Source organism: Silene latifolia, chromosome Y (genome assembly GCF_048544455.1).
Source record: "Silene latifolia isolate original U9 population chromosome Y, ASM4854445v1, whole genome shotgun sequence".
Taxonomy (NCBI): Eukaryota; Viridiplantae; Streptophyta; class Magnoliopsida; order Caryophyllales; family Caryophyllaceae; genus Silene; species Silene latifolia.
This window is the reverse complement of record NC_133538.1, coordinates 107469575-107541663: the sequence shown is the minus strand read 5'-3', so window position 1 is coordinate 107541663 and position 72089 is coordinate 107469575.

Sequence of the window (72089 nt, the reverse complement as noted above, 5' to 3'; positions counted from 1 at the left end):
GTTTATTGTAAAACCCAAAGTCAAAGTGATTGCAGCGGTGACATTGAAGTCTTATCTAAGGAAGGGGTGTCCTTTGATTCTATACCATGTGAGAGACCATAGTAAGGTGAGTTCGACAGCTGATCAGATACCAGTGGTGGGAGAGTTTCCAGATATTTTTCCGGAGGAGATATCAGGTGTGACACCAAAGAGGGATATAGATTTCAGTGTGGAGCTAAAACCAGGGACGAGACCAATCTCTAAGGCCCCATACCGCATGGGTCCTAAGGAGTTGGAGGAGCTGAAGAAACAGCTAGATGATTTGTTTGATAAGGGATACATTAAACCTAGTGTATCGCCGTGGGGAGCACCAGTTCTGCTTGTGAAGAAGAAAGATTGGAGTTTGAGGTTGTGTATTGACTACAGAGAGCTGAATAGGGTTACAGTAAAGAACAAGTATCCTTTGCCAAGGATAGATGATTTGTTTGACCAGTTGAGTAGGGCAGGAGTCTTTTCAAAGATTGATTTGAGATCAGGTTACCATCAAGTGAGGATTCGGGACGAGGACATACCAAAGACAGCTTTTATATCGAGGTATGGTCACTATGAGTACGTGGTAATGCCATTTGGGTTGTCTAATGCACCGGCAGTGTGTATCGATTATTTGGGAATTGAACTGTAAAGCAAAGCATCATTATTAAGAATATGTATTAAAAGATTTATTATATGTGAACGAAAGAAAGAAAACAAAGAACAAAACAAAAGGAACAAAATCATCAGAGAACCGAGGAAGAAGAAGAAAAGCAGGAACTGCGGCAGCCTCTGGAAGAGGCGCATCAGTTGTTGCGTTTCTTCTCGACGTCTGCCCATTGTTAATCCGTAAGAACAGTTTGATAATAGGGTTTTATAAGTCGATTTTAAACATACTTTTGACGTAAATATTACATTAATTAATACAAAAATAAAATACAATAACAAAGATGGGATTTACACCCTCAGACTTACATGTCTGACGAAACGAGATTAACTAACTTATCGTTTTAGTTATTGCTCGACTCGAATGTTCGATGAAAGTGCCCTCGTAAAAGGATTTAGATTAAATTGATTCATGTGTAGTGGTCAAATTGGTCGGTCATGCAATGTGACTGGTACTCAGAATGATCTGAGCTTACGTGGTCGATTGATGAAGCACGTAGACGTCAAATGCTTAGAGCACGGTCTTAGAATGTAAAGGGAGAAGAGAAGCGCGGACACTCCGTGAAAAATATATGCAACGAAGGTCCCTATTTATACTAGAAAATATGGAGAGTTATGGAATTACTCAAACTTTGGGAACAAATCACGGAAAAAATATGAAAACACATAGAAAAGAGCTGGGGAAGAGGCGCAGCAGGTGCTGCGACCTTTGGAAGAGGCGCAGCAGGTGCTGCGTCCTTTCCCCAGAGGTTTCCTCCTGCGGAAGAAAGAATTCCGCGTTTCTTTTGGGAATTGCGGTGGATCTCTGCTTCCTTATTCCTTAAAATATGATTTTCGGGATATATTTTGCCAAAAGATATAAAATTAATTTATGGAATATAAATAACCGGAATATTCTAGACTCGGCCTTTTAATCGGTTTATTAGAAAATGAAGCGATTTTTGACCCGGACTCCAAATGAACTCTACTTACTGTCAAAACGACCGTAATGGCGCGTAGATGCGACCAAGGGGCTAGACACAAGTATTTGAGCTATCACTTGCCGATAAACTTACAAACTTTCATAAATCATTCCGTATACCAAACATGCGGCCCAATCATCACCGGGTGCTTTGCGCGAGGTGCGGAAATGAGGTATCTACAGAGCCCCCACCTTGACTGAGGCTTGGTTAAGGCAAAAGTCAAAGTATAGCCATCAGGTCAATCGAAGATTTCAACCTCACGACTATGGCGACGCAAGGCAGCTCAAGGGGTCTGAGCCAAGGACCTGTCGTCGGGAACATTTTAGAATCTGTCCACTATCGGGGTGGGTCGTTTAAAGTCCATTAGAATACGTAAGGAGGCTCGCCAGCCATGAGAAGGAATCATACCTAAGACTTCTTTCTCAGAACAGATAATATTAAGGACAGCAGGACGTCGGTAGAAACTGCTGGGGGAAATCTGCTTGCGTCGGTCTCAAGCGAACTCTTGTCTGGGAATATGCTGATGATTCTATCTAGATTGAATCATTTCTGGGAATCTGCTCGTGTCTTCTTCGAAACAAAATCCATCTATCAAGAAGTACAATCGGTTGACATGTACTCTCGGTGGATAAAAGGTATAGACAAAGGGGAAATCCGCTCGTTATTGCAAGCGAAGTCCTGACTAGAAGATAAAATACTGCGACGGTTCACTGTCTACTTGAAGATAAGATACTGTGACAGTTCACAGTCTGCTTGACAAAATACGGGTCCGGACAAAAAATAAATGTCTAATAGACCAAATATATGATATACGGTGTTGGAGAAGAGGCGCACCAAAGATTGGCCCACAAACAACTAACTTGTAATGAACTTTTGAAAATTGAGCTGGAAGGGCGCTAGGGAAGAGCTGCAGCAAGAGCTGCGAATCTTGGAAGAGGCGCAATAGGTGCTGCGTCCTTTCCCGGGCTTGTCCCTGTCTGAGTAAAAACTCGCAAAAACCCGTGTTTCATTTCATATTAACAAAATACAAATTCTATTAAAACTCTCTAAAATTCCAACCAAAATCCGTCAAAACTTGATCAAATCGTGCCATTAATCACGACTAATCGAGGTATATGTCACGTTCTAGCTTTTAGATCTTGTATTTTGCTTGATTTTGATCGAAAAATTAGGGTTTTTTAACCCAATATATCGAAAATTTGGGGCTTTTCCCTCACATGGATTTGTCTTGTAAAATTGACATAAGAAATGGATAATTGGCGAAGTTAGGAACATAACCAAGTATTATTTTTGAATTTTCGTCAAGTATTGAGCATTTGAGTGAAATTGAGACGGTTTCTAAGCTGTTTCGAAAATTGCTTCGAAAATGCCTTTAGGATTGTCCATTTTTGATGAAATTTAGTTTTTTGGAACCCTTATGTAATGGGTAAACTTCCTACCCTGTCGGATTTTTGATTTCTGTCAGCTATCTCAGGACACTTTTCTTGGGGATAATTGCTATTATAGCGAAATGCTGCCGAAATTTCGACTTAAACCCGTGACTAGGCTTGAACTTAGACTTGACTTGACCTAATTTACACCTGAATGGCCGGGTTTCGAAATAAATGGCCAAAGATGGCGGGAAAAGGCAGTTTTCGGGGTTTAAAAGGCTTGAAACAACCTTCACCGAGGCTTGTCGTCATTTGACGCGGCCTAATTTACCTTAATTTTGCAGGTGACGTTCCTTCTACGTCAGGGACGTCTCCCATGGACATGGACATCGACTTCGACCCTTCTCTCGCTCTTGAGGGGGTGGTCGAGGAGGTAGTTGAGGAGGAGATCGAGAAGGTCCCGAGGCAGGCCAACATAGGACGTGGTGGTCGCCAGCTAGCGGGGGCAACCGAGTGGGCTGAGAAATGGGATGGCAGACATGTCATTTGGGCAGCAGAGAGCCACCTGTCTTACAGGACGGCAAGGAGTTTGGTAATGTCTCAAACTTGTCATTTCCTTACTACCTTTCCTTATTCACTTGCTGTTTCATTTCTCGTTGATCCTGTGCTAAAGATAGCTTTGCGTCGAATTGATACAGGAGGCCGGGAACAGGAGGTCCTTCTCTAGCTACACGATGATGATGGAGGCCTACGAGAGACTGACGGAGGAGGAGAAGGCCATCATCGAGCTGGGAGTCTTCGGAGTTTTGGTGGGAGTGTGGAGGGCGATCAAGGAGAGAAAGATTCGAACTAATCTTTGCCTTATTCGAGCTTTCCTCGATCGGTACTGGGACACGACCTCGACCTTTCACATACCTTTTGGAGAGGTCGAGGTCACTCTGGAGGACTAAGGCATGATCTCTAGTCTGCCGTGTGGAGAGGAGGCGGTGGTGTGGCCATTGACGACCATGAGAGTTGACTCGGCCGAGGCGAGGAGGCTAATCGGCTGGAACCTGGCAGCGGGTGCTGCTAATGTTCCCAGGTTGGTGCCGAGTACTTACGTCAGGGACTACTTTGCGGGTAGGACCCCGGCGACAGTGATGATGGATGGGAGGAAGGTGGCTCCTCCTGCTTATACTGCGGAGGAGAGGGCTCGTTTGTGGCTCTGGTGGTTCTTGTCTTCGCTTTACCTCGTAGACAAGGGGGAGAGGCTGTCGACGAAGCTTCTTCCATTCCTTTCTGACTTGAGTGACCTAGGTCGGTGGGACTGGGTTACTCCTGGCTTTGCGATCCTCACTCGCTACATGAGGGCCATGGTTCATCCCGAGCTGATGGAGAAGGGGACTTCTCCTGCTACTGTCGGTCCTAGACTGCTGTTGGAGGTATGAACCTTTATTAAGCATCATGAAAGATCATTATGTCTTCTTTTTCTATCGAATTGTGAAACATCATCATCGATTGTCTTGTTTTGCAGGCGTGGGTGTACTCCTACTTTCTGGGCTTCGCGCCAAAGAGGACGGAGCCTGAGCCGAGAGCGTACCCGGTCGTGAGGGACTGGGTTATGTGTCGCAGGAAGAGTCAGCGCTCTTCTTACGATGTTTGTTGACAGGGCATGAATGCTCTGAAGTTGAGCGATGTAAGTACGTTCAATTACTTTTTTTCATTGTTATTTTTATTTAGAAGCAATCATAGGAATGACCCCCCTCCCCCTTTTCCTATTTAAAGTCGATCATAGGAGTGACCTTTCATTTGCTTGCTTTAGTGGGTGCCCAGACCTGGGGTGGACTACCCCGATGCTCCGGTCTTCGTGGCTGAGGTCCTTCGACCCAGGAGCTCGAGTCGGTTGTTGTTGAGGACGTCCATGGGACCAGTGTGGTACCTGGCCGAGCGTTTGACTAGTCAGTGCTCTCGTGACACTTTCACGGTTCCCATCGATCCTCCACGGACGATGTTTAAGGAGCCTTCCTGATGAGGAGTACTCTCTTTTTGTTCTCCAGAAGCTGGCGTACTGGCCGATCGTGGTACGTACTTCACTTTTCTTTCTTTGACTTGTCGAATGACGAATGATCGTCAAATTAAAAACTATTTTGAAAATCGCAGGAGATCGAGGTAGCAGGCGTCGAGCCCCCAGTTTATCCGGAGACCCTTGAGTACACTGCCGCGGTGGGGATGACGACGATCTCTGAGATCCGTGACTTCGGCGAGGAGGTGACGGATGCTGGCCTGGAGGAGTGGCAACACTTAGTGAGGAGGGTAAGCCCCCAGCTTCGGCTGTCTTTCGCTATCTTTATTGCATAAGAATACATTTGTTTATTGCGTAAGAATGCATTCGTTCTTTTTTGAAAACATTTTGTTTATTGAAATGCAGGTGGCGCCGTCGCAGCACGTGGCGTTGTGGATGGTGGCCAACCGGTTGCGGGCTACGGCCATCGAGGCACTTGCAGGTGTCCGAGGATGACAGGTATGAACCTTTCATTCTCTTTACTTTGAATTTTCTTGCAATTTCTCGTGCTTTGCTTGAAATGGTTGAATGAAATGATTGAAATGAGGCATTTCTTTATCAGTTGCAGAGGGAGCGTGACCTGGAACGCGAGTTGGCGCAGTCCCAGGAGGAGACCGCTCGCCTGTTGAGGGAGTTGGAGGTCCGAGATGCAGAGATCGCTGCCCTTGAGGCGATCGTAGCTGAGCTGAGTGGGGACCAGGAGTAGCTGTTTTCTTCTTGTTGTTGTTGTCTTGTATATACCTTGTACATTTCGGACTTCATTTTGGATTTTTCGAACCCGTTTTGGGCAAGAGCCCCCAGTTTGATGTACATATTGCGTTTTGGTTATATATATGATGGCTTGAGTGCCTTTGTTGCTGGTTGTTTGTTGTTCCTGCAGGTTAGCTTAAAAAACAGGTTTGGTAGATGACGGTTTGTGCCGTCATGATGTTGAAATTTACACAGAATTTACAAATAAAACAAATAGTATATACGTGACTTAAAGTGGCGCAGAATGAGAAAAAGCAAAAAAGTGCCCGTAAATGAGCAAAAATGACCGAAAGTGCAAAAAATGCCCAGAAATGAGCGAAAATGACAGGAAAAAATGACCGGACAGTAGGGAGGGCTACCCCCTAAAAAAACTTAAAAAGGAATCTATAAGTGTGATATATAGTGAAAATGAGGAGTGAAATAATTCCCCCTAAAAAAAGAATAAAAAAAGAAATGAATACATGTGCTCGACTGGCGAAAATGTCGAGTTTGTCTCGAAAAGTGTACTCGGAAATTTAGGAAACATAAATATGGTAATTTGTCGGAATTACCAAAATAATATCGTATAGGAATAGGAAATTATAGCCAAAAACAAATTAGAAAAGATCTAAAGCTGAATTTTACGGAAAAGAGCCTGGGGAAGAGGCGCAGCAAGAGCTGCGACTCTTCGAAGAGGCGCAGCAGATGCTGCGTCATTGCCCCAGCTGGTCAGACCTCAACCGAAATTAGGAAATTGCGTTTAGTATAAATAAAGACTTCGGGGAAACTTTAATTCACACAATTCCTCCATCTTTATTCCGTATATTTCATAAAACTCTCTCATCTTCATAAAAATTTCAAAATCATGGACGCTTTCGAAAATCGTCTCAAGGAATGGACGAACGAGTTCACAAATGTTAAGAAACATGACATGGGTGCATTTAATTTGGGATCGATCATGAGTCTCAAGTTAGTGAAGATTGTGAAACCATTCTTGGATGCCTGCCTCGATTATTGGGACCCTAATTTTCATGTGTTGGCCTTTCCTGGAGGCGATATTTGTCCTTTCCCTGAAGAAATAGCTGCTATTGGAGGATGGGACCCAGAAAATGCACCCGCTATACCTTTTAGCTCTCAAGGATATAAAAGTAAATTCAGATACTTGCTTGGACTGACCAAGGCTGAAGTTGATCGTCTTGTAACCTCGAAAGGAGTCCGTATGTTTGATTTTATTGACCGATTTATAAATAGGGAAGATCCTTCTATTTCTTATGTTGCAAGACGCAGGGCGTTCGGGTTTTGTCTTTTGCATTGTTATGTCCTTCAAGGGCATGTTGACAAGGAGATGAGAAGGGATCCTCGTTTCTTGGGCTTAGTAGAACAAATGGAGCTGCGCAAGAGCCCAGCATGCCTTTGTTTAGGAGAGATCATTCTGGGGTTGGACAACAAAAAAGCCATCCGCGAGCTTCCTTATTTGGGAAGTCCCATCATTTTGCCGGTAAGAACCCGCTTTCCTCTTTTTATACGCATGCCAACCATTTTTTTTTTCTTTCTTTTTTTGTTTTTTTTCTTGGTTGACCATGTGGGATTAATTCCCGTCTCCTTTGCAGGTTTGGCTTATGGAACGTCTGCGGTTGATCGAGCCCCCAGTTAATGTGCCAGGATACCATGCTCGATCAATTGCGATAAGAACTAGCCTCTACATGGTGGACTTCACTCGTGTTTGCAACTATTGGGAAAATAAGCTGAAGAATGAAGGAGGTCCCTTGATCAGTTGGATTGTGCCATGGTGGCATCTTGGGTCAGTTACTGGAGTTTCATCTTTAAACCCGACTCGGTCAGTCCGCATCCCTAGCTTGGAATTCATGAATTGCATCTTTCCGGAGAGATTGATGAGGAAAGTGGGCCTTAAGCAGAAGATTCCAAAGCTTGACAATGTTCCTCAGACTGCATCGGCATACACTACAGAGGCTCGTTGAGAGTGGGCCCTCAAGTGGGCTCAGAGGAACATGTGGTTCATACCCTTTCTTATTGGCTCCTTATGGGTATCTGATTCGTAATTGCAATGGAGGAAGGCTGCTACTTCTAAAGAGCGTGAGAAAATAAGGAAGCACAAGCCTGTTGACTACAAGATTCGCGAGGTAGCAAAGGAGAACTAGAAGTACTTGACTGAGGAAGTGGAAGAGGCCGGATTCCGAGTCGTTCATCCGTCGAAGAAACCGAAAACCGCTCCTGCCTTAGAAATGGTGGTGGATCGAAAGGGCAAGTCTAGACTGCGAGAGAGACCTTTGGTGACTAGGTCGAAGATAGCACAAGAGCGCCCAGCTCGTGGTCGAGACAAGAAATATGACAAGGGTGACAAAGGGAAAGGGAAAATGGAAGAGTAGCCTTAGTCATTTTTTAGTATTTATTTATTATTATCTATTTTGTAATAAACGGCGGGGTTTTTAGAATCTTAGCCTAGCATTTATTTCGGCATTTATATTATTCCGCATACTATTATTATTATTATTATTATTATTATTATTATTATTATTATTATTATTATTATTATTATTATTATTATTATTATTATTATTATTATTATTATTATTTATGGAACAAATGAATAAAAGATTAGTTGGTTAAGAAACTATTGTGATTTTCCTCTATTATTCTTGTCGAATTTCAAATGCAAATGCAAATGTCATTCTATTTACATTAAAATAATGGGTTGTATCCTGTGAAGGATTGCCTACGTATTCATTAAAAAAATGAAATCAAACCCTTGCACATAGTTCGAGTAAATGTAAAAGAATAATTGTTCTAAGCAAGAGCTTGTGCGAACTAGAAAATAAGCATGAACTTTACTTACTCCTAAAATACAATTCAATTTATTTGATGACATGAGGATGTCGAAATGTCAAAATGCAAGAGCAAAGTGACATAAGCTGTATTTCAGCAGGCCAAGTGCCATTTTTATTTCGTGTTGCATGAGCGACACATGGGTGTTACGCGAGGTGCATTTCTTGTCTTACAGTAGGCGTAATATCATTTCAGTTGATCGAGATTAGTTGGGTTAAAAAATTTATTCCCATCTAGGTCTGTAATCCTAACCGCACCCCCCGAGAGTATGGACTTGACTAAAAAAGGTCCGGCCCAGTTGGGTTTAAACTTTCCACGTGGATCGACAGGTAGTAGAGCTCGGACCGATTTGAGCACCAAATCTCCTTCTTTGATGTTCCTGGGTTTAACCCGTTTTTTGAAGGCTTGTTTGATACATGCCATATATATTTGCACATTATGCAATGCGCGCAACCTTCGTTCGTCCAAGAGGATGAGTTCTTCATATCTATCTCTCTTCCAATCAGCTTCCGGAATTTGACTTTCAAGCAGAATGCGTAAAGACGAGATTTCCAGTTCAGCTGGTTGTACAGCTTTCATGCCGTAAGTCAAGTATAAAGGAGTAGCCCCAGTGGGCGTCCTAACTGATGTGCGATAACCCCATAATGCAAATGGTATCTTGCTGGGCCAATGGCGATAATTGTCGATCATTTTCTTGAGGATAGTGAACACATTCTTGTTAGCTGCCTCTACCGCGCCATTAGTTTGGGTTTGTAAGGCGAGGAATGGTGGTGCTTGATTTTGTATTTGGCCAACAATTGCTCAGTCTCAGCCTGGAAATGTGATCCATTGTCACTGATGATCTCATGTGGGAAACCATATCGACAGATGATATTGGTTTGTATGAACTTTGCCACGTTCTTGGCGGTGAGACTAGTGTAAGATGTTGCTTCGACCCATTTGGTAAAATAGTCGATAGCTACCAAAATGAAACAGTGACCTCCTGTTCCGGCTGGAGTGATTTTCCTGATGATGTCAATTCCCCAAGCATAAAACGGCCAAGGAGATGTCATGGTATAAAGCAGTGAAGGAGGGACGTGTTGTACATTTCCAAAGATTTGGCAGTTATGGCAATGTCTGACGTATTTGATACAATCCGACACCATCGTGGTTCAGTAATATCCCATACGCGTGATTTTCTTTGCCATCATTGGTCCACTCATGTGAGGACTACATTCTTCATCATGAACTTCTTCCATCACTTTTTGTGCCTGTGAATGATCAAGGCAACGCAAGACTACACCAAGAGGTGTTCTTTTGTACAATTCTCCCTGCATGAGGAGGTATTGAGAGGCTAGTAAGCGTATAGCATGTTGTCCCCTCTAATCCATATCTGGTGGATATGTACCATTGAGCTTGAAGTTTAGAATGGCTTGAAACCAAGGTTCCCCTGGATTCTCTTCCTCATCTGTAATTTGGTGTACATAGGCTGGTTCTGACCGTTGTTCAATGCATAAAGGCATTTCTGCCATGTTGTCTAGCATATGAATCAAAGATGCAAGTTTTGCAAGAGCGTCCGCAAATTGATTCTCTTCACGAGGTAGGTGTAGATAAGTGACCTGGTCGAAGAATTGGGCAACCTGGTCTATCCTAGCCTGATAGGGTGCTAGGCTTTCACTTTGAATTTTCCAAGATCCAATAATTTGGTTGATGATCAAGGATGAGTCTCCGTGAACTCGAAGATTCTTGATGCCTAAACTTACTGCTGCTTGTAGCCCAATGAGGCAAGCTTCATATTCTGTTGCGGTATTTGTCACCTCGAAGTCGAGTTTGACAGAGAGTGGTGTATGCTCGCCTTCGGGAGAAATGAGCAATACTCCTATTCCAAATCCTCTTAAATTTGATGCTCCATTGAAATAAAGGTCCCATGAGTCTAAACTAGTTTGTAGTATGTCCTCGTCTGGAAATGACCATATGTCTATTTCTTGGGTGTCGTTGATAGGATTGTCGGCAAAGAATTTGGCAACGGCATGTCCCTTTATAACCTTCAGAGGTACGTATTTGAGGTCGAACTCTGAGAGAATTAAGGTCCATCTTGTCAAGCGTCTGTTGAGAACGGGTTTCTCGAAGAGGTACTTGACGGGATCCATTTTGGAATACACCTTGACAGAGTAGCTAAGCATGTAATGGCGTAGCTTCTTCATTGCCCACACAAGAGCGAGGCATGTCTTTTCGAGAGGTGTGTACTTGCACTCATACTCCAGGAACTTATTACTAAGGTAGTATATAGCTCTTTATTCTTTCCCAATAGTTTGTGCGAGCATAGCCCCCATGGCTGTTTCGGTCACTCTGAGATATAAACAAAGAGGTTGATCTCGTTGAGGAGGCATGAGTACTGGTGGCTTGGCTAGTATCTCCTTAATTCTGTCAAAGGCCTTTTGACAATCATCGTCCCATATGGTATGATCTATTTTCTTGAGCTTTTTGAAAATGGGTTCGCAGATCATAGTGAGCTTCGATATGAATCGGCTTATATATTGCACCTTGCCTAGAAATCTTCTAACCTCCTTCTCTGTTTGGGGTTGTGGCATTTCGATTACAGCCTTGATCTTGGATGGATCAATTTCTATTCCTCTTTGACTGAGGATATATCACAGAAGTTTGCCTGATGTTACTCCGAATGCACACTTCTGAGGATTGAGCCTCATGTTGTACTTTCGCAGTCTTAGGAAGAACTTGCGAAGGTTATCAATGTGCCCCTTCCTATCTTTGGACTTGACGATCATATTGATATGTGCATTTTATATAGTCTTTTTAGCCTATTTTTGCACGTATTTCCATTTACTTTTATACTGTTTTATATTGCATTTTGCCCCGAAATGGCTACTTTGGTTTGTTTCATCCGTTTTGTAGGAATGAACTTGAAAGTAGTGGAATCGTACCCCTTTCGTCCTGTTTTGCATGCATTTTGAGGAGACGGAAACTTTAGAGCGAGAGCATGGCATTGGGATGCGTGAAGGAATGGTCAACAAAGCCGTCAGCAACGAGTTGAAGCTGTTTTGGAGGAAGAACACTCGATCGAATGCTTTTCTTGGTCGATCGAGTGGTTTCACATGCTGAGGAGGTCGATCGAGTAATTTATTTTACTCGATCCAAATGATGGAAATCAGGTTTACTCGATCAAGTAACATTTTTGGTCGATCGAGTGGCTTACTTGCTGAAATCCTCGATCGAGTTGTCTTTAACCACTCGATCGAGAGGTTTTGAGTCTTTACGGGCTTTAATTAGTCCGTGTTGCTTATTTAGTTAATGGACTTAGTTTTTCTATTTATGCTTTTAATAATTAGGTTTTAATTACGTTTTACACTGCTTAACATTGGTATTACGCCACTTTCTCCTCTCTTAATCTTTCCCTTAAACTCTTCACTGTAACTTTGCTTTTGGGATTATTTTTGCTCGGATCTTGTTGTTCTTTACGCCGGAATTCTTGCTATTTTAATCTTTTCCTCCTTTTAATATTAATCTTTTCTTTGTTTGCTTTAATACTCTTGTTTTATTCTCTTAATTTCTGCCCTAAGTTTTATTTATTCAATTTCATTATTATTTCATCATGTTTTCTATTAGTTATATCATTATTATTAATCTTGACAACATTAATAGTATGAGTAGCTAAATTCATTCATGTTGGGATTAGGGGATCTATGGTAGAAATGTGATGATGTAGCGAATAGGCTAGATGAGTTATTTGTGAAAATCTGTACCCATGGTAATTTAATAATAATACCGACTTAGTTGAGTGTACGCTTCTAAGTTACCCTTTAATCTGGTTAAATTTATTCCTGGATCGAAAGATTGGACTAAATAGACCTGCTATGAATAGTAGACTACCCTAATGAGGACGGAAGTTAAGTTAGTGGAAATCTAGGATAGAAAGTGGACCGGAAGGACCTTTCAACATTCGTCTCACAGTAAATTATCTAGAATATTTGCAGTTGAGTCATTAGACTACCATAGTGAACCAAAATCCCGACATGTTCCTTCTCTATTGATGACTCTTATTCATATTTTCTTGCTTTTACTGCTCTTTCTTTCCTACTCTTTCCCTTAAGCCTTTTTAGTTTAGAAACCCAAATTCAAACCCCTATTTGTGACCAAATAGACGGACCTTTAACAGATATCTTGCCTCCCTGTGGAGATCGACCTGACTTCCCTAGCTATATTAGTTAGTGCCAGTTGGTTATTTTTGGTAGGTACACGACTAGCCTGTCAAATTTTGGCACCGTTGCCGGGGAGGCAATAGCCCCATCTATTTTTGTTTTCGTTTATTTTTATCCATCTCAGGGAATTTTTATTCCTTGAGACAGCTCTCATTTATCTCCTTCAGTGTTGTGTATGCCCAGGTCAAAGAGATCGGAGTTAGTTTCAGCTAATTCTGAGCCAGAGAGACTGTTTAGGCATAGATTCCGTCTGCAAAGAGAACTTCGAAAGGAAGACTTGAGTACTTTCGAGCCCGAGCTACAACATTTTCTATTTGCAGAAGACCAGTCTTTAGAAGAAGACAATCTCATTTTTGCTAACCAACCAGTAAAGATGCCGAACATTGCAAGTCATTCGGAGCCTAAAGCATCTTCTATTCCCAAGGGTTTCAACCTCCAGACTGAGGACGGCAACACTTTTGATATCAGACCGTCTTACATAAATATGGTGGAGAGAAATCTGTATAGGGGTGTGGCGGGTGAAGACCCAAGGAAGCACATGGAGGTCTTTACTAATTACTGCTCTACTATTCCCGCTACAAAGGGAGTAACTCAAGGCAAGATAAAGGAGGTGCTATTTCCTTTTTCACTGATTGACTCAGCCCGTGAGTGGTTGACCGATTTGGACCTTGCAGCTGCTGGTATCACCAACTGGGAAATTCTCGCACTTGCCTTCTATATAAGATATTTTCCTCCACATCGCACTAATCAGCTGAGGGCAAAGATTACTAGTTTCAAGCAGGCACCCGATGAGTGGACTTGTGACCATGAGTGCCTACACCTTCAGGGAGCTGACCCTTGAGTTTTCCAGCTCCTTTACCTTCTCCTCCGGGGCGCACGACGCTGCCCCTACTTGTGCTTCTGTGTCTTTCCGGTTGTACAACCGAACTTTTTCTTTGACTTTGGAGGAGTTTGGTACTAGACTTGGCCTTTCCTTTACAGGCGCCACTGCCACCCCTAGGAAGGTCATCCGTCAGCTTTGGCGGAATTTGGCACAGACTACCTACGAGGAGCGACGGCTCACTCAGGTCCACCTTCTCCCTGCCCGTTACTTCCTGCGACTGATGGGAAAAACTATTTTTTGCCGTAAGGAGCCAAACAACGTGACTAACACCGAGCTTTATATTCTGGGCGGGTACTTGAACATTGATATCGAGGGTCCCTTTTCCCTCAACATTGCTTACCTGACCACCCAGTACTTCCAGTCTCAGGGGGAGAAGACCACGGGCACCATTGTCTTGGTGGCATAGCCACCTTCCTTGCTCGTTCTCTCCTCCCTACTTTACCTCTTGACTTACCGTACATACCGGGAGATAGGTTCCTAGACCGAGCATCTATGTTGTCCATAACTTGGCTAACTTCTGACTAGCGGACTTGGAAGATTAGTGGTTCCTTATCCGTCGACCTTCCTTGCACCACCCTTCCTCGTTTTGTCCCCTTGCCTACTGTCGCACGGGGCATTTTAACACCACCGTTACCCATGTACCACCTACCGCTCCGAGCACCTACTACCTTGCCCGCTTCTAGGAAGTGGCGTCGACCTGAGACCGAAGAGGGATCCACACCTCCTACGGGTGGCCAGACTTCCACGGCCACTCCTACCCCGATCCTTACTCCTACTCCTACTCATGTGCCCGACCAGGCACAGCCGGTTCTTCCGGGTAATTTTGTTTCTCCTCCACCCTTTGAGGTGTCTCTGGTTATGGACCAAGGGCGCCGTGACGGTTTGTTGCTTGAGATTGTAGAGAGACAGGCTCGTATAGAGAGGGACATAGCTCTTACTTTGTTCCCTATGTACGAGTATCACATGAGGTGACACCGTCCCATTCCAGAGGGTTGGCCACACTCGTCCTTCCTCCGGTACCCAGCTGAGGGGTACCCTGAATCAGCTAGTGAGGAGGAGGATGTAGCAGCGGCGACAGCGAGAGCTCAGGCTGAGCAGAGGAGGAGGAGAGAGCAGGAGGAGGACCCGGACTTCACGGTGACGGTGGAGGACGTGACAGAGGAGGCTGACGAGTAGCTACTGGTCTACACACTTCCCCAGTTTTTTGGCTGGTTTGGGGAAGTTCGTGTTTTATATGTATATTCTTGCTCTTTCATTTTCTTTTGTCTCTTTTTTATTTTATTGCTTTTATTCATTTATTGGTTGTCTATTCCCGTTCCCCTGTATATATCTGCTGGTGTATGCTGGAGGACAACGAGGGCGTTGTCCGTTTTTGTTTGGGGAGGGTAATGCATCCTTTGAGTCTGCATTTGTTTTGCATTCACGTTTCTATTTTCAGCTTGCATTGCATTTATTTAAATCATAAAATCATAAAATCCAAAAAAATTAGAAAATTTCAGAAAAATTAATAAAGTATTCATGTTTATTTTTGCATATAGGTTGAGTCGGAACGGTTGATTTCCGTGATGATACTGCACTTTAACTTGTCATTTTACTTGAGCCTTGCACTTTCATTGACGGTTATTAGCTGAGTCTTACACATAATCTACGAGTTTTTGTTCAAATATAGCTGACTGTTTAGACTTGACCTAATAAATTGGCAACCTACTTACAATTTCTGAGATTTAGAGCCTTATAACTGGTCAAATTCATGACCGGTTTACATAGTAATTGAGAGTAGTGCTCCTTGTATAGCATGTTCATCATTTTTGCACTTTTATGACATTCGATTTTAAAATGCATACATTCGGGTTTGTGGTCGGTGTCACATTCAGGGAGGTGCTTGCAAATTTTCCCTTTTCTTACATTTTTCACCCATTTAGCTCCACTTAAGCCAAATTTAGCCTTTTCGACCCATTAGCTACATCCAAAACTGAGCTTGCCTAGTCAAGCTAGTTTAGTATGTCTTTTGTGGTATGTTTTTCCGTCTTCGAGTTTGGCCCGTATATATTGATTGGAGTTGGTGAAAATGAAGGAAGGGAGAAAAAAAAAAGAAATTGAAAAGAAAAAGAAAGAAAAACGTGAAGAAAGAAAAAGAAAAAAAGAAAAAAAAGAAAGAATAGTGATTCACGTGTGATCAGAGAAAAAGAAAGAAAAAGTTTAGCAAATTTATTTGATTTGTATTGTTTGTTCAATTAAGACGGTCTTAAAAAAAGGAAGTTTGTGACCGTCTCACTCCTTGTTCTTATTCATATATTTTTGAGGAGATAGTGTGTTTGAATGGTGAGTTGTGTGCCAAATGAAGGGCACCTGTACTTTTTCAGTCAGTTGAGATTCGGATGGTCTTATATGGTCCTCTTTAGGAACTAGCTTGGCGCTTTTACCTCCACATTTCCATAATCTGTTTTGCCTTTTCTCACCTGAACCTCACTTTCCTATAATATTTGTAAGCCCTCGGCTATGACGGACATTGTCGGTTGGAATGTGTGCATTAGTGCTCGAATCGTCTTTCATTTTTGTTGCATGCATGCTATGTAGGTCGCAGTTTAGGTGAGTGACTGTTTCTCTTTCTCACTTTTACATAATAATTCACCCTTTGCTTTATGAGAGAAGAGTGACCACGTGAGAGTCCGATTTTGTTGGTCTTGCAAGGTCGATAGGTCAGCTTTATTTCTGGACATCTTATAACTTGTTTGTATAATGATTGTTGTAGCTGTAACTGTTGATTTCTGTTGCATTAAATTTGTTCAAGTAGACAAGTTATAGCTAGCTCTGAGTTTTTATTTCCGTTCCATTAGTTTGCATTTAGTTTACTCGAGGACGAGTAAAGGTTCGGTTTGGGGAGATTTGATACGTGCATTTTATATAGTCTTTTTAGCCTATTTTTGCACGCATATCCATGTACTTTTGTACTGTTTTATATTGCATTTTGCCCCGAAATGGCTACTTTGGTTTGTTTCGTCCGTTTTGTAGGAATGAACCTGAAAGTAGTGGAATCGTACCCCTTTCGTCCTGTTTTGCATGCATTTTGAGAAGACGGAAAGTTTAGAGCGAGAGCACTGCATTAGGATGCGTGAAGGAATGGTCAACAAAGCCGTCGGCAAGGAGTTGAAGCTGTTTTGGAGGAAGAACACTCGATCGAATGCATTTCTTGGTCGATTGAGTGGTTTCACATGCTGAGGAGGTCGATCGAGTAATTTATTTTACTCGATTCAAATGCTGGAAATCAGGTTTACTCGATCAAGTAACATTTTTGGTCGATCGAGTGGTTTACTTGCTGAAGTCCTCGATCGAGTTGTCTCAAACCACTCGAACAAGAGGTTTTGAGTCTTTACGGGCTTTAATTAGTCCGTGTTGCTTATTTAGTTAATGGACTTAGTTTTTCTATTTAAGCTTTCAATAATTAGGTTTTAATTACGTTTTACACTGCTTAACATTGGTATTACGCCACTTTCTCTTCTCTTAATCTTTCCCTTAAACTCATCACTGTAACTTTGCTTTTGGGATTATTTTTGCTTGGATCTTGTTGTTCTTTACGCCGGAATTCTTGCTATTGTAATCTTTTCCTCCTTTTAATCTTAATCTTTCCTTTGTTTGCTTTAATTCTCTTTTTTTATTCTCTTAATTTCTGCCCTAAGTTTTATTTATGCAATCTCATTATTATTTCATCATGTTTACTATTAGTTATTTCATTATTATTAATCTTGACAACATTAATAGCATGAGTAGCTAAATTCATTCATGTTGGGATTAGGGGATCTATGGTAGAAATGTGACGATGTAGCGAATAGGCTAGATGACTTATTTGTGAGAATCTGTACCATGGCAATTTAATTATAATACCGACTTAGTTGAGTGCACACTTCTAAGTTACCCTTTAGTCTGGTTAAATTTATTCCTGGAGCGAAAGATTGGACTAAATAGACCTGCTATGAATAGTAGACTACTCTAATGAGGACGGAAGTTAAGTTCGTGGAAATCTAGGATAGAAAGTGGACTGGAAGGACCTTTCAACATCCGTCTCACAGTAAATTATCTAGACTATTTGCAGTTGAGTCATTATACTACCATAGTGAACCAAAATCCCAACATGTTCCCTCTTTATTGATCACTCTTATTCATATTTTCTTGCTTTTACTGCTCTTTCTTTACTACTCTTTCCCTTAAGCCTTTTTAGTTTTGAAAACCAAATTCAATCCCCCATTTGTGACCAAATAGATGGACCTTTAACAGATATCTTGCCTCCCTGTGGAGATCGACCCGAATTCCCTAGCTATATTAGTTAGTGCAAGTTGGTTATCTTTGGTAGGTACTCGACTAGCCTGTCACATATCATCGACGTATACTTCTACTTCTTTATGCATCATGTCGTGTAGCAATGTGGTCGCAGTGCGTTGATATATAGCTCCAGCATTGATTAGCCCGAATGGCATAACAGTATAGCAATAGGTGCCCCATTGAGTGACGAAGGCTGTCTTATGCATGTCTTCTATGGCCATTTTGATCTGATTATACCCTGAATATCCGTCCATGAAGGATAACAACGCATGATCTGCTGTATTATCTACCAGTATGTCAATGTGCGGTAGAGGGAAGTCGTCCTTAGGACTTACTTTGTTCAAGTCTCTGAAATCAACATAAACTCGAATTCTCCCATCCTTTTTGGGTACGGGGACTATGTTAGCCACCCAGTCTGAATACTCGGAAACTTTAATGAACCCGACTTTGAATTGTTTATCGACTTCTTCTTTGATTTTAAGAGCCTATTCGGTCTTCATTTGGCGAAGCTTCTGTTTTACAGGTTTGAAACCTGGTTTGATTGGAATACGATGTTCTGCAACATCCCTGTCGATTCCTGGCTTGTCTTTGTATGACCAAGCGAAAACATCGTTGAACTCGTGTAGAAGGTCTATGAAATTGGCCGTTTCAGTTGGGTTTAGGGTCGTCCCTATCCTAAGTTCTTGGGGTTCTAATTCGGTTCCTACATTGAAGGGTTCGGTGTTTTCTATAACTGGTGCCCCTTCCCCCTCTTGTAATATTTCTTTAACTATATATGGACGTAATTCGACTGAGTCTGGGTCAGGATCATCCTCATTATCATCGTAAATAGAATTGCATTCAGAAGAACACAAAGTGTAAGCAGAATCTGATTTATTCATATTAAATTTTGAAAAGAGTTGAAACAAAGAAGCCATCTGTTCAGTAGTCATTGGCTGTAAAGGGACAGCTGCTGGGGCATTTCTCGAGCTATTGTTTCTACTCGATGGTATTCTAGGAGAAACAAGGGGATTGGGAGTGACGACAGGAGGAGACTCTCTAGGGACTTCTCTAGACTCAGACTCTGATTCCAACTACGACTCCGACTCCGACTCGAATTCGTTGTCTTCAGGCTCTCCTTTGAACATCTCTCCTTCTCCAGTGGTGACTTTAAAGAGGTTTCCTTTCTTGTTCGTCCACTTGATCGGCTTTCTCCATCCTTTCTGCTGGTTCGAAGTGGCTTCGGTTATCAATGCTGTGGGGTTGAAATGGTCATCTTGAAGTATCATGGTAATGATCTCGTTCTGTGCCGCCCCAACGATTCGGTCCTCTCCAAACAGAAGGCTAACAGAATGTTCGTCTAAACAAGGTGTTTGACGAGTTTTGATGGTAGGAACCGTTTCTGAAGGGATGAAGTAGCAATCGTGGAAGACCTTGACTGCAGCTAGTTACATTCCCTTATAGCGCCAAGGTTCGGGAATCCTGTGAAAGTGTTCTTGATTCCCTTCTCTAACGAAGTATCCGTTTAGGGTAGGGAGATAGGGTCGCATTTGGATTCCTTTGCTCTTACGGTTTTGGAACAGAGTGAGCATTTCCAAAGCTTCTTCTTTCGTGGGTTTGTATCCCAATCCTAAGGGTATCCTCTGAGAGTTTCCTTCTTTGTATGGTGCGAAGGTATTTTTCTTGGCAGGATTCAATGGCATTCCCGGGAAGTATCCCTGAGACTTGAGTATGTGGTTGACCACTAAATTGGAGTATGGATCGAAGTATAGAGGTGCCAGTTCGCTCTCTATAAGATTTATGTTCTGAAAGCCACCAAGCTTATATACAGGACCTGTAACTACTTGGTTGCTCGACAGTTTTTCTATCACTGCTTTGATAGGTGACGAAGTGATCGTCACTACTTTGCCATCTAGTAGAATCTTAACCTTTTGGTGCAAGGTGGATGTTACTGCTTTGGAAGCGTGAATCCAAGGCCTTCCCAGAAGTATATTGAATGACGTTTCGATATCCACTATTTGAAAATTAACCTTTCGCTCAATTGGCCATGTGGCTATAGTGAGATTGATCAGCCCCACTACTTTACGTCGTGTTCCATCGTATGCTCGAACACCTTGGTTGGTAGGAGTCCAATATGATTCTTTCATGCCCAATTTGTATGCCGTTTTCAATGGTATGACATTGACCGCAGAACCATCATCCACCAAAGTCATTGGCACGTTCTTCTTTAAGCATGTGACGGTAATGTACAGAGCTAGTTTGTGACTGACGCCGAAAGGAGGCAAATCTTCATCTGAAAAAGTAACTGGGTTACTTAGTTTAACTGAATCTTGGAAGACCAAGTTGACTACATCGTCAGGCGTAGAGTTGTATGCCACGTTCAATTTTGCCAAGGCTTGCAGTAAAGCTTGGCGATGAGGAAATCAACTCGCAACTAGTTGCCAGACTAAAAGATCAGCCTTTGTCTTCTGCAGTTGTTTTAGCAAGTGGTCAGTAGATGTATCTTCGCCATCATTTGGTGTGATGACATTAGTGTTAGTGACTGGACCATTAGCTATAGGACCATTCTGAGAAACATTTTAATATGGGCGCTCTGAACGAGTAAAGTGGTCTATATCTTGATCTTCCCTAGCCTTGACTATATCCTCACTAGCTTTGACTAGGTAGTGTTCTGTGAGGTATTCATCGTCATCGTCATCGGCCCATATTCCATTGACGATAGTAAGCTCTCTCAACCTGATGACTCGGCTTCTAAACTGATTATTTGGTTGACTAGACTGTCAACCACGGCGACTACCTCTTGCATTGTAGAATCTTGAGATAGATTTAGTGGCATGCTCTCCTTGGGTGTGATGCTTGGATTAATGAGGGATGCTACTACATTTTCCAGTTCTGAAACTTGCCTACTCACGATCTTTGCCCATGCAATAAAATCGGCAATGGTAGGATAAATGGTGGAATAACTCCCCTCATCTTCTAATGCATGAATCTCATCTTCGATTGGAGAAATGAGGTGTAAACGACCATCTTCGATCATATCCTGAAGGACATGTTTTAGTTTAAAGCATTTCTCTGTATCGTGTCCCTTGCCTCTATGATATTCGCAGTATGCATTCTCATCCCAGAACTTGGTCTTCTTTTCGGGGTCAGGTGTAGGTCCTATGGGTTGGAACTTCCCTTGTTTCATCAACCTTTTTAGAGCATTGGAGTATGTATCGCCAATGTTTGTGAACTTCCTTTGTGGGTTATTCTTCTTCGATGATTCGACAAGGTTAACCTAATCAGTCTTGCTCGTAGAGCCATAAGAACGACTCGTCGAACTTTGATATCCACGACCCACCGTTTTGGACAAGAGCCTTTTTACAGATGTCATTTTTAATTCTCGTCCCTAGCACAGTCAGATCTTTGAAGGTCTTTATGTTTTGGTACCTCAAGTGGTTTGCATAAATGGGTCTCAAATTATCCATGAACTTTTCCATAATAGTAGCTTCATCTGGACGTTCAACAAGTTATGTGCTAGTCTTCCTCCACCTACTTAAGAAGTCGGTGAAGCCTTCTTTTTCATTTTGGGTAAGAACCTCTAAATACGCATATTGACTTGGATCTCAGCATTATCCGCGTATTTTTTAATGAATTCAATTGCGGCATCATCCCAAGTGGCAATCTTCTTGTGTTCCAAAGATTAGAACCACTGCTTAGGATATTATGCACGATCTCGCTAGGAATATCATTTTCTACAGGAGGGAGTCTAGTTTCCATAGCAACAATTCGGCCTTCAATAGCGTTGAGGCAATCATAAGCTTGGTCTTGGCTTGCTTGGAGACGGACGAGCGCAGCTAAGATTTGATCATTACCATTGTGGGGTTGACCACTAGCACTCGTGGTACTAGTTTTAGGCATCTTGGAAACTGGATAAGAAATTGCAGAAGAATCAAAACACGATCGACCATTCCAGCACACTTACTCAGAGAAAAGACTGAACTTGTGAAGTGGGAGTGTGCCACTGTGTTAAGTGAGATTTGAAAATGACAAAGTCTTAAAATGTTTGTCCTAGGCAACTGTAGTGTAGTTGTAGGAGTGCTGACTCAAGGCGAGGTTTTAAAATGGGTTTTGAGGCCCGAATTTTGACTGGATATTTGGACAGAGTTTCGACTCATTTTGCACTAATTTCGGCCATTTTTGAAAGTGTTTACATTTTAAAATGGTTTTTTGATTTTACAGAAATTTCGTCATGGTTTTGTTTATAAAATGGTTATCACATATGATACAAGCATTCATACATGCATTATAACGGTATGCTAAGTGCATTTAGAAGGCTTTTGGCTTAAGAGGTGGGTTGCCATACCAAGCAATCAAACCCTGGTCTTTGGAGAGGTCTTTGCCAAACAAGAGTAAGGTCGGTTCTAGTCCATTTCCTCGAGTAGTTAAAGCCCTTGATACAAACATGAGTATGTACCACGGTATGGTTAACGTCAATCGCTATCTATCCTTAGGACCAGATAATAATTTGGACCATCCAGACGGGATGATTGGTCGAATGGGTTGGGTTGGGCCTAGGAAGGCCGAATAAAACGACCTAAGAAGGTCGAGTAATGAAAACCGACAACTGTCTCATATAAACTATTCCCTAACCTTGTTCAAGTTTCACCCTTGGCAACACGTAAGTGTATTAATCACCAGCGGAGTCGCCAAACTGTGGACATGGGGGGGCCACGGGGGTGCTTGGGAACAAGCGTTTGCATTTGTGGAGTCGCCACCAATTTTTATGGGAAATTGAAACCATTCGAATACCTCATGTCATGTCAAGACACAAAGTAGTGACATGAACACTAAGAACTCGTTACCCTTAGCATTCTATGTCTAGAATGAGTCTCGTGGATGCCAATGAACACGGATGTTCACAGAGATCTGGAGTAAGGGGTGAGGGTACGTATTAGGAAGTCATTTTACTGAACACCTAATCCCGCCCGCCCCCGCCTCAATAGCGGCCTCTACTAATGATTAGTAAAGTTATTCATACTCGATATGCTGTCGATTATATGCATGCAATGCAAAATCCAACGTTTTGATCCTAGCATATGAGAATTAACTAAGTCCGTGAACAAGTAATTAGCACTCATTAATGTCAAATTAGGGTTTAGGATTGATTACATGTGAAAAACAAGTAAATAAATCATACAATAAATAAATTGCGATAATTAAAATTATAATAAATTACAACGATTTAATGATTTACGTCAAAAAATATACTTAAGACGGACAATTTGAGAAAAGTAAAGGAAAATAAACTAGGTTAGAAAATATGGACAGATTAAGGGTGATATTACGAATAATAGTCGATTAATTACGTAATTAAAGAATTAGGTCAAAGCAAGAACGGAAGTTCAGAGACAGAAATCACCCCGAAACAGGCGCAGCATTGCTGCGTCCCTTGGAAGAGGCGCAGTGGTCACTGCGTCTGTTCCTGAGGTGAGTTCTGGCAGTGAAGTCAGAACTGCGAGTTGTTAAATGTTCGTTGGCAATTTTAACGGTTGATTGTTGATATTTGACTCGGATGAAAGTGATTTATCGTATTATTAACATATGAAATCGTCGTAAAAGCGATAAGAATGAATTAAAACTAATTAAAACGAATTAAAGGCTAATTAAAGCGAGTTATGTCAAACTAGGTTAAATTTATGAAGACGGAAACGAGTTGAAAGGTGTGACAAACTGGAAATAGACTGAAAACATGTACAAAGACGAATCTCAGAAACTTGATATGAACAAATCGAGTCTCTAAAAATCCGGGTATGATTTAATGGCGAAAACCCGCAAATATCGATTATTTGGGATTTGAACCGTAAAGCAAAGCATAATTATTAAGAATATGTATTAAAAGATTTATTATATGTGAATGAAAGAAAGAAAACAAAGAACAAAACAAAAGGAACGAAATCATCAGAAAACCGAGGAAGAAGAAGAAAAGCATGAACTGCGGCAGCCTCTGGAAGAGGCGCAGCAGATGATGCGACTCTTCTAAGAGGCGCAGCAGTTGCTGCGATTCTTCTCGACGTCTGCCCACTGTTAATCCATGAGAACAGTTTGATAATAGGATTTTATAAGTCGATTTTAAACATATGTTTGACGTAAATCTTACATTAATTGATACAAAAATAAAATACAATAATAAAGATGGGATTTATACCCTCAGACTTACATGTTTGCCGAAACGAGATTAACTAAGTTATCGTTTTAGTGATTGCTCGACTCGAATGTATGATGAAAGTGCCCTCGTAAGAGGATTTAGATTAAATTGATTGATGTGTAGTGGTCAAATTGGTCAGTCATGCAACGTGACTGGTACTCAGAATGATCTGAGCTTACATGGTCGATTGATCAAGCACGTGGATGTCAAAAGCTAAGAGCACGGTCTTAGAATGCAAAGGGAGAAGAGAAGGCCGGATACTCGCGTGAAAAATATGTGGAACGAAGGTCCCTATTTATACTAGAAAACATGGAGAGTTATGGAATGACACAAACTTTGGAAATAAAGCACGGAAAAAATCTGAAAACACGCATAAAGGAGCTGGGGAAGAGGCGCAGCAGGTGCTGCGTCCTTTCCCCAGAGGTTTCCTCCTGCGGAAGAAAGAATTCCGCGTTTCTTTTAGGAATTGTGGTGGATCTTTGCTTCCTTATACCTTAAAATAAGATTTTCGAGATATATTTTGCCAAAAGATATAAAATTAATTTATGGAATAAAAATATCCGGAATATTTTAAACTAATCGGTTTATTAGAAAATGAAGCGATTTTAGACCCGGACTCCAAATGAACTATAATTACTGTCAAAATGACCGTAATGGTGCGTAGATGACGACCAATGGGTAGACACAAGTATTTGACCTATCACTTGACGATAAAGTTACAAACTGTCATAAATCCTTCCGTATACCAAACATGCGGCGCAATCATCACCGGGTGGTTTGCGGGAGGTGCGGAAATGAGGTATCTACAGTAATTCCCATTTTACGGGTTTCCTGCCGGGTTTGATAGTAACGTGTGAAGAGTTATATAAAGTTATTTCGACTGTTCCTTTTTACCTTTTACTCTTATTCTCAAACTTTTCACGAAAGAAAACTACGACGCTCTTTCTCTTCACTCATTGCTATCAAATCAAGGCTAGGGTTTATCGGATTTCCGAGTTCTTCACACCGTTGTGATCGTCATCTTGTGGGTAAGATTCTTATATTGTTTTTATGTCGGATAATTAATATTACTCTAATCCTAATTGGGTGATTTGGGGGTTTTGGGTAGAAATCGGTTTATGATGCGTAATTGTTGATTATTGTTGTAGGTGACGATGTGGTACTTTTGTACATTTGTGTGATTGGCTGCAGTTATACCGGATTGCGAAAAGGTAGGGGTTCCCTACTCAGTTATTGTGTAAATGATTATAAGATGGTTGTTTGCTTGATTGGCATGTTGATGATATCGTAATTGGTATTGGCATTGTTTTACATTGATATTGTAATTGGTTGTTGTTGTTTGTCTGTGGTTCAAGAGGTGCGCCCTCGCCTGAGTGGAGTCACTTGCGTGAGTAGCTTCACGCCCTTGATTTGCCCCTTGTGGTTCTTGTTACAAGGGGGATGTGCACATTAAGGAACATGGTTTATTCGCTCGACGGAGATGAGCGGGGCTTAGGTGGGAACGACTGCGGTCCCCCACTGGCGGTGTAGAATATCTATTGCGATAGATATTCTGGCAGGACTACACACTTTAGTGTGTAGTCAGATTATTAGTGATGTGACGGTGTTGGGGGATTGTGATTGTGTAAATGTTTGTTCTATTGTCTTATATTGTTTATGCAGTAACTAACCCCGTTTAAATGTTTTGAAAACTGCTGTGATCCATTCGGGAATGGTGAGCAGTTGTTTAGCAAGTATGTCTCAGGTTCGCGTGAGGTTAGCTGGCGATGGAGTCGCCACGAGTCAGAGTAGTAGTCTTCTGTTGTTGTGTCATAACATTTTTTTTAATTTATTTGGATTTTGGTTTTGGAACAGTTGTATTTGTTCTACAGGTGGTTTTGATGTAATCACTTTAATTTTATTTAATTAAAGTACATATCTTGATGGTCACTTTTGATTACTATGCCTCGGGTAACTGAGATGGTAGCATTCTCATGTACTAGGTGGTATTGGTAAGGCACCTTGGTGGAAAGGGGTGTTACAGAACGTGCATGTTTATGGCTTGAGTACAGAAGGACTCGTGTTGTCACGACGTCTAGCAGGGGTCCAGTTAGCATCCGATGTAACACCCCCATTTACCAAACTGCCTTACCAAGGCCTACCTTAACAAATGGAAGCATTACCATCTCAGTTACCCTAGTTAGTACATATCAATAGACTATAATGAAACATTTATTGAGATTAAAGTTCAGTAAAGTGTTTACAAATTCCAAATCCAAAAATGAAGTACAACTACTAAACCAAAACAAGTGACTGAAGGAAAAGTAGATCTATATACTTAACATATTCATATATGTTTTATGATAATTTAATCATAAAATTAATTGGTGATCTTATGCATGCAAACTATAAACAATATAAAGAAGAAATCTTTATCTTACATTGGAATTTCGGTTTATTAGGGCACAAGAGAGATCTCCTTCTTTCTTGTTCTTGTGCTTTCCTCAATGGATGAACAAAGATCCAAGTATAGGATCTCTCCCAAAGTTTAATACCCAAAGCACACTCTTAATAAAATTAATATTATGAATACTAGTACAATATTAATTTAGCATAAAATGACCCAAAATAAATTTGGTTTTGGTCTCCTAAAAACCGGTGTAAGAGAGGAAGAAAAGGAAGTTTTTATCTTTCTAAAAAATCTTAATTTTTGATGAATGAATGAATTTTCTAATGCACTAAACTATAATGTAGTGCAAGTGATAAAATATAAGGCAAAACCCTTGGTTTGGCTCCTATGAAAAACCGGGTAAGGGAAGAGGAGGGAAGAAGAGTGAGCCAATGCATGCAAGAGTTTGTCTTCACAATGACAACTAGTTTGCAGGGCTAGTTTAGTAGGTAAATCATTATGTTTACCACTAACATAATAAACCTAATATTTCTCCTAATCCTCCCATTATTTCGGTTTACATATGTAAAATGGAATCCTTTGTCAATTTGTCAATATGTCACATGTCACATGTCACATAAAATTGTTATGTATTTTTAACATATTAAAAATCAACGTATTAATAAAAATACGTCATATACAAAAATCGACTTAGTAATTCGCAATTACTTGTACCAAAATATTTTACCAATTATAAATCACAATAACTTGTATTTATAATAATTCATTCAATTTCAATTGTTTCCTTAAATAATAATTTCATCTGAGTAATGAAACAATTCGATCACTCAGACCGTATCTCATTTAATCAAATTTCAATGAGACACGTAAATATTACTTCCAAAATCGTCCGTCAATTTTAAATAATTTAATTGACTCGTAACGTTATACGATCAAGTAAATGATCAATTAAGAGTGTTGCCCTTTAGGTATGACCTAGGGGATCAACTGATCACCACCGTCGCACGACAGTAATGTCAAACTCTAGTCAGCCAATCATTACCGATATGTGTGGACCATTGTGATAGAAATATTACTTCCCAATTGTATTCTTTATAATGAGACTTAAACATGTGATCATCATGATCAACAGTTGTGATCGCATTATTGTCGGAGGACACATATTCCAACAATCTCCCACTTGTCCTCGACAACTGTGCGTCACCAATTCTCTTGTTCTATTACTATCTCCCACTCAATGCAAGGTGTCTTTCAGGTCGTACTTGCAAGTGATCATATCGAGAGTGGTTTCCTCGATCTGGAGAATAACTTATTGACCGGATTAATCCACCATGGATACAATCCGAGCGTAGCCACGCATTTCCAGTTCATTACTCCTCAAGTGGCCCTGAGATATTTTCATAACCCTGACTAGTGGTGGACAATTCCTATCGCACTCATTCCCTTCGACTAGCCACAGCCATCATGACCCAAAATATGCCCATTTGACCCCATTTACGAAGGTCGTAGTAACACAAATCAAAGTTAATCTGAAACTGTGCCATCTTAGGCGAATAGTCTTTAGTCAAAAGAATCGACTCATTAGAATACTATAGCAGCTCTCGCCACGACCAGGCTATATAAATTTGCCAGAACTCTATAAGCGGTCATAAGGCCCGACAAAATGTTCCTAACAATCCGCCTATGTGATCGACTAGTCATTCTCATATGACTCTATGGCATATGAACTTGCCATCAATCGCATCACACTCTAGTCACTTCGAGACGTCACCTCATGTAAGTAACTATGGGCAAATACAATGCTAATCCGTGTTCACTTAAACGGGGTTCAATTGTCTCTACAACCGGTTGGATGTAACAAAGTATAAGGTGAGTTAATAAAAACTCAAACGACAAATGTCGACATCACACTCGGGTAGTCAATACATATTACAACCTTGTGATGCATATTGCAAGTGTGTAAACACTTGTTGATTGCAATAGAAGTTTAACATGTTACGTGTCCATGTGTTCAAACTTCTTAATCATATTATCCTTTACATTCATGTTATCACTCATATCATGAACCTTACCAAGTACACATCAAGGTTCCCGACCTTGGTTTTGGTTCTTTATCTTGAAAGAACTTCCTTATCGATTATCACATAACGAACGAATTTGTGGTGAATGATATAACTTGTACTGATCAAGTACTTCATCCACACACAATGCACTAGGTAAATGTTTTGTATAGTCTTGCAACAATTTGTCAAGATGATTAGCCTAGCACTTCTCGCAAGTCCTAGCATATTAGGAAAGATTAGTTTTAAGCAACTTCTTTATTCAACTAAGTATCTTTCCAAACTTCTTATTTCTCTTTTTAGCTTGAAAGGCTTAGGATTCTCATAAATCCTTACATGTGCTCGGATTTTCATTAATATGTGCAACCTCTTGTCACATAACAGAGCATTCTATCAAATACTGAAATCGCTCATCGGATTCTACTCGAGAATTCATGACGTTTCTATTATGGCTTACCAATAAATCATGATGCTCTTATGCATATGATTCACCATTGGACATGTGCATGATTATTCTAATGGCGGAAACATTAGCTACTAATGATCATGAGATCAACCGTTCTTAGGTTCAATGAACGACCATGACTACTAATGGCAATTCCATTTTCATTTACATGAATAACCTATGTGTATGTTGATACGATGTGTATTTCTTAATACTAATCCAATATCTCTTGATGTAATTGGATTCATCATAGTCCATATTCATCCAGAATTGAAAACTCAAATACTTCTTTGTGAAAGAAGATATTAGCTCGTCTTTCCTAATGAGTAATGAGTTGTAAACATTCAAAGGATGATAGCTCCCACTAAATTCCATGTCTTCACATGATAATTTCTAAACTCCCACTTAATTCCACATGTTTCGAAACTGATTACTCAATCGAAAACATTTCAAAATTGGAATGTATGTTGCTTTGCAAAGTTATTAAGATGAAGCCATATATGTTCCCATCATATCCTTTCAAAATTCCTATTTTGAAGTGGTCTCATCTTAACCTTATGGAAAGAGATTTTAATCTCTAATTCGTTCATGTCATAATGATACGTAGCAATGTCATTGTTTAAATATAAATAATATCTAATACACGTCCTTCAAAATATCCCTTTCAGAAGGAGGTTTAACCAATTTATTTTCATAATGTGGTTAAGTAATGACTTTTGCGAGGTTAAAAAACTTAGCTATTGAAGATATCGGTATATCAATCCTTGCAACTCGTTTATTACTAGTATGTTACTTTGATTCATTTAGGCTCTTAAGTAAAGTTTGAAACTATTGGTCAAAATTTTATCATAAACTAGTCAATTAAGACTTTACAATAGTCATTCTTGTTCCAAAACTTTCTTTTGGTCTCCTCGTGTAGTTATCTTGAGAACATACTCTTATGATTACTTCACTTGGTTTCTTTAGTCATATAGAACTTACTTGAGACCATAGATCTCATCTATTGGGTATACTATATAAATAGATATACCTTCATTCAAATCATTCTACCTTGCGTAGATCTCATTTTCAAAAGTACACAAATTTATCTTCCCTCGTGTGTTGTGTTCTCATTTTTCTCCCACTCTATCTTTAGAATAAATACACTATAGATTCAAAGATAGCATATGAGACACAAATAATGAATTTGAAGTATAAGGAGAACTATCTCATAGGTTGACTAGTAGTTTTAGATTTCGTAAGTGTACTTGGTGATTAATATTCCTTTAAAATAGTTCATAGACTCAAAATCACTTTGTAAATGATCATACACAAGCCTTAAGCATGTGGACATATAATGAATCCCGTCATTATATTTGTCTATTAGATCACTTTAAGTGAATAATCATATGTTTCTAAGAGCAAGCATTTAAATACGAATTTTAGAACAAAGGATAAAATGATAAAACGGGTGACTTGGGTTGCAAACCAAGCCACCATTATCCAAAATACAACCAATTATCCAAAATACCTTTCCATGTCAAACACGGAAACTTAAAGGTTCTAAAATCCAAAACATGAATAAAATAAGACAATAAAAAGCAAAGCTCCATGAAAGCTATTCCTAGCTTCTTGATGGTTTCTCATGCTTGCTTTTCTTTTCCCTTGTCTTTGCTTGGTGGAGGCCCTATTTATAATGAAAAGGGAGATACATTACCACAACTTTGTATCACAATACCATAGTTGAATTAGAAACATAAAAGAAAGGATAGTCATTTACCTACTGGAGTGATCTTTCCAGCCTTAATATCACAAAGGTATTTGGAGCAATTTCTTTTCCAATGTCCAACACCATTACAATAATGGCATTTATCAAGAGGATCCTTCTTGATTTTTGATGTGCTAGCTTCATTAGTCTTAGCTTTGGTGAAAGTGGGAGCTTGTTTCTTACCCTTCCTCCCATTCTTCTTGAACTTCCCCTTGCTCTTAGTGCTTATGTTAAGCACATCCTTTGGTGGGTTCACATTTAACCCTATGTCCCTCTCGGCTTGCACAAGTAACTTGTGCAATTCTTCAAGAGACACATCCTTGTCTTGCATGTTAAAATTCACCCGGAATTGAACATACGACTTTGGATAAGGAGTGTAGAATCCTATCTACAATGAGTTCTTTGGGGATTTCAACCTTTTGAATCTTCAAGGTCTCGACTAGCTCCATAAGTTTGAGCACATGAGGGCTAACCTTTTGGCCCTCTTTGAAGTCTAGATCAAAGAATGCCGCGGCCGCCTCATATTGGACGATCCGCGGATTTGTGAAAACATTGTCAAAAGTTTGGAGTAAATCTCATTAGCGGTACCCATTTTAAAGGCTCTCCTTTGGAGATCCGCCTCCATCACAAATATCAACACGTTTTTCATTGCGGCAGACTCCTTATGGTAAGCCTCATATGCTTCCCTAGTGGCGGCGGTCGACCTAGTAGTAGGTTTGGGTGGAGAGGCCTCGGTAAGGTAACAAATCTTGTCGTCACCTTGGGCGGCTAATTTGAGTTGGGCATCCCAATCGGAGAAATTTGACCCATTCTTTTCAAGTTTACATCGATCCATGAAGGATCGGAGCCATGATGAATTAGGGAGAGGCGTGGCGTTTGGGTTTGGTGTAGCCATTTGTTATGAGAAAAAGAAGTGGTCTACAAAACAAAATAGAAGGAGTAAAACATATGTCATTTTAAAATAATACTTGTAAAAAGATTTAAACAAGTTTTATTACATTTTTCTAGTGACCTCTACCCAACTAGATAAATGATTCCAAGACCCAAATTCATATCAACTTAGGCACGGGATAGCCGATGAAACCCTTATCAATATTACTTGGTGGATTAACGCTTAACCGATTCTACTTTTAGAACTCTTGGTCGATAAATTTACTCTATGTTTATCTATAGCCCGGAACACATGCGACTACCGTCACGAATACTTCCGTTGAGGTCAATCCAAATTTCGAATAAATGTGTCCATGATCCAAATTCACATTAATTTGGGCACGGGATGGCCGATGAAACCCTCATCAACACGAATTCGGTGGATAGACATTTATCACCCACTTCCCCTACGTAACAAGGTTTGTACCCCGGGATGGCCGAGTTCACTCCCTCGCGAAATAGGTTTTCATGGTTTCTACTATTTGGTAAGGCTATGTCTCAATTATTTATTTTTAGCGAGAGGTCATGTCAATTTATTATCTATCACGTTTTAAGTGAACTAAAGCGGTGAACTACGATAATTCTAATTGACATGGTCGATAAACTCGATGAAAGATGATGCATGTTTTAGTTATGGCGATTTAGCGATGCATGCGACATATAAATAAAATGCAAAGCATAAAAATAAATCCTAGTATGGCCTTCTTAAAATAGAAAATCTAATTAACTATTGCATATTCGGAAACCAACTCCATTGGTCCCTTGAACTTCGGTTGTGGCACGCATCTCGAGGTAACACCGTCTTTATGTATCGCCATCTTGAAGGAATCCGTCTTTGGGAACTCCGAAATAAATAAAATTACATAACAAATTACATAATTTCCTATTATACATTTGTAACTAAAATAAAATAAATCTATTAAATTACAAAACGGTGATACGAGATCACAATAAATTACAACCGAATCGATATTCCCATACATTTCGGGTAATACCAATTAAAAACTAAGGCCATACTAAGTAAAAATTACATAATTCAAAATTACATAAATAAAATTATGACAATCATAAATAAAATGCAGCATTATAATATGTATGAACATTCCCAATTTTATGCTAAATCGCCTTTAAATAGCCAATATCGTATATTACTCAGTTTTTACGGATTTGCGTGATTCAACATTTTATAATCACAAAAATTACATAAATTCATATTTATGAATAAGTTAATTACCCTAACCTCTTAGGACTCAAAATTTAGTCTTCACTAATTATTTGACCATAATTAACTCATATTTCAAAATTTTGTTCATTAATGGACTTAAAATTACAAAAAATAATCTATAAACTTCAAATAAATCACAAAATTTCAAATAAATTTGAAATTTGAAATTTAAACTCATGAACATTCTGGAAAAATACCATGACACTCATAATGTTCAAAATCTTAGGTTAAAATTTTCGAAATTTATCCGGAAAAACAATGTTGCGGTTCATTGGTTTTAACAAAATAATCATAAAAACATGAGAAAAATTATATTCATCAACTTTTCAATTTTAGATCTGAAAAAGATAATAAAATGCAACATGTGATGTTTTTCCTTAGTCATAGAGTATGTTTTATAAATATTTCACTAATTAAGTCACTATTTATGCTATTTTTCTTCAAAAAATCATAAATCATGCAAAAAGACTTCAATATAGCCTATTATTTTACACACATCTTGCAAAATAGCATGTGACAACATACTAAATTTCTATGACCAGATTCGAAATTTATCTCATATTAACCTATTTTTCATCTAAATCCGATTTTAATAATAAAAAATCCATTTTTCGAGTATAAGAAGTCCAAAAAATATGAACATTTACAGGTCATCTCAAAATAATATATGTGACAACATATACAAAAATCACTGAAAAATTCGAAGTTTAGCTAATTTTAGTCCGAAAATGACATTTTATTCATAAAATCATATTTTTAATGCCATTATTATATAATATGAACAATAAAAATCCATAAATTAACAAAAATATCCTAAAAACATTTTAGGACCAGAAATTTTAACATGCATAATGAGTTTCGTGATATATCATAATAACACAAATTTAACAAGTTTTATATGTTAATCGTATAACTCGGAAAAACTTTTAACCGATTTGCATGCAAACAACCATGGCTCTTGATACCGATTGAATGAAAAGTAGATCTATATACTTAACATATTCATATATGTTTTATGATAATTTAATCATAAAATTAATTGGTGATCTTATGCATGCAAACTATAAACAATATAAAGAAGAAATCTTTATCTTACATTGGAATTTCGGTTTATTAGGGCACAAGAGAGATCTCCTTCTCTCTTGTTCTTGTGCTTTCCTCAATGGATGAACAAAGATCCAAGTATAGGATCTCTCCCAAAGTTTAATACCCAAAGCACACTCTTAATAAAATTAATATTATGAATACTAGTACAATATTAATTTAGCATAAAATGACCCAAAATAAATTTGGTTTTGGTCTCCTAAAAACCGGTGTAAGAGAGGAAGAAAAGGAAGTTTTTATCTTTCTAAAAAATCTTAATTTTTGATGAATGAATGAATTTTCTAATGCACTAAACTATATTGTAGTGCAAGTGATAAAATATAAGGCAAAACTCTTGGTTTGGCTCCTATGAAAAACCGGGTAAGGGAAGAGGAGGGAAGAAGAGTGAGCCAATGCATGCAAGAGTTTGTCTTCACAATGACAACTAGTTTGCATGGCTAGTTTAGTAGGTAAATCATTATGTTTACCACTAACAAAATAAACCTAATATTTCTCCTAATCCTCCCATTATTTCGGTTTACATATGTAAAATGGAATCCATTTTATTTTTGTCAATTTGTCAATATGTCACATGTCACATGTCACATAAAATTGTTATGTATTTTTAACATATTAAAAATCAACGTATTAATAAAAATACGTCATTTACAAAAATCGACTTAGTAATTCGCAATTACTTGTACCAAAATATTTTACCAATTATAAATCACAATAACTTGTATTTATAATAATTCATTCAATTTCAATTGTTTCCTTAAACAATAATTTCATCTGAGTAATGAAACAATTCGATCACTCAGACCGTATCTCATTTAATCAAATTTCAATGAGACACGTAAATATTACTTCCAAAATCGTCCGTCAATTTTAAATAAGTTAATTGACTTGTAACGTTATACGATCAATTAAATGATCAATTAAGAGTGTTGCCCTTTAGGTATGACCTAGGGGATCAACTGATCACCACCGTCGCACGACAGTAATGTCAAACTCTAGTCAGTCAATCTTTACCGATATGTGTGGACCAGTTGACAGTAAAATATTACTTCCCAATTGTATTCTTTATAATGAGACTTAAACATGTGATCATCATGATCAACAGTTGTGATCGCATTATTGTCGGAGGACACATATTCCAACAGTGACATGTCTAATGACTTAGCGAAAGCTATGAAATGATATGATTCGTCGGTGCCCCATCTAAACCCGCATGCAGCTCAAACATCAACACCTGCTAGACTCACTGCTCCCCATTTGTCGGAAATATCAAATAGTTCACCACAGTTTTTAAAACATATGAAGATCAGTATAACTATACAACTAATCATAAGAATAACACAAACACGGAAAGCTCATATGATCAACCAGTACCACTCCATCAACTCCGAACTCCATAGTAACCTGTGTGTGAACTGCAGCGCAGACACCAATGGCTCTCATCGCAACGAGTAGCTGGGTTCCCATCATAATAGGTAACTCACCCCTGCCGATATCACACCGCAATACTGAACATTAAAAGCCCCGCTCATCGCAACGAGCGAACCCATATCATTAATGTACACATCCCCCTTGTGATGGGAGTCACTAGGGGCGATTCATGGGGGTGAAACCATCTTCCGACATGGCTCCACAATATCATCCACAACTCCTCCATCATCAAACATCAATAATAGTCACAATAATATAATCACACAAATCCAGGAATAACATCAATCTCACAATTAACTATATAATCATACTGAGTAGGGAAACCCTACCTTTTTGCAATACTCAAAACACAAGTAACCCATTATTGATCCTTCACAAGTGCATCACCTACATAAAATAATTATGTATAATCACTACATCCTCAATTAACCATGTGCATAACCTTGGCCCATCATAACATAGTGGTAATTATAATACTACAGTTTTCTGGTCGTCGAGTACTAGGTCAATTAGGGTGAACTCGACCGAGTACATTTGTTGGGTGTTCTGGTCAGGCTACTGATCTATAGGCACTCGCCCAAGTATGTGTGGTACTCGGTCGAGTATTATGTACTCAGTCGAGTACGGTGGTGTACTCGACCGAGTGTCCGGTCTGATACTGGTTGTTTCACGGTTTTGATTAAAATGATTGGAGAGGTATTTAAAATAGCGCGTCAGTTTCTGATTCATTTTACACAAAACCTAATCACACTCTAAACCATCTCTAGCCATCTTCATCAATTCCCAAGCAAGGTTTAAGCAACTGTGGATTTCCGAATCTCTCGTTTCCGTATCAATCGTTTTAGTAAGTCTCTAGTACCTTTAGTCAATCTTATTTATCTTAGAGGGTTGCCTAAAGCCTAATTTTTGGAGGAATTGGTAATTTGGCACATTAGATCGTTTGTTGAAGGGTAGTTAGTAATTGTCTGTGATTATTATTTGTAGGTGACGATTTCATGGAGGATTGTTATTGCGTGTGTGTGCTTGGATTACGAAAAGGTTGGGTTTCCCTACTCAGCATGATGATGTGTGATTATTGCTATGATTGTGATTATTGTGGAATATGATGGTGATATTACGATGGTGATATTGTGTTGAAATAGTGAGACATATGGAGAGATGGTCTCACCCCCATTGTTCGTCTCCTCTGTCTCTCAACGCAAGGAGGATATGCACATTAATGGACTTGGGTTCGCTCGTTGCGATGAGTGGGGCTTTAGTTGGTAAAACTGCGGTCTACCACTGGCAGTGTAGGTTCCTGTTGCGATGGGTAGCCTGCTAGGTCTGGGCTACGTTTCAGACAATGTACTTGGAGCTTCGAGATGGATGCTTGATTGTGGTGTATAATTACTTTTGCATGAAATTATGATGTTGGAATATCTACTGGCGTGTGTTTGGTTGTGTGCTGTTATCTTATGTGCTTTGTTGTGATCCATTTGATATTTCCATCAAATGGTGAGTAGTGAGTTTTGACAGGTGTTGATGTTTGAGCTAGCTTGTGAGTTTGGATGGGACATCGACGATTCATTTTTGTTTCGTAGCTTCCGCTGAGTCTTTAGACTTTTTCACCTTTTGATTTTTCAGATGTAATATATTTGGGTTTTGAGACTTGTATTTACATTTAAATTTTACTTTATCTTAACACATGTTTCATTATGGTCTATTTGATATACTTTACCTCGGGCAACCGAGATGGTAATGCTTCCATTTGCTAAGGTACAGCTTGGTAAGGTTATTTGGTAAATTTGGGCGTTACAAAGTGGTATTAGAGCGACGATTTTGGAACCTAAAAGCAATGAACAAAATGAACATAGGGCGTCTAAATAAAATGAACCCGGGTAGAGATTGTTTGGAGCTACCGCAAAGATTTGGGAGTCGTCCTAAAATCGAATTAAGGCCCTTACAACTTTAAGCCGGAAACTATGGGGATGTGTTATGGGAATTATTTGCATTTTGTGTATTGGTTGTTTGTATTCTGGTGTGATTATGGATGAGTTATCATGAGATGTGGTTGATGTGGAATTGGAGTGAGATGTTATAACATGAGGTTGGTTTATATGATAAATGATTTTATATAAACATTGAAGTGTTATTTTCCACTACTACGAAAACTCGGGTTACTGACGGGAAAAATCCATCAGTATTGGCCTTTTTCCGTCAGTAATTCGCTTTGCTTACGGAAATTCCGTCAGTAACACACGTCAGCGATTTTCGTAACTAAAATCGCGTTCCTGACGGAATTTCCGTCAGTAAAAAAGAATTACTAACGAACCACTGACGGATAACTCGTCGTACAATCTCAGCACATGACTGATGGAATTTCCGGCAGTACACGCAAATAGTGATGGTTTTTCCGTCAGGATGGTGACACGTGGCAATAATGGCGGTTTAAATGAAAATAAGAAAATTTGCGCCTCTGACGGACATTCCGTCAAGAAAGTAAACTTTGGTTTGACTATACTGACGGAAATTCCGTCAGGATTGTGACACGTGGCAATAATGGCGGTTTAACTGGAAATTCGAAATTTTGTGCCTCTGACAGAAATTCCGTCAGGAAAGTCAACTAAGGTTTGACTTTCCTGATGAAATTTTCGTCAGGAGTATTTAAGGAAGTGGCTGGAAACAATAGCTTGCTGCCCAGCCACGATGCCTATTTGCATCGTTTCAAATACAACCAAAACCTATAAAACACATACAATCGTCGACAGCCAAGGGGTAATCCATTTTCATGTCGACCGCAATTGCGGGAATCAAGAGAGGTAACAAAAGAAAATTGAACGCAAGTGGAAAAAACAAAGTTTTTTACATAAAAAGTCGGTCAAATTCGTCCAATATCTTACTAGTTAAACACAAATAAGCAATGTTTTTTCATAATCCCTACTAGACGACAATACTAACCAAAAGGCTCTAACCTAAAGTCCCTTGAGAACTTTCTTAATATCATTAAAATTGTGCGCCATTTGATTATCCTTTGGAATTAGGTCACCAACGAACAACACAAAACCATTAGCGCATCTAAGAGATATGTTGTTCTCACATTTGAGTGCTACAGACCTAGCAGCCGCTTGTAACAAACTCATATTACTTCCCTCATACACTGGTTGTTCGGCTTGCTCTAGCATTTTAAAGAAGGAAGAAACTTTGGGGTTCGGGGTTTCATAACGCACTTCTCCATCGTTAAGGTCATCGGGATTGAGTCGATCCTCCAACATTTGGTCAACAGTATCATGCAATGCCATTTCCACGAACTCACGGTAAGGATTCTCACTAGCTATGATACTTGTACTTTCTTCGCTAGGTAGTTTATCACCGTGATATCTCTATAGATAGTAATTATCGGCAAAATCATTCGACCAAAGATGAATTTTAACATCACTTTTCCTTTTAAAAGCTAGGTTATTGCATTTCTTACATGGACACCTCATTTCATCTAAATTCTTATACACCCCCTGTGCAAATTCTTTCTTGGGTTTCTTTTTTTCGTCTAATCTTTCATACATCCATTGTCGTTCTAATCTTTTCATGTTATTATGTATCTACATTTCAAAATATATATATATATATATATATATATATATATATATATATATATATATATATATATATATATATATATAGTGTCAAGTTCTTATAAGTCCTTCATATCTTTTGAGTCCATAAGTCCCTCCCATATCCCTTAGATCATGCTTGGTGGATGCTTGAGATTGAAAGTAAGAAATACACTTAACACTAATTAATTCATTTCTCTCTCTAGTTTTAATACTACATTTACTAATTCATTATCATACACAATTAACACCACTATTTATCTTATACTTCTAAGTTTATGAAAATTTTGTTAACACTTTTCCAGTTTCAGTTTTTTTCCGTTTTTTTAGACAAGTTTTCGACATTTTAGGATTTTACGAGTGTAATTCTAACAGCAAAAAGTGTAACTTTAATCTACGAAGCGGTTTTGACGGATATTATTTTGAAATTTGTAATTTTAAGGAATGTTTACGAGAATTTTGCGTCTTACGAGTTTAACTTCAGTCTTTTTTGACTGATTTTGACGAATAATATTTTAATTTTTTGTAATTTTATCACAACTTATTGTAATTTTAGCATTTTTCAAGTGTTATTTTAACAACAAAAAGTGTTATTTTAGTCAAGGAAAGTGTAAGTTCAGCCAATGAGAGTGTTAATTTAGTCCAGGAAAGTATTTTTTTAGTCCAGGCAAATGTAATTTCAGTCCAATGAGAGTGTTATTTTAGTCCAGAAAAGTGTAATTTTAGTCCAGAAAAGTATAATTTCAGTCCACTGAGAATGTAATTTTAGTCCATTGAGAGTGTAACATTAGTCCAATGAGAATATGAGAATATGACCAAGTCCATGGAGAGTATAACATTAGTCCAATAGTAGTAAGTGTAATTCTAGCGAGAAAAGTGATTTTAGCCGAAAAAGTGTTATTCTAGCAGAAAAAAGTGTTATTTTAACAGAAAAAAGTGTAATTTTAGCGGAGAAAAGTGTAATTTTAACAGAAAAAAGTGTAATTCTAACAACAACAAAAAGTGTAATTTTCGCAGAAAAAGTGTTATTCTAGCAGAAAAAAGTATAATTTTAAAAGAAAAAAGTGTAATTTTAATGAAGAAAAGTGTAATTTTAACAAAAAAAAGTGTAATTCTAACAGAAAAAAGTGTAATTCTAACAACAAAAAGTGTAATTTTAGCCGAAAAGGTGTTATTCTAGCAGAAAAAAATATAATTTTAACAGAAAAAAGTGTAATTTTAATGAAGAAAAGTGTAATTTTAACAGAAAAAAGTGTAATTCTAACAGAAAAAAGTGTAAATCTAACAACAAAAAGTGTAATTTTAGCCGAAAAAAGTGTTATTATAGCAGAAAAAAGTATAATTTTAACAGAAAAAAGTGTAATTTTTACAGAAAAAAATGTAATTCTAACAGAAAAAAGTGTAATTCTAACAACAAAAAGTGTAATTTTGGCCGAAACAAGTGCAATTTTAATGGAGAAAAGTGTAATTTTAAAAGAAAAAAGTGTAAGGAACACCCATCTCTACACATAAAAAACCAAGACAAAATGAAAGGAGAGGAGGCATGCGTATTTCATCTTCATTTGTTGAAGATTTACACATAAACACCAATATACTCAGATTTTAGTATTTATCTTCATTTGTTGAAGATCTATAAACTAAAATAACCAAAAAAAAATTAAAAACATTGAGGAACACCGATCTCTAGCACCCGATAATATATACCTAACATAATAATAACACCCGATTTTTTTTAAAGGAAAATAAAAGGGAAGAGGACTACTAAAAAACGAAAAAAAAAAATGAATATTACACTCAAATATGAAAAAGAGAGACCAACAAAAAAAAGTAAAATAAAATAAAAGAGGTATAAAAGGAGAAAATGAGAAAGAAAAAAAAAGACAAAACAAAGGAGACAGAGATTTGAAAAGCAAACCAGAAAAAAGAAACAAAGATTTGAAAGAAGAGGAGAAAGAAGAAAAAGGCTTGATCTGAAAATAAAGATAAAAACTGAAAAACGATATTTGAAAAGTAAAACGGAAAAACGAAACTAAGGAGGACGTGTTCTTGTTGTTGGCGGTAGGCAGAGAGCGGGTGCAGATCTGATGGTTGGTCAGTGAGGTGGTGGTTGGCGCGGGTAGGGGCGTGTGAAGGGTGGTTTCGGTGTGTGATGGGTGTGTGTGCAGTGGTTTTGGTGTGGGGTGAAGGTGTGGTCGTGAGCGGTAGTGGTGGCCGTGAGTGGTGGGTTTGACAACGGTGGAGACCGGGGTTGTGGAGAGGAGGATGGTGTTGTTGGTGTGGTTGTTGTAGGTGGCGCTGGTGTTACATATTGTTGTTGTTGTTGATGTCGGTGGTCGAGATCTCGATTTTTTGAGGAGTCGGTGGTGGTGGTGTTGTTGTTGATATCGTAAGGTGTTGTTGTTGATGTCGTGAGGTGTTGTGGTGGTGTGTGGCGGTTTTTGCGACGGAAGTGTAGTAGATGTGGGGTAGTTTCGGTGGTGGTGGTGGTGGGTGTGGGTATGAGGTGGTGGTGGTGGTGGGTTATTGGCGGTGGGAAGGGAAACAGTGGCAGCGGGGTGGGAGGTGGTGGTAGCCGATGGGTTGGGTTGGAGAGAAAAGAGGGGGAAATTTTTTGATTTTTTTGTTTTTGAATTTTTTTGGATTTTGAGAGATGAGAGGTTTTTGAGATAAAATATGAGGGAAATTGTGTGGATGAGAGATAAGTAAGTGGGAGGAAAATGTATATATATTGAATTAGTGATTAATTAGAATTAATTAGTATGGGTAGTGAGAGGGTGGTTTAATTAGCTTTAATCTCCTTTTTTCTTGTGTAAATCTCAGCCATCCTTTTCCCTCATCCAAGGGCTCTAAGGAGAACTTATGGACTCACATGTAAGAGGTGGACTCATATGATCCTAATACTATATATATATATATATATATATATATATATGTATATATATATATATGTATATGTATATATATGTATATATATATATATGTATATATATATGTATATATAATATATATGTATATATATATATATATATGGGTTATTTCATACGAATAATCCAAACTATACCTCTCCTTCTTATATTAATCCATACTTACGTTTAACTGAGAAAAATCTAAACTATTGACTCATTTATCTTCCATTAAACTCAGCCTAATTTGACCTGAAATAACAGGTAAGGTTGCAGGTCATAAGGTCGTGGGCCTTTTTTTTTCTTATTCTCTAAACTTAGCCTAATTCATCTCCTTCCTGGAACTTTAGCCAAACCCAGAAAATTCCAAAATTCCAGTGAAATCCCCAAATCAAGCACTCTAACCCCAAATTTATCAACAATCTAGAAACAACCACTAATCAAATAACCTAATTACACAATATACTAATCAAGCTTCTTTCTGTTTTCTCCTCTTCATCTTCTCGATCTCAATCACTCTTGTATGTTTATCCCAAATTTAACCCTAATTTCGTTAATTAAAGGAATCAAGTTGGAAAAGAAGTAATCAAATTGGGACTGTAGGTTCATAAGATCTCGGCTTTACTGGAAAATCAAAAGAAGATGAAATAATTAGATGATAAATTTTGGGTTGGGATCTCGGTGTGAACAAATGAATCAATGAATAATTGTGCCCAGTTTTTTATGCGGCTGTGCCACCTCGGATTCAAAGTTTCCTGATTTCTATGTTCATCTATTTTTCTGTAATTTTAGAAGGTTTTGTTGTGAATTGAAGTAGATTTGGTAGTAAAACATGTGGTTAATAAAAGATGAATGTGACAGAGATTAGATCAACTTCTCTGTATTCATTCTGGTTGATTTTGTCTTGTTGCTTAGTCGTTTACAGTTAATTACTCTTGGTTTATACATGAGGAGATTTTCTGGGGGGTTTTTTGTCTTTAATTTGATTAAGGATTAAAAGGGTTTTTGTTTTTGTTTAAAGTGAGGATAGAGGGAGTAATTTCAGTTTGATAGGTTATGGGAACCGGTGGTACAAGTCTCCCTTCCACAAGTTCAATGAAAGATAAATGAGTCAATAATTCATATTTTTCTCAGTTAAACGTTAGTATGGATTAATATGGGAAGAGGAGGCATAGTTAGGATTATTCTTTTGAAATAAACCTCTCTCTCTCTCTCTTTCTCTCTCTCTCTCTCTCTCTCTCTCTCTCTCTCTCTCTCTCTCTCTCTCTCTCTCTCTCTATATATATATATATATATATATATATATATATATATATATATATATATATATATATATATATATATATATATATATATATATATATATATATACTGACCAGGATCCGGTGAGTCTAGGGTTTTAAATGAGTCTGTCCTATCATTTCAGACTGTCAGATCCAACACGATGGACGCACAAGATGTTGACACGTTGCATGTCATATGTCAGACTCCAGAGTTGAACAAAACGTCCAAAACACGCAATGTTTCATAATTTTCAACTTTTTTACTTTCTCTCCCCTCTTCAAACATCCCTCAACCGTTTTCCCCCCAAAACATCACCAATACTCCGTTATAACAATCAAAAAAATTAAAATCATCAGGTGCTTGAAAATTCAAGAACAATAATCGTTGATATCACTCTATTATAGGTATACTCGAAATTTAAATCTCCTTTTCATGATAAATATAGGTTTTATCATTTTAATTTTAGGGTTGTGATATTATTTTGTTGTTTTCTGCTTCAATAATGGTATGTAACAATGGTAGATTTTATACATGATGATGAATTGAAGCAATGTTAACAAAAAATGCAGGAATCGAAGAATGACGAAAACGAGTAAAAAAGCAGATTCAAGTCCTAAAACAAAAAAGGGAAAAAGAAAAAACAAGGATGCAGACGATGAAGTTCCTACTACTAGTGCGAAGTAACTAAAAGTGACTTTGAAGAAGAATGTTGGTAATGAATTGAAAGGAAACAATATGGAGAAGGACATTGTTGAGAACGCTGAAAAGCCTAAAAGTAAACAAAAGTATATAGTATTTCTATTCTTCATTAAGTTCTAGTAAATGATTATGTATGTTATATTAATGAACTCTTGATGTTGTTTGTTTACACGGTTAACCTAATTTGTAAACTGTCATAGAAATGGATAGGAATGTTATACTGAAGAAATATGTATGTTATAGTTACTAGTTGGAAAGTGCAATGTATAATTGTATCAGTAAAATATTTATTCTGACTGTTAATCAATGTGTCTGTTACTGTTATTCAATGTGTCTGTTACATTAGCTGTTATTCGCATGTTACAGTGAGTGAATTTGTTGTTTCTGTAAGATGATTTACATGAATAAGTTGTTGTTGTTGTTTATTTACTTTTCTATAACATGTATAGTTTATGTTGCAGGCCTGTTGAATTTGTAGTTAAATGTCGATCAACAACTTTGGTCGAAATTATTAACAATCTCACAGATGACCAAAAACAAGCAGTTAAAGAGATTGGTTCTGGGAGCCTGTTAGAATTGCAAATAATTGAATTCCCAAAGGGGATATTAAAATGGGTGATACAGGCATTCAACCACAACAGCTTCCTGTTCAAAGCTTCTGGTACGAAGGAGTTTATTTTGAAAAAGGATGATATTCATGACTTTTTCATGTTACCTAGGCAAGGTAATGAAGTGGAATTTACACCGATTGGTCGTTGTAAAGAGTCAGCAGAAGAGCCTTTAAAAGAACAATGGCGCCAAAGGTTCGGATTAGGAGGCACAACATAGATGATCAAGATGAACCAGTTATCTGAAAGGTTAAAGCAAACAACTGAAAGTGGAGATGACTTCAAGCGGATGTTTGTGGTCTACAATATGTGCACATTCTTAGCACCTAACACAAGCCATATCCTAGATTTCAAGCTGCTTAACGCTGTCCAAGATGTTGCGAAAATCAAAGATTTAGATTGGTGCAAGTATGTATTTGAGAAGTTGATTAAAGCAGTGGAAGAGTTTAAAGGTGGTAGTAAGAGTCTTTGCGGATGCACTATGTTCCTCATGTTGGCATACATGCATAGAATAGAGTTTAGAGGAGAAGTATAACCAACTAAACTTCCATTAATACAACATTGGACAGATGGAAAGCTGTAGGATACTTGGCAGATGGGACAATGACAAAGGCAAAATATCCAATCTGTCTGCAAAAATCAGAAACTATTTCGGAAGTAAGGGGAAAAAAAAGATGGTAGTCAAAGAACTGGATTTGAAAGAGGGAAAGTGTATGTAGGAATGGAACTGCCTCCAGGAATTGAATCAGATGAACAGTTAAAGAAGAAGGCCATTGATGTAAGTTCATAAAATAGTAGTTATTGTAAAAAATCATTTTTAATGTTAATTATTTTGAAAAGTTAAATAACATTAGTACTTATAATTCTTGCTTGTAATGTTATACAAGACATTCATTTGCTCTTCCTCGAGATGAAAAGGGATTCTGACCTTTTCCACGCAATAAATGTTGAACGTATGCAGATATTCAAGCAAAAAGTAGGGTTGAAAACAGGTGTTCCTGATAAAAGCAATGCAGAATCGAGTATCCCAGTTACTCCAACACAAACTCATCAACTGTACAAGAATCCCGTTTACCATGCTTATATGGACGAGTTGGTGAAGAGGACGAAACATGCCCAAACCTTGATATACCTTCTTTTGAAGAGTTTGAAGACTTAATTAATGCATACAACAAGTCCTTAGACGAAGAACAACAGAATGCTATAAAGGCAAACGAGTCTCCACAGAATATTGGAAAAGGCTTAAAAGAGATTGTTTTAAACATAGCCAAGGAATCCGTAAAACCTGCTGCTAAAGAAACATTGAATGAGGGGACAAAGGACAAAGGCGATATTCTGAATTCACATAATACAAATAGCAGCGACTTCAGCTACGAGTCTGACCATGGGACTGAGTATAGAGACAGGGCAGAGAGTCCAACTCGAACAAACGTGGAAGAACCAGCAAATGGAGATTCAGATGCCATCGAAGACAGAACAGCTGATAAGCATTCATATCTACTACACACAAACAGAGAAGAAGAATGCATAGATATAGTCAATTATGATTTCGGATGTTTACTGTTATGTGGACATAGAGAAGAGGAGACTATTCTGTTGTCGGAGTACATGATTGAACATAGTGAGTTGATGAGGCCTCTTCTTCGACTGAGAAAGGAGGTAGTAGACTACTGTTACCTAACTGACCACAACTACGTGAATGAGTAAGTATACATCTTAACTTGTTACATTCGTATATATTTTCTATATTTTTATGATATACATTTGCATATTGCAACTATTTTTTTTTTATAGTGAGATATTAGCAACATTTGGATTGCTTCACTTTCTGTCAAAGAATGATGCAAAAAGTATGATGGCCGATGAGTTGATAACAACATCAATCATAGAATGTTGGTCAATTATGGTTAATGAACTGATTGTGAAGAAAGTGATGAGTGATGAACCATACAGATTATACTTGGGAATTAATCATATGGTATGTTATTCTGAAGGGTTATATATGTTATAGTAATTGTAGTAGTGTGTTATACTGGTAGTTATATTGTATGTTACTCTGAAGGAATGTATATGTTATAGTAATTGAAATAGTATGTTATATTGGTCATCATAATGACAACATTTAAGCTTTCAATTTTCAGGAACAAATCATTAGCTTATTGACAACAGAAGATGATAAAACGGCGGGATATGTGGAAGAAATATTTAATGCATGGAGAGGATGGTTCAAGTGTTGCAAAAGTCCATTGAATTTGGATTCTGACATAGTAAGAAAAAGTAGTTTCAAACTTTTTCAATGACGAACTATTAGGATGTATGACTGCCAATATCTAAAAAGCTTGTTTCTTGATATTTTCGTAGGTATTCATTCCAATGATATTTAATAAGCACTTCTTTTGTGCTTGTATAAATTTCATTGACAAGAAGATTGACTACTCAGACAACAGAGAGCATGGAGAGGTCTTTACAGAAATTGAGTATGTCGACATGGCAAAGATAACAGTACGTTTTCTAGTGGCTTTGTAATTGCAATTTGATATATTGTTGTAAGCTCAGAACAGAGTATCTGAATATGTATTATTGTAATGCATGCCCATAAGTTTGGAGCATTTCTAGCTGAAAATGGCGTTCAAAAGGGCGAAAAGGTTAAAAGTTTTCCAATGAGAAATGTGCAATTCAAGTGAAAGTGTACCGAATTGTATGACAATCTCGATTGTGGAGTGTTTATAACGTTTCACATGTTGTTTTACATTGGCAAGCCATTTGATTGTGACCTTGGAAATGCGACAACGAGGATTGTATATGGGGCAGAGATATTAGCAATACTTGTGATGAGGGAGCTTAATAGTACAAGAGATAAACAGATGGAGAAGGTTGAAGAAATCAAGACTGGAAGAAAAGCTTTACTGCCTGTGCTTAGTGAGCAGCGTAGAAAAAAGGCTGAAGAGGAAGCAAAGAGTGAGTGTCTTGTAGAAACTCTTTGGATACATATTATATTCTATACGTTTTGCGACTTGTAAATAATATTATTTGCACGAACTGAAAACATGACTCGAACAAGAACGATTATGGTCAACACCAAAAGAGAAAAACCAAAACAAATGTGATGACTATCTGAAGACACTTCTATCAGTCTTAGGCAGTCGAATAAAGGGAGCGTCAGATGGCATTGGCTGCACATTATACTGCGGAGAACCAGAACCTAATTCTATTCCTGTGTCAAGATTTATGAGAAATAATAAATCGCGTTTCTCTTTGATATTGATTACGAGGAAGGAAGTGGCTGATTATTGCTTTCTGGATGACTACATATTTGATCAAAGGTATTAAAAACCGAATCCTATCTACTGTAAAAGGGAATGTAATTACACATGTAAGCTGTTAACTGGTAATTTTTTTTTGGACATAGTGAGAGTTTGACGAGAAAAGATATACAAACCTATTTAACATTTGACATCCCTAGCAAAATTCTTAAAATCTGTCAAAGTTGCTCCAACATTAGCATAACCATATGTATATTCTTTGCATTGCTGAAAACTAATGGAGGCCCCCAACTGCAACTTTGAATTACCAATGATTAACTTTTTTTTTGGAAACAACAAAGTTTCCTTACAACTTTCTGGAACTCTTTGTCGTTAATAGAGAGAAGACAGTGATTATGAACACCAACAAATTGATCAACTCTACAATATCCACCCCCCGTCGCTTCAACCCTCATCATTGCTGGACACCCAATCCTAGTAATTTTAACATTACTTGAAACAGAAGGCTTAAGAGTAGAATCTTTCTCAACATCTGTAATAGGACACTTCAGTTTATTTTTATTCTCTCTGTATCCTTGACGATTACAAACAATAGACTTCCTCAGTAATTCACCACCACGGGTACGTTTTGTAGTATACAACCTTGGCTCAAACCCATAGGAAATTGCATATACCACAAAAAAACACAATGCTGAATCAAAGTCAACAAACTGCATTTTCAGTTTAGGTGTGAATGACTCCTCAACTAGCCTAGTACATCTCTCACTACCACCAAGAGTGTAGCTCAATTGAAGTGGATTTATTGATGTTGGATGTGATATGCAGGTTGGAGTAAAAACAGATTCAAGACAAGATTGAACCTCTGAATAATATAAAGGTAAAAAAACACAATCAGAGAATAAACAATGTATGTTACAGGGGTATGTCATACGTGTTACAGAAATATATCATGGTTGTTACGTTAATGCAGCATATGTGTTGCAGTAAGTGAAGATCTGAAATTAAGATTGGAACCAAACATGTTACAGTGATTGTACAAATTATGTTACAGTAATGTATCATATATGTTACAGTAAGTGACCAAATGAATTTGTAAAACTTTAACTTATATTCAAATCTAGCATGTTCCAATAATGTATCATATGTGTTACAGTGGTATGAATATCTGTTAAATAAGCATGTGAATTAATGAAACTAATAAATTAAAATTCAACAAAAAAACAGCAGAAAACACATAATTTGGCATATCAGGACTTCTAATCAATGAAAACTAGGTAAAAATCGCACATGCATGAATAGAGAAAGGAGTATAAAATGAAAAACAGAGAAACAATGTTATAACCTGGATGAATGTCATCTTCAATAGAAACATGAGTCAATGGAGTAGACGGAACTGTAGACATTAAAACAGAGACGTGCAAACACAAAGTAAATACTGATTAAAACGATAAATAAGCTAAAAACGAACAATTAAAATCATAATTTGATGAAAACGAAACAGAAGATGAATTACGATTGAAGCCTTGTAGAGAAAAGTGCAGGAAATACCTAAATCAAAAGAATCACAGAGACGGATGTAGATGACGATCAGAGTAAGCTTCAACAGCTGTGCACAAATTAAACAATAAATCGTCTAAGAACAATAAGAGTAATAAAGTAGGAAAAAACAGCAACAAATTTAACATAAATAATGAGAATTAAAAGTAAAGATGATAAGCAGAATTCACTAGAAAATTGCGAGATGACGGTGAAGTAACAGCGTGAGAGAATTTTGAAGAGAGATAAAGAAGAGAGAGAAAGTTGTTATGAATTATGAGGAAAATTAGGCAAGAAGATGTGTTTATATAAATCTGAGGGAGAATATAAATCTGAAAATAAAAAAATAAAATTTGAGATTTAATTTCAGCCATACGATTGAGTTGATTAAGAGATGATCGGATGGCTAGGAATGGTAGGACGGACTCACCTAAGAGGGTAGACTCAATAGATCCTATCTCTCTCTCTCTATATATCTCTCTCTCTCTCTCTCTCTCTCTCTCTATATATATATATATATATATATATATATATATATATATATATATATATATATATATATATATATATATATATATATATATCATTAAAAAAACAATAACTTAACAACAATCACAATCAAGAATAATACACAATAATTAAACATTATAACCAATATAAATGACGATTATCGATAAGTAATCTATCTTTCTTTGAATTGGGTCCTTATCACTGCAACCTAAACCCATCAATGTACGTTTCAAGTCACTAGCAAACACGCACTTGTGATTTATTAATGAGGAAAAAATTCGGCGGCAATTCCCCTCCGTTCTCCAAATACACAATGTAGAATAAATAATTACTCCACATATGCATTCAGAGAACATTAAAGGAATTGTCACCAAACTCTTTCCTCATTAACAAATCACAAGTACGTGTTTACTACCTAAGTGACTTGAAATGTACAAAGACAGTTCCAAAATGGGGACTATTCAAAAATTACTCCTAATGAGTAATTTTTGAACCGGTATTAGGTCAATATGAACAATAATTTAAACAATATTAAAAACAAAACATACAATAATGACTATTATCCTCATAATGCCAATTAACAACAACTAACTAATAATCTACATTTTAATTAATAAACATTTTACATTTTATATAGATAATCTAATTAACAATAATTCCAATTTTTAACAACATTATTAACACTTCACAAAATTTTCACAGATACATTTAAACAAAATAGGCTTCTAACCTAAGTCAACATGCATCAACACCAACAATAATTTCAACATCAATTACAACAATGACTACTATCCTAAATCAATTAAGCTAATTAAACAAAAATTAATTAAAAGGAGATTAAAAAATACCTAACTAACTTTACAAATAATTAAAAAGGAAGAATGAGAAAGAAGGTGGCTGACGGCAGCAGGCGGCATGGACGGCTGCAGGCAGCGGCTGTGGACAGCGGAGCACAAAATAAAATGAAAACATGAAAAGGAAAAGGAAAAAGAGAAAGGAGAGAGGAAAGAAAGACAAAGGAGATTACCTAGTAGTGACGACGACGGCGTGGAGGTGGTAGCGGCGTGGTGGTGGTGGTGGCACCGGAAGTGGAGGAGTGTGGTGGTGGTGTCGGGTTTTAGAGGGTTAGGGTTAGGGGTTTAATTGATTTAGGAGAAATTGATTGGTAAAGTGTCGGGGGAGTTTTGTTCGCGTTTGAGGTAAAAGAAGTGCCTGACGGAATTCCGTCAGTTGTTTTCTAAATTTCTCGGGCTCTTGACGACTTTTTCCGTCAGAATTAAGGTGTTACTGATGGAAATTCCGTTAGATGCTCAATAATTATAACAGTTAGAACCCACCACAGTGTGAGAAACGTCTGACGAAAATTCCGTCAGAATTAAGGTGTTACTGGCGGAAATTCCGTCAGATGCTCAATAATTGTAATAGCTAGAACCCATCGGAGTGAGAAATGTCTGATGGAAATTCCATCAGAATTAAGGTGTTACTGATAGAAATTCCATCAGATGCTCAATAATTGTAAACAGCTAGAACCTACCACAGTGTGTGAGAAATGTCCGACGGAAATTTCGTCAGAATTTAGGTATTACTGTGATTTTCCGTCACTTACTGTTTAGCACCATTGATTTTGTCAACGCGCCAATTTTATCTGACGATTTCTGACGGATGATCCGTCAGGACATATTACTGAGGGTTATTCCGTCAGGATTCCATCGGTTTCCCGTGTTATCTGACGGCTCATTTTTTCCGTCATATTTCCCGTCACTATCGCGAGTTATCCTAGTAGTGTTCGTGTATATACCGAGTTAGGAACATGTCAAATAGGTTGGATGGTATCAATTGTGATATATCTTATATGTGCTTCAAGTAGGTGTTATGTGATCAGTATTATTTGGTGGGAAGTATGAGTATGAATTGGTAAAAGTGGTGATGCGAATTTTGAAGGAATCAGGCATGTGAAGTAAGGCGACATTGACATGCATATTGAAGGTTGTGTTTAATTTACATGTTGGTATGATAAAAGATCATCTAGTATACTATTTTTAGAAGTATTGAGTTGCTATTGTTTGCATTATTGATGCTTAAGTCGTTTGGTTAAGAGAATTTGATTTGATTGTATGAAGACTGATTATGGAAGGGTTGTCTTAAAACTGTCATAAGTATAGTTCCAGAAATGATATTGATATGATTTAAATGGAAGTGATAGCTTGTTCTCTTACGATTCTAACGGTAGGTCACACACCCAAAATGACCAAGAAACGAGTGAGATATGACTGTTTTTTGAAAGCTGGACATTACTGAGAACTGCGTAGGGTACTCGACCGAGTGCACTTTTGTACTCGACCAAGTACCCGTACTCGACCAAGTACACCTTTGTACTCGACTGAGTATCATGTATACCTGTTGTACGTGCTTCTGATCTCTCCTACTCGATCGAGTAGATTAAGCACTCGACCTAGTACCCCGGTTATGGTCTGATGCTTACCTTTTGACCCCTTTGCATGTCATATTGGTTTAAGAAGTGTTCTTTTGCTTCTTAATGTATTGTTTTACATATCTATTGATCGTTGTGCATGAGTTAGACGGATCTTATGATGGGGAGAGTACCACCTTATAATTGGTATGGTCTTGTGACAAAAAGCATATGGGTATATGTGATTGTGATGGATAGTGTGAAAAGGAAGTGAAGTTGATGAGTTTACCGAGTCAAGGATAAAGTTTGCGAAATTGACGTAAGCATGGGTAATGTAGTAATGTTTGTGTGTGGTCAACTTGATTATGATTTTTCTTTTCTTTTGCAAGTTAACCTTGGATTGCGATAAAATGCTAATAAAATTCTGTTTGGACAGATTGGATTGTGACGATTCTCGTAAATTGATTATTTGCATTTTGAACTTAATTCTAATTCTCCCACTTCAATGACTCTCTGTATTTTCTAATAGTTATAATAGCTCAGAACTTGGTTAAGTGATTATTGCTTATAATTTTTTTTTCAAAGTGGCCATATGTTTTATAAGACTTACGGATGTGTTTTATGACAAATAAGCTTTGCATCCTAAAATCCCAAGGCCTTATTCTACAAGGAGATGGGTGAGGGGGTATGAAAGATTGTGGTTTAACATGTCAAGTATGTTATAGTATGATTAAATATATAGAGATCGTTATGCGATTGGCGTGAGGTATGAAGTAATTGTGATCGGAAAAGGAAGATACATTAATGTTTAATGAGAATAGTATGAGCATGGGTGGCGATATAATAATGTTTGAAGCATGTTTATAATGTTGGTTTACCAAACATAATGCTAATTGTTAGGAAAGTGATTTGTGTAAGTATGAGATGTTGTATCATAAAAAAATATGTATGCGTGTTTCAAGTATTTTGCATAACAAGTGAATGGCATTGTTGATATGTGAATCAGAGTAATTGTACCATATGTTATGGAATACGTTGACATGGAAAAATTATGTGATTTTATGAATTCCATGATTAGAACGGCATACCTAGAAACATGTTGAATGGCTTATGTTGTTTAACTTACTAAAGCATGATGTTAATCATGGCGAGAATAGCGCTTGTGTTTGAAATGGATTTGATAAGTTATTTGTGAAGTATGATATTTTCCTATAATTTACAATTCATGTGTATTGATATGAATGAGGTTATTTTATGGATGATATTGGTTGTTTATATTATATTAAATATAATTTATGTTGATGTAAGAACGTATATAAAGGCCAACGATGTTAAGTTTGGATGTTATAGAGGTCACTGTAGATATGTGTTATAGTGAATTAACAGTGGTATTGACATAGGTATGGATGGGATTGAATGACTATGACGTGCTACATGTTTAAGTGGTTACGTGCATTTGATAAAAAATTCATGTTAGTAATATGAGAACGTGTTTTTTTTAGTAGCATGATAAACTGGCTTATGGTGTGTAGCTTTGGATTTAAGAGGAAATATGAGCATAATAAATTATGTCTGTCTTTACTATTAGATATTTGAGCATGATTCATCGAAGTAGGGGAAAACATAACTTGTGTTAGAGATAAATTTATTGCATGAAAAGCCAAGTATGCATTGCTAATTTGAGTTAATAAGGTTATTACATATAAATTGGCGGAATCGAGTGTATGTAATATGCTAAATATGTTAAAGTGATGTAAATATGTGATCTACTTATAATTGGTACCTTATGTCTATTGTTGCGTATGAGTTTCTGCTTAATAGAGAGAACTGATTATCTATGATATGTATATACGGTTTGACGTTAGTCAATGAGCATGACTAATATAGTGGTATGGTTTTTGTGTATGTTTTCTAATTGCGATGGAAATAGTAACGGTGTTAGAAAATAGGTTGTTTCATAACGAGTCCAATATGTATGGTTTATTAGAATTACTAACAACATTATTAAGGTGAGACTGAAGGAGCTATGAGATGATATAGTGCATGCTGGAAAGGATTGAAACGTGGATTTGCATATAATTAGCATTTTGCTTAGTAACATGATTCGGTTGTTTATGGTCTGATACAAATGAGTTAAATATGATTATATGAGCTTGTACATCGACGTTATTTGACGGATTGTGGCTCGTTAAGTTGTTGGCATACAATTTAAAGTGACTAAATGAATATGATGTTGAAGATGTTAAAGGAGGGAGAATACTTAATTTGCATGTATGTAACATTGCATGGGTAGAAGCATGAGTAAATCGTGGTAATGACGTAATGAATAATATACATGATAGTATGAGTGGTTAGTATTTGCTAGAAAACTTCGGGACGAAGTTTGCTTGAGGGGATTAGAGGGTGTTGTTTCGTTTCTGTTATACTACAATTTCGTTTCTGTTATTTTACAATTTTGTTAACAAATGACTTTATATCTCTTAATATATTTTATGGAAATTAATATTTTCTTATGTGGATTGTTGAGGGAATTATTGACGTAATATCTATTCATCTTGTTTGGGTGTGGATATACTACATGGTTGATCTTGTCCATTTCTATACCTTTGTCTAAGTTGGAGCATTTGTTTAAGTTGTATTCTTAGATTAAATGTACAATTTTATAACTATAAAGATAGTGTCTATATTTGTGTAACCTTGACTTGCAGTGTGGTAAAGGTTCTAGTGGTATGTTTGGGTAGGAGTAATCTTATTTAGTTTGTACTTAATTGGTATCCTTCTTTGTGATCTTGTTTGCTTTCGTTGTTTCTTAACGTGTTTCCTGCATTGTTTTCCTCGTGGTGGTTTGATTGGTTTTAGTTGTTCAGATATGAGTTCAGTTACAAGGACGTAACCTTGTTTTTACGGGGGTAGAATGTAACAATCGTGTTTTCATCAGTGTTTGTGGATTTTATGTTGTGTTTAAGTAAGTATAGTGTGTGTTATAATATGTTTAAGTTGTTGTGTTATATGGGTAAAGGCGTGAACTTCGAGAACGAAGTTCATTTTCAAGGAGGAATGACTGTAATATTACGCTTTTCTGGTCGTCGAGTACTAGGTCGAGTAGGGTGAACTCAACCGAGTACGTTTGTTGGGTGTTCTGGTCAGGCTACTGATCTAGAGGCACTCGACCGAGTATGTGTGTTACTCGGTCGAGTACGATGGTGTATTCGGCCGAGTGTCCGGTCTGATACGGGTTGTTTCGCGGTTTTGATTAAAATGATTGGAGAGGTATTTAAAACAACGCGTCAATTTCTGATTCATTTTACAAAAAGCCTTATCACACTCTAAACCCTCTCTAGCCATCTTCATCAATTCCCAAGCAAGGTTTAAGCAATTGTGGATTTCCGGATCTCTCGTTTCCGTATCAATCGTTTTAGTAAGTCTCTAGTACCTTTAGTAAATATTATTTATCTTAGAGGGTTGCCTAAACCCTAATTTTTGGGGGAATTGGTAATTGGGCACATAAGATTGTTTGTTGAGGGGTAGTTAGTAATTGTATGTGATTATTATTTGTAGGTGACGATTTCATGGAGGATTGGTATTGCGATTACTTGTGTGTGCTTGGATTTCGAAGAGGTAGGGTTTCCCCACTCAGTATGATGATGTGTTATTATTGCTATGATTGTGATTATTGTGGAATATGATGGCTGTGATTAATGTGGAATATGATGATCGTGATTATTGTGGAATATGATGGTGATATTGTGTTGATATTGTGAGCCATATCGAGAGATGGCCTGATCCTCATTGTTCGCATCTTGTATCTCTCGACGCAAGGGGGATGTAAACATTAATGAACTTGGGTTCGCTCGTTGCGATGAGCGGGGCTTTAGGTGGCAAGGCTACGGTCTACCATTGGCGGTGTATGTACCTGTTGCGATGGGTAGCCTGGCAGGTCTGGGGTGCAATTCAGACAATGTACTTGGAGCTTAGATATGGATGCTTAATTGTGGCGTATGATTACTTTTGCATGAAATTATGATGTTGGAATATCTGCTGACATGTGTTTAGTTGTGTGCTGTTTTCTTATGTGCTCTGCTGTGATCCATTTGATATTCCCATCAAATGGTGAGCAGTGAGTTTTGACAGGTGTTGATGTTTGAGCTAGCTTACAGGTTTGGATGGGACATCGACGATTCATTTTCGTTTCATAGCTTCCGCTGAGTCTTTAGACTTTTTCACCTTTTGATTTTTCAAATGTAATATATTTTTGTTTTGAGACTTGTATTTACATTTAAATTTTACTTTATCTTAACACATGTTTCATTATGGTTTATTTGATATACTTTACTTCGGGGAAACCGAGATGGTAATTGTTACATTTGTTAAGGTAGGCCTTGGTAAGGCTCTTTCGTAAATGGGGGTGTTGCAGTAATCTCCACTTTAAGACTAAACTCGACCTTTCCAGACAGCACCGGGCATACTCGCTATAAAATACACAACTAGATCTAGAAAAATCCAATCGATGCAAGGCCAATTGGGACCCTACGACTCTTAGATACAGCTCTTATCAAAAGTACTTTTTTCAAATTCCAAACTTATCAAGGGTTTCTCGACCGATTTCCAAAAGCTGACAAAATTAGTCGCACAAAACGTAAAGATTCATAAAACGGCTTTAAAACATTATTTTTGGAAAATTCCAAATTCTATTGTCATCTAAACTCTTCAAAGACTATGTATGAAAAAGGTCTCGACCTGAATCAACATCTAATTTAGGATTTCGAACCATTTTACACAACACAATCTAATTCGCGGACTTTTCGGCGACCGGTTCATAAATAAATCACCTAGGACTAACCACAAGTAATTTGGCTACGAAATTTGATATGCATAAATTAGAATTGAAATAAATAGGACTCTCTTTTCAAACTTTTCAAAGACGAAGATTTAAAATAGTATTAACAATTGAATGAAATCGACTTACAATATGAGGTATCGAATTAGGTTGAAATAGGTGAGAAATCCCCAATCCGATCGAAGGACAAGCCAATCTTTCATATTTCTCCCTCTCTCAAAGTTAGAAATGAGTTTATGGTTTAGGTTTTGGAAATGGTGATTAAGAAATTACTTAAACCTTATAAACAAAACCCTCGGTCTAAAACAAAATGAAACTGACGGATATAATCAGACCGGTCCACTCGGTCAAGTAACACTGAACCACTCGACCGAGTGGCCATTACTCGGTCGAGTACACATACTACTCGGTCAAGTTACCACAAAAAAGAACCAAGACAAAAATTCAACTTTCTCGGTCAACCTCTACTCGCCCGAGTACACTCCACTCGGCCGAGTACACCCCCATACTCGACCGAGTACCTAACCCAGAAATACGGAGTATTACGGTCTTCCCTTTTTAAAAATGAACTTCGTCCTCGAATTTCGCATCTGTCTCTACATAACTCAAACTCTCTTCCTCTATTCTCAACACCAACTGAACCAACAATGCCTACCTCAACAACATAACCCACAATATTGCATCAACCATAGTATAGCTTACCCAAATTCCACCGCTAGCACTGTCTTACTAACATACTGATCACGAACAATTCCAATACCCATACAATCCACAAAGCAAGAACAACTACCAAAATGAAATGTTTCATTCTACCACCTTTAAACTGAACTTCATCCTCGAAGTTTGCTCACACTCATAACCGTCACTACTCAAAAACTGTCCACTATCACAATCATACACATTTACAGCATCACTCTATATCCATTCATTTCAAATACATAATACTCTGAGTACAACCATTACTTTTAACGATATCAAACCACAAGTCTATCCTTGATTCTCCAATGGAGACTCAAAACCTCAAAATATACCACAAAATGTTACTCCTCTTAAGATAAATTTTACGTCCTCGTAACCCAACAACTACTAAATCCTAAGCTATTCCTTTCCATTATTCCTTTCCATTATCGCCTTACCAACAACACTAAAAGCTACTCATAAATCCAATCATTTCTTCCACCACCTAAGATTTACCACAAAATTATTAACCTAATCCACCAATTTAACTCTTCAATATTACCGTACAACAATATCCTACGCAATTCACGCACCTATCCAAAATACATAACACGTGGCCCAAAATTCTTACACACCAATGAGATCCTCAAAAGTTCCTCTATCGCTACAAAACTCGTCCATACCTTAACATGATACTAATCCCCAACACTCCACACCTATTGCGCCAACAAAAGATTATGAACTACTTGGAGTTTCTAGTTCGGTACAATACATATTCCGCTAACTACTTGCCACAACTATGTCAATAAATGCTTCATCCAAATCAAGCTCGAAAGTACTCCAACAAACTATGTCTTAATTCCATATCTATGGAAATATGACGACAAAACAACCGCATCTGAAATTCGTATCCATACTATACTCTAATCTCTTACCCACAAATCGAAAATTAAAGGAAACAACAGTATTAAAACACGACTCCAATCCATATGTCAACAATAGAATGAACATACTATTTCTAAATTCGTTTCTCAACTATCCCGTCTCTTCCACCACAACCGATGACGGCATCGCAACACCGCCACTAACAGCCACACTACCGCGTGAAGGTACCCGTATCGCAACACGAAGTACCGTGCCCGGATCGCAACCCAGAACACAATAGCCACATCAATATCCATTGCACCGTATGCAGTCTCATACTACTACTCACGAGGTCGAAACCTCACACAACCACTTACACATCATAAATACACATTCAAAATTAATTAACCATTCCATATCGCATAAGTTACCAATTAATAATATATATTTCTAACAACAGGTTGAACTCATATGCACAACATATCAAGTGAAGTTTCTATTTCAACACTCTATGCTTTCTCGTAACCACACATATCCAACCCAACCTCCACATGACTAACCTGTTTAGAACGATTGAATTTTCCATTTAATGACATTACATCGAGCCACTAGTGGCAACACCACGACACAACTGTTATTCATATCAATACACTCGTATAATTAGCTTTAAATATAGCAATCTCCTTTTCCTATCTTCTGTTACTATCCCAAATAACGAACTACCTTAGATAAACTAACAAGATTATCTTCATGTCTAATCCAATTCCACATTGATTATTCTGCTATCTAGACCATGCTAGTATCAACCACAAGCCGCCAGCACTTATTAAGGTACCTCATATAGGAACCCATCACTATCAAAAGTCATCAAATACCTCACATGATTATCCATCTAGCTTACCACCAAATCCTCATACCATCCAATTACTCTCTTGAATCCTTACCCCTTAAATTACTCAAACTCCTTACTAACAAGCCATCTCAACACTACAACAAAATGGCACTTGTGCCACGAATTATGCCACGGGAATTTAAGATTCGTGGCATAAATTCACTTGGCCACGAGAAAAAAAAGTTTACTTAATTTGATATGAAAAACTATGCCAGGGAAATTTTTTACCGTGGCAAGTATTTGCTTTTAACCACAAATTATGACACCGTCGTGGCAAAGCATTGCTTGTAGCCACGAATTAAGCCACGACAGTAGCTAAAAACTACTTCTAGCCACGATTAAGCCACGATCGTGGCTAATTATTATTTTTGCCATGAGCTAAGACACTCATGGCTAATTATTTGCTTATAGCATTATCGCGGTGAATAATTTTTTTGAACCCAATTTGGGTAATTGTCATTAAAATTATTTATGACATATGAAAGTACAAATTATTCAATTTGCTTAAATAACTATTAGTTTTTATTTTTGTTATATTGGTACTTATAATGGTCGAGGTAAATTTTTTAATATCAGAGTCTACAATTTTATTTGAATGATTATCGAACATATTTATTTATTTATTATGTTTAAAATCATCGTATTCTTTATCGTCAAATTTTATGTAGTACTCTCCTTTTTAACAAAAAATCTGACATAAACTCTTAAATAGGAGTTATAGTCTCATAAAGGTAATAGTTTAAAACAAAAATCAATTTTCTAATGGGCACAGTTAAACTTCTTACAACAACATGCACTTATATATGTTCAATAACATTTTGTTATACTCATCTCAAAAGACGGCTTAACAACAATAAAAAAAAAAAGATTAGTATAATGAAAGTGATGATCAACCAGAGTATAAAATACCATAAGAATGTAAACTATTGACTGAGATAAAAAAAAGTATATAGTAAGTTAAATTTGTAAATTATACTCCCCCAATCCAAATTATTTTTTTACCTTTTAAATTAAATATCTCTCAAAAAGGATAAAAAAATAATCAAATGATTGAGACAAAGAGCGTATGATTTTAAACTTGATTATTGTAAAACTTATCATACAACAATTAGTAAAACTCTATTTACCAAAATAAAATTGAGACAACGAAAATATGACTTTTTTTTTTTGAAAGAAAAGAACAATTCATTAATAGAACGTCAAACGACACTTACAAAGGATAGGTATAATCGAAACCAAATATAATGGAAACCAAAGAAAAATAATCTATTTATATTATTAAAGGAAGCTTTTTTTGAGCGATTATAAAGTCTCCAAACGTTATGAAATTCAAAGTGCTACAATAATTACAATAAATTAGTGATGAATTTACGTCCACTTTTTTTTTTGATGAAAACACCCGGGGGTGTTACTATAGCATTGAGATATCAAAGAGTACAGCGTTATGGGCAGCCGGCGGTAAAACATCAATCCATACCGCTTGACCAATAGTTCTAGGAGTAACATGAGCTAAACAATGCGCCACACAATTATTGACCCGACTAGTATGAGACCATAAAATAGACTCAAAATCATTGCATAAGACCAAAATATCATCAATCACTTGTGAGAAAATGCTTCTTCCATTCTGCTTTCCTTTAAGGGAATCAACGAGCTGCAAACAATCACTTTACATCACCACCTTACGCACACCTCTCGCTCTAGCCTCATTTAGACCATCCCACATCGCCACCGCCTCAGCAACACTCGGCTCCCACCACTCCGTGCGAACAATGGCTACCCCCCACATCACAACCCCTCCGTCATCCCTACAAACTATTCCCGAACTAGTTCCTTCCGCCTCCTTTGCGCCCGCATTCACATATATCTTGACATAACTCCTCAGAGTCGCTGTCCACGCTTCCGTCCTCTCCCCGTCTCCTATTCGGCCAGCTCCCCCACGCCTTCTCCCAACACTTTCCACCACCCCCTCCCCCTCACTTAACACATCACAAACCCGTCTAACAACCCTCTCCGGATCAGCCTCCACCCCATCAAACATAACCTTATTCCGAAGCTCCCAAATAGCTCAACATCCCAACATGAATTTCCCATACTCCGCTCCACTCATGTCTCTCCACCGTGCCTTCACCTAACACCGCACTCCACCCGTCCTTCCCTCCTCCTCACAAGCTAACTCCAGCTTCTCTCACACCCAACTAGCCACCTCACAATCCCTGAACAAATAAATACTAGACTCATTACACAAATTACATAAAGAACAAAGAGAAGACTCACCTCCCACCCGAGTGACGATGTTTGCCTTTGTTGCCAAAACGTCATTACACAGTTGCCAAAAGAAGATTTTTACGCGTGGCCAGACCGATACTTTCCAGAGCTTGTTCCACAACCATCTCATACTCGTCGAATCCGACTGTTCCGCCATATCTAACCATTCCCCCGCCATCATTCGATACGCTGATATCACCGTATAATCTCCGTCATGCTCCCCACTCCAATACCACCCATCTCGCAGCCTATTCGGGCTTAGTCGAATATTAGTGATTCTTTCCCGCTCAAAAGACAAGAACAAATGGTTAATTCTATCAACATTCCAAATATTATGCTCTGTAGTGAGATTCACCACCACCATCCCCTCATGACCATTCAGACAAGGCGAAATAACCCTCCCCGTCTATGTACCCGACACCCAGGCATGACCCCATACCCGTGTATCGCCCCCATCCCCTATTCTTCGCCGCAACCCCTTCTCCAAAACCCCACGAGCCTCCATCAAACTTCGCCAAGCGTAGCTAGGATTATGCCCCATAGACGCTCCCAATAAATCGCCCTCCGAGTAATACTTCGCCTTCATCATACGAGTCCAAAAACTCTCCGAACAAGTCAACAAACGCCAAGCTTGCTTGCCTAGTAGAGCAAGATTGAATAACCGAAAGTCACGAAAACGCATACCCCCATTTCCCCTCGGCTTACACATCTTCTTCCACGCAACCCAGGATATCCCTCTCTTCCCCTCCTTATGTCCCCACCAGAAACGCGAAATCATCAATCTAAGTTTGTCACAAAAATTGGCTGGAATTTTAAACACACTCATCACATAGGTAGGGAGATAATTGGCCACCGCCTATATAATAACCTCCTTACCCGGCCTAGACAACAACTTCCCGCGCCAACCTTGTAATCTTTTGCATAACTTATCTCGAATGATATCCGTAATGACTTCTTTAGACCGCCCTATCACCGTAGGCAATCCTAAGTAATTTTTATGTTCCTCCACTTCCCCTACCCCAAGCCTTCCTGTCACCTGTGCTCTATGCTTCCTCGACACTTCGTTGCTGAACGAGACCGTAGTTTTCTCGAGACTAACAAGCTGCCCCGAGGCCGCTTCATATTGTCGTAAAACATTGTTAATACCATCAGCCTCCTCCAAAGTAGCTCGAGCAAAAAATATGCTATCATCAGCAAATAACAAATGGGATATAGTGGGAGCACTCCTTGCTATGCGGATCCCATGAAGCGAATCAGCTTCGACATCCCATCTCATAAGATTAGACAACGCTTTCACACAAATAATGAATAAATAAGGAGATAACAGGTCACCTTGCCTTAGCCCTCTAGTAGGCTGAAACTCCTCCGAAGGTGTTCCAATAATGAGAACAGAGAAGGTAACAGTAGAGACACACTCTGTAACACCCCACGGTAATTGAAGAGGTCCAGTTATAGGTTTAAATGACTAGTGCTTAAAGGGATTGAAAGTACTACTCATATCAACAAAGTGCACTTTCTTTTATGGTCATCCATGCGAAAGAACTCCAAAGTTAAGCGTGCTTAGCTGGGAGTAGTCTTAGGATGGGTGACCTCCTGGGAAGGTTTCCGGGATGCGCATGAGTGAGGACAAAATGCGCTATAAAGGACCCATGTTGATCTGTGGGCCATGTACACAGCCTGGTGAGCTATCATGAGTAACCGCTCCCGACCCGGTTTGGGCCGAGGTGTTACAAGTGGTATCAGAGCAATCCTGCGACCGTGTGGTGATAGGGAGGCAGTTATTATAAGCACTTGGAGGCAGTTGTTATACGCTCCATCGTGATCACCCACCTAGCGGGGGAGGATTCTGGGATAGCGATTATTCTCCCAGGCGCAACGAGGACGTTGTGTTCTTCAAGTGGGGATGATTGTAACACCCCACGGTAATTGAAGAGGTCCTGTTATAGGTTTAAATGACTAGTGTTTAAAGGGATTGAAAGTACTACTCATATCAACAAAGTGCACTTTCTTTTTTGGTCATCCATGCGAAAGAACTCCAAAGTTAAGCGTGCTTAGCTGGGAGTAGTCTTAGGATGGGTGACCTCCTGGGAAGGTTTCCGGGATGCGCATGAGTGAGGACCAAATGCGCTATAAAGGACCCGTGTTGATCTATGGGCCATGTACACATCCTGGTGAGCTATCATAAGTAACCGCTCCCGACCCGGTTTGGGCCGGGGTGTTACACACACCATTACCCGTCGTATCCAATCACAATCAAAACCCATAGTCACAAGAATCCGTCGCATAAAACATCATTCCACCCGATCATAAGCTTTTGCCATATCATGTTTGATCGCCATATTTCCCTCCGTATGTCTTTAATTCTTCATGTAATGAAACAACTCAAAGGCAATTAGGATATTATCCGTAATCAGGCGACCCGGCGTAAAGGCACTCTGGTTCTCTGAGACAATATTTCCTAACAAAGTCTTCAACTTGTTCGCTAAGACCTTGGACACAATTTTGTACACACATTACAAAGACTAATGGGTCAAAAATCCCGAGTTTTATTACGAGCTTTTTTCTTCGGAATTAAGACAATGTTAGTCTTATTAAATCCAGCTGGCGACGATTCACCTCTCAAAATTCCAAGGACCGAACTTACCACATCAGGGCCAATAATATGCCAATATGACTGGTAAAATAACCCATTCATACCATCCGGACCAGAGGCCTTTAACGGATGCATCTGGCTAATCGCTTCAACTATTTCTTCCTCTCGATATTCCGCACGCAAAACCCTGTTCATCTAGTCCTTGACACGCCCCTCTAGACCTACCAACACTTCCGTGAAGTTTGTAGGCTCAGCTGTCGCGAACAATTCACGAAAATAACTTACAGCCACCTCGGACACCGCTTCTTCCCCAACCCGTTCATTCCCATTGTCGTCAATTAACATCTCAATATAGTTCTTTCTCTTTCGCTCTCTGGCTCTAGTATCGAAAAAATTTGTGTTATGATCCCCATCACGAAGCCATAACGCACGCGATCTTTGGCGCCAATATTGCTCCTCTTGACGATTTAGTTCCGCAATTTCAGCCACCAATTTCTTCCTCCGCTTCACCTTAAGCTCAGTTCTCGTCCCACAATTCAGCCGAGCCAATTTTGCACTAATAGAATTTTGCAATTAGAATGGAAAGTTAAGTTTGCAATTTTGCACTAATAGAATTTTACGGTTAGACACATTTATCAAGGAATAATATTAGTTAATCTTCGGAATAACAAAATGAGTTTTATATGACTTCAATTACTTCCACATGTGTATAGTCTTACATATATAAGGACACTTTAGCCGACGTACAAAGAAGGTGAACAATACAACCGTCATATTCCTCTCCACTAATTTTTTTTTTTCTTTGCCTTATTTGATCTAGGATTGAGCTTTTTGTGATATTGCGTAATATCCTTTTTGCATATAATGTGAATATGTGATTTATTACCTTTTTGCATATAATGTGAATATGTGATTGAATTACTCGCTTATTGCTAGAGAATATTATATGGCTTTGGTTTCGTTTAATGGATAATAGGAAGTTTGATGGTATATTTGGGGAATAATGGTTTGGTCGGTTGGTTTAATGAGGGAAGTGAGGTTAATGAGGGTAGTTGAGTGTGGCACGGCAATTGTGAGTGATTGGGTGTGATAGATTAGGTTGATGAGACATAAACTCGTGAGTGGCTCAATGCATGAACTCAATTACAAGCAAGTTGTTTAAGTAAAAATGCTCGGTCCGTTTTGTATGCAACAAATCACATAATTTGCTAATTTATGTCACAATCTACTTTTACTTGAAATATAAAAGAAAGTTAATTTTAGTTTAGAAAAAGCATTTATTAATAACAATTACGCCTTCGGTGATACTCAAATTGAAGATCGTTGGATGACGTTATAGTCCCTCTTACTTTTTTTGTGAGGGGGGAATAAAGCAGGTGTAAACTATTGAATGAGACAGTGGGAGTATCAATTAGTTAGTCTATTTAGTGTTTCTATTCTAGCTACATAATGAGTTTTCTTAGGAGTCGTTTGGTTACATACGGGAACTTACAATGCCTATGAAGTGTCATATCACATGATTTTAGAATTCATGTGAATTAGAAAATGTTGTTTGGTTACATGTAGGCATTGTAATTCATGTAGGCATTCCCACTTACCTAGGGGGATCTAGGTAAGCAACTTCCTCCATTATGGAGGAATTGAAATTCATGGGAAGTTTCAATTCATGTGAATTGGGGTAACCAAACAACCTACCCATTTTGCAATTCACATGAATTAAAGTTCCTGTGTAATTTAGTGGGCAACCAAACGACCCCTTAAAATGTAATCACTATAACTTTGTGTTGCAACATATATAGGAGTTATTGATTATCGTAATTTATTTTCGCAGTACATTTTTTACTCAATATAGTACTTTTTACACCAAACTTTCCATTTGTTTGCCCTTCACTTAAAAAACATTCAAACCTAATTCTCTCCCCCTTCTCTCTACTATTGAAAGCCTTAACCATCTTCAACCACATTAAATCTCTTCCATTATAATCGATTATTCAAGTGACGATTGACGAATAGGTAATTAATTGTTAATAATAACGCAGTACAAACACATACTCCGTAATACGGTAAATACTTTGAGTAAAAACTAAAAACAATAAAAAAATACTCAATGTAGTACAGGTAACAAGCGTGGTACTACAAGTCTACAACAAACAAAATTTTATCCGTGTAGTACATCAACGGCCGGCCACTAACCGTCGGCCGTTCACCGCCGGCAACACCTGCCAACACCACAGCCGCGTCATCACCACACCTACGTCATCACCACCGACGCACCACCACTACGTCATCACCACCGGCGCATCTCCCCTCTCCCGACGCACCACTACTGGCGGCGACCAAGTCGGCGGCCGACGAACGGCATCTACCCTATACACGCTATCGTAAATTTCGAGATGAATTGATACGGGAGAGGAAATGAGATTTGAGATTTTAAACTTGAGAAAAATTTGACATGAATTGATTTTGACACGAGAGAAAACTTTAGGGAAAGGTTAGTGAGAGAAAATGGGAGGGGTAAAATTGTCAACAGTGTACTGCGTTAAGTAAAATGTGTACTGCGAAAATCAGGACCCTTGATTATTAGTAAAGCTTGTCACACGACAATAGGATAAGCTCTTGATTGCTGTATACCGTAAATTTTACCTTTACATAAATGAGCTTATCAAAATTAGGAAAATATAATAAAATTTCGAGATTTATTAGTAGTCCGCATAGCTCTTACAAAAAGTCTTTGAAGAGACGGTCTTTCAACAAAGTCAACTTTGTGAGTAATTTGAAAGCTACCACAACAATTAAGTTTAGTCCAACTTTTATAAATTACTAAATTATATAAACAAGTACAATAACATATAATATTAAATAGAAAAGTTGTTACCATTAGTCCATACAGTGATTTTATACTATGCGCGTTATCCTGGGACTAAATCTTCAATACTATGCACATACAAAAATATTATATAGGCTATGTGAGTTTTAAAAGAAATTAAAACAATATTGCATATATGTCTTAAATCACTCAGTTAAGGCCACTTAAGGTTAGAATACTACATAATGGCCCGTGCATCGCATGGGCATTAAATCTAGTTTTCTTATAAACTAGGGATCTCAAAATAGCATCTAACAATTCGGCTCGTCCTATTATCGCTATCTTCATGTACCTTTTGACCGGATCCTTCGTTTGATTTATGAAATGGAATTTACCTCTGACTGGTTCAAAGATCGTTGACAAATCACTTGTACCCTTTGAAAGAATACGCTACGAACCATCAACGAACTACTCTTAACTATATTACTGATGAGACTAAACCCACGAATAAATGGAAAAACCCCGAAATAAAGGACAGAAAAATGGTCCTCACCAAAAGGGAGACTTTTATTGAATAGAAGATAGATCTGCATACTATTAATTAAAATATGAAATAATTTTGGGGCTTACCATCGATTGATAATCAACGGAAGCCCGCGTATAACTGAGAGTTTTTTTAGAGAGAGAGAGAGAGAGAGAGAGAGAGAGAGAAAGAGAGTTTATGTGAAAAATATTTTAATCAAAAGTAAAAAAAAATATGACTTTGGATTATTGTAAACCATCTCGTAAATCAATTAGTAAAACTCTATTGACAAAAAAAAAGATTATTTGTGAAGGATATTTTAATAAAAAGTAAACAAATAATTAAAACGTTAGAATATTATTCTAAAACTAGTTGAAAAGCTCGTGCGATGCCCGGAGCTCCTATTAGGATCCTTTGTATAAATATATTCTATAGTTGATAAAAAAAGTTCAATTATGTTTAAATCATTGATAAATAAAAGTTCGTGGTTGGTGTAGTTGATCATCAACGAACTATTAGTGCTTTTAACATAGAAGTTTTGTCATTTAGTAGTTATCATTTCAGTAGTAAAACATCAAGTAACATTGTAAGAGTATGTAGTTAGTTTTTTCATTATTGTTATAGGCATCACTGGTTTTTAATTAAATACAAAACGTTATCTCTATAAACATAGTGTAGCTTACCAAATGAACCACCCTTAATAACTAAGACGTACTTCTATAAGTTTTGCAAATTATTTTAACCTATAACAACTACGTAAAACTAAATGGTGTTACGTAAAGCGACAGGTATCATAATTATCTATATTTAGTGTGTTTAGAGAAAATGATTGATCTCTTATAGCATAAGTTTACCTTGACTATCTACAATTAAGAGTGTTTTGGTTTATATACTTATTGTAATAAAATCAAATCCATACTGAATTCCAATAAAATTAGTAGTCTCTAAACAATAGTACAAAAATATATGCGATTCTATTACATAGAAAGCATGAGACTTCCATTAAGACCATCTTTTACAATATGCATGTTGAATGTTCTAAGAATTTGTTGAACAATAGATTGCAAATGTTGGTTTAATTTACATTGTCATGGTTTGGTAGTAGAATTTTATTAAATTGATAAAAAAAAGGCTAACTATGTTGAAAATCGGAACACACAAAACTATTGGGTTGATTTAGTTGATTATTGATGGATCATCGGTCCATTTAACATAAAAGCTACACTTTTTGGTTTACGTTAATTATAGAGTAAATTATCTATTACACCCACGCATAATCCACTTTTTTAAACTTACTACCACGTCAAAGTTTTTTTTAATATTTTACACCCAAAATAATTGCTCAGTTTACATCTTGCACCCAATATCGGATTCAGACCATATTTCCGTCAATTTTCTATTTTTTTCGACAAAACAATAATTTCATGAATATTTTGCCCTTCCCTCTTCTATTATTAAGCATAGAGTAAATTTAGTTGCCCTTCTTTCTCCTCATTCATTCATTCCCTCTTCTCTCTCATTTTTCCCAAATTTATTTGAAAAACTCATCCTTAAGATAAGTGTATCCCCTTTGTTTTGTTTTTGTTCATTGTGTTCAATTTAATTAAGTTGCATGAACACGACATTACCAAAGTAGCAGAAATCAAACAATAAACTCTAAACAAATTAGAAAGATGAAAGAGAAGGACAACTTACATAAATTACTAATGTGATAGTGGTGATGGATGAACAATCTCTCAATGATTAAGATATTAAGACGGAAATTTGGGGGAATTTTTGGAGGAAAATTTTGGGATAAATTAGGTTAAAGTTAAACAAGTGAAAAGAGGGGAAGTAAATGAAGAGTCAAAAGCCAAACTGAAACTTATAATCGCGGGGGCAAATTCGTCATTTTTTAAAAAATTTCACCTGAAAATGCCATTGGGTTCAAAATATAACCAAAGCTATAAATTTGGGTGTAATTTAAAAAAAAAAATTGACGTGGGAGTAAGTTTTAAAAAGTGGATTAAATGTGGGTTTAATTGATAATTTACACAAAAATTATGTAGTTACCTATTTTTATTGTTGTACGGACCACCGATTTTAGTCAATTTAAAACATCATTCCCAAAAATGTGGTTTAATTCCTTAAAATGAACACGGGATAACTGAGACTGACTTTTATAAGATTCACAAATTAGTTTAACTTACAACACCTACCAATATATTCCATTTTGTAAGTATACGACAGTGTAAATGTTGAACGGTGGTACGCAAAATAACAGGTATCTCAATTATATATGTAAACTGTTTGGAGGATTTTTGTTAGATCTCTAAACAATTAATTTGTTTTGACCATCTACTATTAAGACTGGTCGTTCCCTATGAACTTCATGCGAAATATATAAAATGACATCTAATTTTGTAGATGTGGGATATATTTTTGAGTGAATTAACGATCAACTTTTCAAAGTCTGACCTCCAAAAAGCAAATGAAGATTTTGTGTGGATTGGAGGGAGCAGTATATTAGGATACTACTGTTAAACTCGATTAGTTTTAGATTACTTTTATTAAAATTATAACTCATTTTTGTTTATTTGAAATTTTGTCTATCAACAAAATCAAGTATTATTATCTTACATTATTATTCTACTCTTTATTTATAATAACAAAATGAACAAATTTTCAGAAAAGAGTTTCAATTTTAAGAAAATGGCTTCAAATTACTAATTACTCCCTCCTATTCACCATTTTCTTCCCTATTTCCTTTTACGGATTATTCACGTTTTCTTCCCTATATCCTTTTTTGGGTTGATTTGTGTGGTCCAAATTCAATAGCATGTGGGGTAGTGTGTTTTATGTGGTCCAAATTCAATTTCTTATTTCTTATGCAAAAAAGGAAATGGGAAGAAAATGGTGAATAGGAGGGAGTATATATGTACAATTGTTTCACTTCTTAACCAATATATATGCAATCAGTTGTCTTTATTTTAACCTAATTTATTACACTAAGTAGTACCTTATATTTAACTAAACCCATATGCGGTATCTCATAGTTAACCATTAACAACAAAAAGGATTTTTTTTTTCAAAACTCGGGTTACCAAAGTGGGAAGTAGTCAAAACCTCAGGACACCAAAGTGGAATTATGCAAACCTCAGGGCACTAAAGTGGAATTAACCCAAACCTCGGGGCATCAAAATAGAAATTTTCCCAAAAAAAACTATGAAAAGCTACTGCAAAAATTATTGCACTTTTAAATATACAATCAGTTCATGACATAGTAGTAAACAGCCATACGCAAACCGCGGTAAATAATTAAGTGAATAAAAACACATAGATGAATTGAAATTAATGAAGTAAAAATTGATGTAACCGAATAATTTTGTATATTTGGCAGTTCAATACATTTTTAACGTCTATTATGGATTTGATATAAATTTGAAACCAGTTTGAAGAAAAAATTCGGTGATATAATAGCAGATTATATATAGTTCGCAAAATTTTTCTATATATTTTCGTACACTGATTCAATCATAAAATCATAGTTAGTTGGTTCTTGGATTATTAGTCCCGTATAAAATTGTAATTCTTGACTTTGTTCATTTGTATTTAAATTTTTGGCTTGACAAAATCGATATGACTTATTTAATATTTTTAAATGGTAGCTCAATTTTTTAAATCTTATGTGAATATTATTGGTAATATAATCATATTCATAATTTAAACTATTTCATGCCACCATTGAAGTTGTTTATTTCTAATATTGTCATTATAAAAAATTTCTCCTCTCACCGCCATTGTATAAGCCAAATGCTAAGTAAATGTCATTCCTTATTTTTTTTCCTATTATGACATGTTACTTTTTTCTGGAGTATTTTTTTTTTAAAATAATTAAAAATCAGCTTTTTCTTGTGGTTTTTGGAAGATAATTAGGGGTTTGGTTATAATTAACAACTCGAATATTTTGTAAATCTTTTAAATATTCAAAAAAATTATAAAATAAAATTATCTTTATTACTACACGGGTTTCACTAAGTAGTTAAAGTCGAACAATTTAGATTTTTGAGAATATTTTATATATGTAAAAATTAGGATCTCTTTTGTTTTTTCCTCACAAAGAGTAATTGTATGTTTATAAAATATGCAATTTTAACACTTTTATACGTTTTTTATATGATCTTTTTTGCGTTATAAATATTTTTAAAATAAATATTCTTTATAAAGGTATTTTCCTATTATTATTTTAGTTAAGAATAATGGATAAATTATTAGATCCACTTCTATTAGTATTATTTTTCTCATAAATAATTAATCTACTTCTCGTAGGATTATTTT